The sequence below is a fragment of the Apium graveolens genome, chromosome 10, assembly GCF_009905375.1.
Source record: "Apium graveolens cultivar Ventura chromosome 10, ASM990537v1, whole genome shotgun sequence".
Lineage (NCBI taxonomy): Eukaryota > Viridiplantae > Streptophyta > Magnoliopsida > Apiales > Apiaceae > Apium > Apium graveolens.
The window spans coordinates 194,544,270-194,616,358 of record NC_133656.1 but is presented as its reverse complement, the minus strand read 5'-3'; the positions used below and the strand labels follow the sequence as shown (position 1 = coordinate 194,616,358).

Here is a 72,089-nt window from a genome sequence, read left to right as displayed (position 1 = left end):
ATACGACGACGCTTCGAACCAGACGGACCAGGGGTCGGGGTTTGGTTAGCGGTGGATCTTGAACGGCGAGCCATGGAAGAAAAAAGATTTTAGGGTTAAGAGAGAAAAGATAGAATTTTGAGAGAATGAGAGAGTAGAGTGAGAAAAGAAAATGAAAAGATTAAGAAAGAGAGTTTAAAAAGAAGTAGAAACTGAAGAGTTAGAGATGGAAGAGGAGATGAAGAGGTGCAAAAACAGAAGTGGTGTAATGAATGAATGATACATGCACGAGTTTCAAGGAAATGAAAAGTCTAATCAAAAGATTTACAAAATCTAATGCTATATACACGCATAAACACACGGACAAATAAAATAAAAACCACAAATTTATAAACAGGAACCTAATAACTCAAATAATAAATACACAACATATATTTAAGTATTATGACATAATTCATATTTAAACACATAAATTACATAAAATCACGTAATAAATTACAGAGAACACATACCTAATTCTCGACGCATTTTACAAAATCTATCTTCAGCTAAAGGCTTAGTGAAGATATCTGCACGCTGTTTCTCAGTAGAAATATAAATAAGCTCAATATTACCTTTAGAAACATTATCTCGTAGAAAATGGTGACGAACATCAATATGCTTAGTACGAGAATGCATAACAGGATTTTTAGAGATATTAATTGCAGAAGTATTATCACAATAAATAGGAATATTTGAGTAAGAAATACCAAAATCCTGCAATGTTTGTTGCATCCACAAAATTTGAGCACAGCAACTTCCAGCTGCAATGTACTCTCCTTCAGCTGTAGAGAGAGCTACTGAAGTTTGCTTTTTACTATGCCATGCAACTAAACAATCTCCTAAAAATTCACAAGCACCACTTGTGCTTTTTCTATCAACCTGTGACCCTGCATAGTCAGCATCTGAAAAACCGATTAAGTCAAAGGAAGAAGAGCTTGGATAAAATAATCCCAAGTCACTCGTACCTTTCAAATATTTAAAAATACGTTTAACGGCATTCAAATGAGATTCTTTAGGTTGAGATTGAAAACGAGCACACAAGCATACACTATACATAATGTCAGGTCGTGAGGCAGTTAAATATAACAATGAACCAATCATACCTCGAAATTTAGTGACATCTACAGGTGTACCTTGTTCATCCTTAGTAAGCTTAACTGAAGTACTCATCAGAGTTGATTTAGGTGTGACATGATCAAGTGCAAATCTTTTGAGTAGATCCTTTATGTACTTGCCTTGGTGAATAAATATTCCTGCATTAGACTGATTAATTTGCAAACCTAGAAAGTACTGCAATTCACCCATCAAACTCATATCGAATTCCTTATGCATGCAATCAGAAAACCATTTACACAAAGATTCGTTAGAAGATCCAAATACTATATCATCAACATAAACTTGTACTAAAAGAAAGTTATCACGTTTATGAAAAATAAAGAGAGTTGGATCGAGTGTACCACGAATGAAACCATTGTTCACAAGAAATTGACTGAGACGCTCGTACCAACAACGAGGGGACTGTCTCAATCCATAGACAGATTTCTTGAGCTTGTAAACATAGTTAGGGTACTTCTCGTGAATGAAACCTGGAGGCTGCTTCACGTAGACTTCTTCCTTGAGATAGCCATTTAGAAATGCGCTTTTGACGTCCATCTGATAGAGCTTGAACTTCTTGTGAGCTGCAAAGGCCATTAAGATTCGAATAGCTTCTAAACGAGCTACTGGAGCATATGTCTCGTCGTAATCGATTCCTTCCTGCTGGTTGTATCCCTGAGCAACCAACCGAGCTTTATTTCGAATGATATTTCCATCTTCATCTTTCTTATTCTTGAAAACCCAACGAGTACCAATGATCTTGGCATCCTGAGGAGGTGGGACGAGTTCCCAAACATCACAACGCTCGAACTGGTTCAATTCCTCCTGCATTGCAACAGACCAATGTTCGTCTGCAACTGCCTCTTGAGCATTCTTTGGTTCAAATTTAGCAACAAAAGCACAGAATGCACATAGATTATGAAGTCTGCTTCGAGTAGAAATCCCTTGATCTAAATCAGTAAGAAGATTATCTGGTGGATGATTCTTCACAGTCCTAGAAGACTTAGGAAGTTGAATATTACTCATTTCTTCCTCATTAGAATTGTCTGCCTGGAAATGAATAGGAGTTGTCTCATTCAAAAGAGACTGCCTCATTTCCGCTTGTGAAGATTTATCCAGAGGAGTAACAGAATTCAAATTTGAAACACTATCGGGAGTCTTTGGAGAGCCAGAAGATTCATCTGAAGCTTGAGTAGATCCTGCAGAATTATCAGAAGACTGAGATGGACCTGGAGAGTCTTGACTGTTTGATTTGTCAGAATGAGACTGACTCTTTTCAGAATGAGACTGTCTCATTTGGGAATGAGACGATAGATCCGCAGTGTCTTCATCAATTTGAGATATATTCCTTGAGGATTCATTGAATGTAATATTGATGGATTCTTCTACTTTGTTCTTGACAGAATTATAAACACGATAAGCTTTGCTTGTTGTAGAATATCCCAAGAAGATTCCTTCCGTAGATTTCGCATCGAACTTGCCTCGATTATTTTGAGTATCTAAAATAAAACACTTGGAACCAAATACTCGAAAATAACTAATGTTAGGAGTCCTTTTCTTAAGCAATTCATACGGAGTTTTAAGCAAAATAGGACGAATAAGTACTCTATTTAAAACATAACAGGAAGTGTGTACCGCTTCAGCCCAAAATTTTCTTGGAAGCTTACTCTCATGTAGTAGAGTTCTGGCAGTTTCCTGTAGAGTCCTGTTCTTGCGTTCTACTACTCCGTTCTGCTGAGGAGTTCGAGGAGCTGAGAATTCATGAGTGATTCCTCTTGATTTACAGAAGGTTATGAAATCCTTCTCGAATTCACCTCCATGATCACTACGAATAGTCTTGAGCTTAAATGAATACTTAGTCTCAAGGTTAGTAATAAGATCCTTAAACTCAACAAAAGCTTCATCCTTAGTTCGTAAAAATAATACCCAAGTGAAACGAGAATAATCATCAACTATAACAAAAGCATAATTCTTACCTCCTAAGCTTACATACCTTTCTGGACCAAAAAGATCTAGATGAAGGAGCTGCAAAGGAACAGAAGTTGATACTTTATTCTTGGCAGTAAAGGAAGTTTTCACCTGTTTTCCAAGTTGGCAAGCTGAACAAGGTTCTATTTTCTTGTACTTCAGCTTTGGTAGACCTCGAACCAGATCATGAGAAGATATCTTCCGAAGAAGATCCATGTGAACATGGCCAAGACGTCTATGCCACAGATCTTGTTGTTCTTGAACGGTAGCTAGACAAATTTCTTCTTGCTGTTCATCAAAATCTAATACGAAAATATTTCCTTTTCTTTTGGCAACTAAAGCAAACTCGTTAGTATGAGTACCAATATAGCATACATCTTTATCGAACTTAACCTTATGACCAGCATCAGTAAGTTGACTTACACTAATAAGATTATATTTCAAACCATCAACTAAACGAACATTAGAAATGGCAAACCTGTCATTACCAATAGTGCCTTTTCCAATAATTCTGACGGTGTTTGAATCTCCAAGAGTAACTAAGCCACCTTCCTTGGCAACTAGAGATAGAAACTTGGATTTATCACCTGTCATGTGACGTGAACAACCACTGTCGATGATCCATTTATTTCGCGGAACATGGACCTTCAAACAAACCTGCAAGAATTGATTTATCTCTTAGGTACCCACTTAACCTTGGGTCCTGGTTGGTTAGTATCACAAATCTTATATAAATGTCTATCTGATTTCTTAATCCACATCTGAACAATATTAACAGAAGTATTAGCAGATTTATATCTAGCAGACGATTTATAAGATGAGTTAGAAGAGTGGCCCTTGATACCACATAATCTAGATTCAGATGTAGGGTGGCCAGCTTTCCCACAATCTCGACATTTCTCATAAGGCATCTTATATTTCATAGGAGCTCGCTTATAACCGCCTTGAAATGCACGTTTTTTGATTGACTCACATCCTAAACCTCCTTTATCAAGAGAATATTTTTGTTCACCAAGAAGAGCATTCAAAGTTCCTTCTCCATGAAAACATTTAGCTAAATCCTTTTCAAGCTGTTCGACTTTCTGCTTTAATTCAGGAACAAGGGGATCAGGAGCACTGTCTTCTTTAACAGTTTCTGAATCAACAGATATTGACTCTTTCTTCAAGGCTTCAAGGCATACATCCTTCATCTCAATCTCATTTTTGAGATATTGATTTTCTTCAGTAAGTTTTGAAACCCTTTCAAGCAGTGATTTGTTCTCAGCAACTAGGGCTTCTTCCTTCATGGGGTCATCCATTTCACTAAGAACTTCACTTAAAGCTTGCTTTAAATAAGCATTCTTTTCTTTCAACTTCTTGACCTGGACCTGCAAATTTAAAATAGACGAAGATATATTTGAATTATACTTAATATTCTGTACCTCATCATTATCACTGGAGTCGTCCTCTAGTCCAGCAAAGCAAAGTTGAGCAACTTCATCGTCTGAATCGATCTCCACATCAGATTCATCATCACTCCAAGTAATTAATGCCTTCTTTTTGTTCTTCAGCTTGTAACAGTCCTTTTTGAAGTGCCCTTTCTTTCCACACTCAAAACAAGTATCCTTGCTTTGATTCACTTTAACCTCCTTGCTCAGATTAGATTTGAAGTCCTTCTTCAGAAACTGTGATTTCACAGGTCGTTTGGAGGCATTCCGTTTGGCAAGAAATTTATGAAACTTTTTTGTTAGAAGAGCAATATCTTCATCAGAATCGTCAGGAGACTCATCTGCATCTGCATTAAGTGCAAGAGTTTTCTTACGAGGAGCTTCATCTTCTTCATCATATCTACGAAGCTGATTTTCGAATTCTTCCAATTCACTGAACAGTGTTAGAGTATCCATAGTCGAAAGCAATGTTGAATCCTGCAGAATGGTAACCTTTGGAGCAAACTTCTTTGGCATTGCTCTGAGGATTTTCCTATTTATCTCAGATTGAGGAATGATCCTTTCCAGAAGTGAGATGGAATTCATCAATGTCAGAAACCTCCCTTGAGCATTTCGTACGCTTTCATCTCTTTTCAACCTGAAACCTTCATAGTCACTCATTAGCATACTTAATTTTACTTCACGTACCTTAGACGTGCCTTCGTGGCTGACTTTGATCGTATCCCAAATCTGCTTGGCAGTAGTACATGCTGAAACTTTTCTTAATTCTGTAGCTACCATGCCATTGAGAAGTGAGTTCATAGCTTTAGCATTGGAATTCATTGCGTTCACTTCTTCGGGAGAGAGATCCTTGAGAGATTTTGGCTTCCCTTCTTTCATAGGAATTGTGAAACCATTTTCTACAGCATCCCATTCAAATGCATCACGCTGGAGAAAGATTTTCATCCGAAACTTCCAGTCATTGTAGTTTTCAGCACCATGAAGCAGTGGTGGATAATTGTTTGAATACCTATCTGGTTGAGCCATGGATCGCTAGCAAAATAAACACTAAAAAGAGAATTAAATGCACCTGCTCTGATACCAAATGAAATTCGATGGCTCGATAGATAAAATAATATTCTAACTGACAAGGCAAATGGGACAGTCTCTTATGCAAATGAGACAGTCCCTTTACAAATGAGATAGGGTATGAGACAGTCTCAATTACACTGCAGAAAATAAATAACAGAAATAAAATGCAGAATGCTGAAAACTGAAAAGTAAAAACACCAGAAGTTTTCACTTGGTTCGGCCCCTACACCTAGTCTATGGCCTACATCCAAGTCCCCATGCCAACTAGCATAGAGAATGTATTATATCAACTTTAATAAAAGAACTTACAATCTTTTCCTTGATTACAAATATAGCACCTGAAAGAAACCCTTTCCCAAGCTACCTTGCTACCTAGCCCACTGCTATTCCTTAGCCTTCTAGCTACCTTGCTATACTTTGAAATCAAGCTTGCCACAACCCGGCACAAAGTTGATATGAATACACAAGTACAAGAATAAACAAATTGATTACAACTCAAACTAGGTTTCTTGTTTTTCTGGATATGAATATCTCGGGTATGAAATAAGAAATTGATTTCAGATGATGAAAGATTCTCGTGAAAGTGTTAGCTTCAAATCTGAAATGAAGAGTTGTATTTATAGGCAATGTTCTAACAGATTTATTTTCAAACACAAGATAAGGTTGGAAGATAAGTTTGTTTGAAAATATTTGAATGAAACTTTGAAACTAATCTGTTAGTACGTTTGAAAAAGATAAATCAAGTAAAGAGATAAGGCTTGAGAGATTTAAACTTGATTTATAAGATAAGGTGGTGGGTTTGTTTGAGATAAGTTAGAGTCCAGTCAAACAAGATATACATAAAACCCTAACCCTTATCTAAACCTGAGAAAGCTTCCTGAAAAATCTGAGCAAACTGCAATCTCTGGACTCTAAACTGCTGTTATGTTGCAATCTGAATATCATCATAAACTCGTAGATTAACATTATTTTTAAGTTTGCTTGCATTCTTGGAATTTGTTGAAGACCAGACTTGGGAAGAACATCTAACTCTCCGGTCTGAGGTGCTGGAAGCATATGAAATTATGCTGGAGAATGGGGTAGCCGACACTGTTCGAAGTCAAATGGAAGGAAAAGATCCAAAAACACAATATCAGGAGAAACGTCTAGAGCTTCTTTTAAGAGTATGTGACCATGAGATATGTCTAAAATACATATCAAGATCAAAGAAAGTGCACGTGGGAGGGGATGTGTACTGCAAACACTGTGAAATGTCGCAAACAAATGAAGATGGAAATCAACTAGGAATCGAGCACGCAAAAGAAATATCAACTTTGTTTGATGATTTGTTAGAATTGGTTGAAAATGGAGATGGGCATGGGGAAGAGAAACCTGTGCCGGTTAAGGTGCTAAAACTAATCAAAATTTTACATCACTATGGGGTGGAGACTATTCGGAATGCAGTAGAGAAAGAACTTGAAGACCTGAAACAAAAGTATGATGATACAGTGCAAGATCCGTCAATACAGTATACAAAGAAAGGTCTGGAGGTAATGCTGAGGATATGTGGCAATGAATCGTGCGAAAGAGCTATTAACGAGATAGTATGTACAGCAGAATGGGACTACAAATGGTTTGATGACAATATTGTACGTTTGGTGGAACTATGGTTTAAACAATATGCATCTACCTCGTTTCAATAATAGGTAAAAACACACAAACATCCCATACAAGTAATTTCAAGTGTAACAAACATGCCCATATGCTGACCATAATTTGAAGACAAAAAATCGTTTATTGATCTTAACAGTATCCAGTTAGGCTTCCAGGGGAAAGGGTGGAAAACAGCTTCAAAGACACTGAGAGCGGTTTTCGCCTGGCTAACAGTTACACAGAACCGTGCCTGAAATTCTAAATGCCCTGTTTAAAATCTAAAAAAGTGCTCTACTATTTTTTTTTAAAAAAATTACATGAAATAATAAAATCTGAAATTTATAAACAAAATATAATAATTAAAATATAAAAAGTAATTTTATTACATAATCAAAATTAAATAAAAAAAGTTATACATGTAAATTTTAATATGTTATACTATATTTTAGAAATTAAATATTTATTATAATAGATAAGTTATACATGTGACTTATGATATATTATTTTATAAAAAAGTAAGATATGATATTGATAAACAAAAACTATTCAAATAAAATTTAATTTATACATAAACTTATAATTTAGATCTCTTTAACCCATTATTTAATTTATTTTATATTAAAATGACTTGTTTCATAAAATATATACATTAAAATTGGATATTTTAAGATGAATAATATACCTAAAATTTGAATCATTATTTGAATGCATAATAATATATATATATATATTGTTACCGATAAAAAATAACTATATATAAATATATTAGTTAACTATAAACTTTTCATTAAAAATAGTAGTTTTCCTAGTCAAACTAGAGTATTAATGGTGATTTACAATGCAACTTTCGTTTTTAAATAATTTTTATATAAGTATTTTTAGAATTAATATGACTGATTCAACATAATAATTTAATATTATTTAAATGTATAATATTTTTTTAATTATTTTTCATTTACAAATTTTTAACATTAAAAAATTATATTTTTTTACTAAATATTCTTTTTCCTATTTTAGTAAACATATATACATATGTATATAGAAAAAAAATGGTGGCACGGCTCTGCAGTTACATCACATTTACAGCTAGTAACATTTATGTTGTGCTCCAGAGGAGAGAAGAGAAGAGATGGGAGGAGAAGAGAAGATAAAAAGTAGAAGAAAATAAATCAACCGTGTGTGATCATGACAAAAAAGATATTTTTGAGAAAAAAGTTTTGGGGGAAACTTATTGGAAATTTTCTCTCCTGATCACTTCTCTTCTCTGGCCAAAAAACTCGGAAGCATGAGGAAAATTTTAAAATTATCTTTTCTCTTCTTTTCTCTCCATTTTCAAACTCTGGAGCACAATATTACCGGCCTAAGTCCATGCTATGCACGAGATTTGCTTATTAATTTCATTAAATAAATTATCATAATCTTGAAAGTTATATTTTTAAACAAAAATAAACGAAATGCTTTTAATTTAATTCTCGTTACCACGTTTATAACAAATACCAAATAATTCTAACCATTGATTTAATTATTTTTAACGTTATCGTTAAAAATAATTGTTCACATTTTCGTTAGCCAATGTTTGGAAAAGTTATAGCTTTTGGAAAAGTTATTACCATGCATCAGAGACTATCACATTATACATAATTGTTAATAATTATGTCTCCTTATATATTTAATATTAAATTATGTCTACTTTATTTATGTCTCCATATATATTTAATATTAGATTATGCCTTCTTATGAGTTTAGTATTGGGTGTTTGTATTATAATTGAAGTGGTTTCACTATAGTTCTCGTTATAACCTTTGTAGCAAATACTAAATAATCTTGATTATTAATTTTATTTTTAGTTTAACAGTCCACATATTTTATGGGATGGTATGGCTAACCAAATATTACCACCAACCAAAAATCCTCCTCCTTATACTAATTATACTAGCCTATAAATGATTAATCATATTATTTGGTTTTTAGTATTTAATTATAAGTTTTAAGTTTATTTAATTATATTACATAGCTTTTAGAAATCGAAACTGAAATTATGATGAAATTAAATAAGTGAAATTAAATAAATAAAATTTCTATAATTCTGTAGTTAGGGTGAATCAAACCAGAGTTTAATGTGAAATTAATTATTAGATTATATATAGCAATAACAAAAATTTGATATTTTAATACTATTTTATCGTTATCTAATTATTATGTTGCTATGGGGTATTAAACCTAAAATTACTGTGGAAATAAATAAATCTTGTATAACTATGTGGTTACGCTAAATTGAACTTAAGTTTGAATTGAAATTAATTAATTAGATTATGTAATGATAACTATTATCCGGCATTATGGTACTTTAGTAATATTGTTATATAAAAATAGTATTTCTTTATTAAAAAAGATTTATTACCGACTTTTAGTTAATACAAATTTATTATTGACTTTTAGTTAATAGACTCCTATTATATAAAATATACTAATTTAGTAATATTGTATTCCATCGAAATAGTATTTCCTTTGTTAATAAAAAATATAAATTCTCATATATTAGACTCCAAATACATAACTTCTACCGCTATTATTACTGTATCAATTGAATTACTAAATTAACTTGAAATTTTTGTACAATACTGTTATACTCCCGACTTTCATTCTCAAAAATTAATAAACTACTAATAGTTTTTTTCATTATTATCATATATAATTAAAAAATTTATGTGATATATTATTAACATACCTCGATACACATGATAATAAATGAGGTTTTGTATAAATTATATTATTATTATTATTATTATTATTGCTATTAATTTAATATTTTACTAACATATCGCCGTATACATGACATCCCAGTAAGAAGAGGTTTTTGCTTTTAATAAATAGAATAGATGTTATTAATAAAGAGTATAAATTCTATAAGTTAATAGACTCCTAGTAAATAACTTTTATTATTATTATTATTATTATTATTATTATTATTATTATTATATTAATTAAACTAATAAATTAATATGAAATTTTTATGGATAATGTTATATTCTCGACTTTTATCCTCACAAATAATAAACTTCCAATAGATTATTTCATTATTATCATATATTGACTAAAAAATTTATGTGATATATTATTAACATAACTCGATATGGATGATAACAAAAGGGATTTATATAATTTAATATTATTAATTTAATATTTTAGTAACATATTGCGGTATACTTGTCTTACAATATCATTAAGAAGAGTCTTTTTAATAAAGAGTAAAAATTCACATATTACCTTATCCATGTATACAATATCATTAAAAAAAATTTGTTAATAAATAGTATAAATTTACATATTACCCTATCGACCAACCAAAAAAAGTCCCAAGCTATTATCAATCAAGTTTTTCAATGTTGGGATTTTAAAAAACGGTGGAAATAAATAAACTAAATCGAACTTAAGTTTGAATTGAAATTAATTAATTAGATTATGTAATGATAACTATTATCCGACATTTTGGTACTTTAGTAATATTGTTATATAAAAATAGTATTTCTTTATTAAAAAAGATTTATTACCGACTTTTAGTTAATAAAAATTTATTATTGACTTTTAGTTAATAGACTCCTATTATATAAAATATACTACTTTAGTAACATTGTATTCCATCGAAATAGTATTTGTTTTATTAATAAAAAATATATATTCTTATATATTTTTCTCTATCCTTTAGTAAATAGACTCCAAGTACATAACTTTTACCGCTATTATTACTGTATTAATTGAATTACTAAATTAACTTGAAATTTTTGTATAATATTATTATACTCCCGACTTTCATTCTCAAAAATTAATAAACTGCTAATAGATTATTTCATTATTATCATATATAATTAAAAAAATTATGTGATATATTATTAACATACCTCGATACGCATGATAATAAATTAGGTTTTGTATAAATTATATTATTATTATTATTGCTATTAATTTAATATTTTACTAACATATGGCCGTATATATGACATCACATACCACTAAGAATGGGTTTTTGCTTTTAATAAATAGAATAAACCTTATTAATAAAGAGTATAAACTCTCATATATTTTTTTCTCGTAGGTAAGTTAATAGACTCCTAGTAAATAACTTATATCACTATTATTATTATTATTATTATTATTATTATTATTATTATTATTATTATTATTATTATTATATTAATTAAACTAATAAATTAATATGAAATTTTTATAGATAATGTTATATTCTCTTCTTTCATCCTCATTAATAATAAACTCTCAATAGATTATTTAATTATTATCATATATTAACTAAAAAAATTTTGTGATATATTATTAACATAACTCGATATGCATGATAACAAAAGGGATTTTATATAATTTAATATTATTAATTTAATATTTTAGTGACATATATAATATCATTAAGAAGAGTCTTTTTAATAAAGAGTATAAATTCACATATTACCTTATCGATGTATACAATATCATTAACAAAAGTTTTTTAATAAAGGGTATAAATTTACATATTACCCTATCGACCAACCAAAAAAAGTCCCAAGCTATTACTAATCAAATTTTTTAATCTTGGGATTTTAAAAAATAATAACAATATATTTTTATGTTTTGGTAGATCAAACCGTGACGTCACATAAGTAATGGAGTGTATTGTATTTTCTTTAGAACTTGTATGCACGTGAAATACTAATAGTTAGGAGTTATCTTTTATTAGATATATACTTGGTTATTTTTGGAAGGAGCTAATTATTTTTTTAGAAGGTGTTAACTAACGAAACAAACCGTTTATAATAGTATAATATAGATATAGGATATAATTTCACAATACAAAAATCAGTTATAATTCTTGACAGGACACAAATTTGGGAAATTTAATTACATCTCATTATCTCCTCCTCTCCTTCCCTGATTATAGTGTGAAGCTTGAACAGAGACATTAAAGTGCTGGATATTAAAAGAAATAAGACCATTATACAATGCACTTATTATACACTGCACAAGACACGGATTTTACAACTATAAATGGAGACACACGGTTAAGTAAAAGAAATCGGTACTAGGAAAAATCTCGGAAGCGTCGTCATGGTTACTCCCCTGCAATACAGAAATGGAGCACCATATTAAAGAACTAAAGATAATAGTTTTTAATGCTACAAGATCATATTGGAAAAGTGTGTACAAATTTCATTGCCCTCTTGGTCCTGGTATGTCGATATCTCCTTCACTTCTCTTGTGAGATTCTAGGGTTCAGACAATTAATGTATGTACAATCTGTGAATAAAATGTTGCAAAAGGCTCTAGCATCAACACTTAAAAGTTCCTATTACAGAGCATAACCAGAACTGTATATTAGCATCAGGGACATCCAAAGCCACAGCCCACATACACCTTGTTCTGCTTTCAGCATCAAACTATGGCTATTATAACCAATTTGCTGCTGAAAAGGAAGTCGAAATAGATCAATCAAGTCCTAGTACAAACCTCAAATCGCTTTTCTAAAGGGGCTCATCTTGGCTACTATACACAATCCACTGGACTAACTTAATATACACAATCCATCACCCTCCTTATGAATGTGTTGTCTTGTATTTATATAAGATTAGCACCACAATTCTTAGCACCACTAGGAACAAGATTGAGACATTTGGATCCTATCGCAACTACTTAGTAAAATGAAGAAGATAAATATTACTGTAGATAAATTTTGAGCATACACTATAAATAGCATATTTATAAATTATTATTCAATTATAAACCAAATTTGAGCATACACTATAAGGAGGATGAGACACCCTGAAAACTTACTTATAAATTTATTTATACATCAGTTACAAATTACATACTTCATAAGGTAAGCCAAACCAGCCTATACATAGTCCATACTCCAAACCCCCTCGGTAATACAGATCATAGTGCATCATGTATTATCAGCTCAAATGGGATTACAAAGTCACACCTAAAGGACTGGCAACAATCATGTATCTACATCATCTATATTAATACGTATATACATTGATATTACAAAGTCAATGAATTATCATATATTATCTTTAATTCTTTACACAGGGTAAGTCAATGACCTATTTTTTGTATGATTAAAATTGGTGTTTTAATATATAAAAGATATGCTTTCCTAGAGATCACTTCACATATGAAGAGCTCAACGACTCAATAAACCATCAGTTCCTTTATAAATTTACTTAAAAATCTGCACCAGAGAAAACACAACTTTCATAAAACTAAGCACTTCAAGAATTCTACTTTTTGCTCTTCCTTTTTCCTCCATATCCATTTTCTCTTTGTCCAAACAGAACAAAGGGACGATATCTAGCACGAATTAAAATGGATTCGCAAACTACTGCTAAAACAAATGCTACACAGGGATGGTCACAACTATTGTACTGAACTATATCAGATAATCCTCCTCCTAAAATGACAAGAGCATATTACTACGCACGTCCACTTCATATTCGAATTATACAGGAGCAACTAAAGCGCTTTGAAATAAGAAGATACAATCTAGGGGCTGCAAACGTGCAACCCCGTTATATGCTACCGGTACTGGGAAACAGATATCACCAAGGGATCAGGCATACTAAAGATCGTTTAGAACTTGCGAAGTACTCTGGAAAGCTGCGAGAAAAATAAAGATAAATATCATCAATGGACTGAACACATTAGCTATTATAATTTGAGCATTTTCGAAAATACAATTTTTAAAAAATTTTGACAAAATTACGCATTAAAGTAAACTGTGAACTTGAAGAAGTTTGAAAAGATACATCAAAAGTGCTGGAAACTGAAAGAAGTAGACCAATTAACTGTTAATGGAGAAACACAAACAAGTTAAAAATCTAAATCAAGTAAACTGTGAACTTACTATAAGCAAAATAATGATCCTAGCTGCCTACTCTACAAAACTATTAGTCCTAATCTTCTTACAAAACTGCATTTTGAGTTTGCCTGATATAAGCAAAATAAATGCTCCTAGCTTCCTACTCTACTGGGATGAGATGTACAATACAAAAGGTAACGGAGACAGTTTAATTTGTTAACTCGATGATTTACTAGAGGATAATAAAATTCCTTGCTCTTAAGCTACACTAAAATGTCAAGGGAAATTGCAGCAAAGATAATTCAGGAAAAGTTTTGAAAATAATGGAGAAATTGTATTAGATACTTGAGGTTCTATGACTTGGTAAAATAAAACAGAACTATATTACTATTAGAACAGCATGTTCAAAAAATTCAGATTCTGGCATTTCGCTTGAAAGTTGTGATAGACCTCAAGAATCTAGGCCTACTGTCATCATCACTAGTTATATTACTTGTAGTATCAAAAATATAGACGAGTATAATATGATTATCAATTTAACTTTCTAACTACATATTGGTCGGTACCAAGTAAGAAAATTTCATACCACCAAGTCATCTTGATAGACTGACCAGCAAGATCAATACTGCTTTCTTTGCTTTATGATCCATTCTCTTTATCTAGCTGCTATTTCATAATTAAACCCCCAACAAATATTGTGATTTACATATTTTATCTTGTGAATGCTCAATTTAATATATACGCAAAGTACTCTGTATGTTTCAATATTGTAGACCATTCTAAAGCCAACATATGTAGATTTGGACATGCATAAAATTGACAAAGCAATATAATTTGACATCCCATTGTGAATCACACTCCTCTACAATCACATGTCTTCCGCACTTCGACTATTAGCCCTAATAATGATTGTTTTAAGGTATAGTAACTACAACCAGTAGATGGTTCTACAACTTGTGTGGCTACAACCAGTGTGTCATCATCACTGTAATGGTTATCACATTCTGACGGACCACCACCATCTCCTCCTATCGGAAAGTAAGTATCTCACTAACTGGGGGCAGTAATACGGGGGTTGAAACTATGGTTTAAACAATATTCCTCCACCTAGTTTCATAGGTAAAAACACAAAAACATTCCTTACAAGTCATTTCAAGTGTAACAAAAATGCCCCAATGCTTCTGCGGGGGAGGATGGAAAACTGTTTCTGCCCTGCCTCCTTGGCAGTTGCTAGTACTAGTTAAATTTGAAAGAAACTTCTCTTACTACCAAGAAAGGAGGGGTTTCAGCTAGGCTAAGCCTCACGGATATTAACATATATTTCATGACACAAAATTAGTTATAATTCTTTACTCAACACAGATTTAGCAAATTCTTTTAACATTTTATTATCTCCTCTCCTTCCCCTGAAGATATTTTTTGATTATAATGATGCTTATACTATGAATCTTGAACAAATACGTTAAAGTGCTGGGTATTGAAAGAAATAAGACCATTATACAATTCACAAGACACGGATTTTGCAAGTATACATGAAGAAACACAGACAAGTAAATATTTATACTTTCCCGAAAAAATTGTGTGTACCAGGAAAAATCTTGGAAGCTTCGTCATGGTTATTTCCCTGCAGTACAGAAAATGTAGCAAGATTACAGAACTGAAGAAAGTAGATTTAATGCAACAAGACCATATTGGAAAAATGTACATACAGTATCATTGGCCTCTTGATCTTGATAGTCAGTATCTCCCTCGCTTCTCACATGAGAAGTCTAGGATTCGGACAATGTTTCTAGAATCTGTGAATAAAATGTCTCAAAAGGCTCTAGCATCAACACTTGAAAGTTCCTATTTCAGAGCATAACCAGAACTGTATATTAGCACCAGGAACATTCAAAGCCAAAGCCCACTACACCTTGTTCTAATTTCAGCATCAAACTATGGCTGTTATAAACAATCTTCCGCTAAAAAGAAAGTCAAAATAGATCAACCAATTCCTAGTACAAACCTCAAACCACTTTCCTGCAGGGACTGAGCTTGGTTGGACTGTACAGTCCATCCCCCTCCCTTTGAATGTGTATTGTATTTACATCCATATGTACGGGTCCCTAAAAGCAATATGATTGTATGTGTAGTAACAGATACAATCATATTGCTTTTAGGGACGGTAATTCGAGCCGAGTTCGAGATTTTTACGTTCGAGTTCGAGCTTTTTTTTATCGAGTCGAGTCGAGTGTGAAAATAATTGAGTCTGAATTGTGTGTTCGAGCTCGGCTCAGATAATACACGAGCCGAGTTCGAGCAGTTCGCGAGTTTTCGAACTTAACGAGTTTTTTAACGAGTTTTCGAGTTTAACGAGTTTTTAACGAGTTTTCGAGTTTATCAAGTTTTTTCACATATTTTCGAGTTATCGAGTCCTTATTGAGTTTATCGAGCCTACGAGTTTATCGAGTTTTTAACATGTTTTCGAGTTATCGGATTCTTATTGATTTATTCGAGTTTTATTTTTACCTTCGTAAAAATATTTCTTTTTTGATATTTAGACTTATAATTTAAAAACATTAGTTTCACTATTAATAAAAATAAATAAATGTTCAAAATAACATACATGTGTTCTGAGGTAAATCTAACAACATATTCAAATACATGTATAAACTATAAAACAAATAACAACACTTTGTTATTATAATTTTTCAAATCATCTATTTTATTAATTTTGTTTAACTCTATCTTCATATTTCTTAAAAATGTACTTATTTTTCTATATTGTATATTGTATATCTTATATATATGATAAATGAAGTAAAATAATAATTTTATTATTGTCGGGACTCGGGGGAGAAAAGTAATTTTTATCTTTTTTAAAACAAAAGTACGCAATAGACATTAAATCATTAATAAATAACAATTATAAAAATAATAATTTTAATTAATAGCAATACATCATAATAAAACTTTTTTTGGTGTAATTTATATCATAGTTGTATAATATACCTATTAACATATCACTAAATTGTAAATTTAGATTTAATTAGTTGACATCTCAATTAAAATTTAGACAACTATTAAAAGTATGAATCGAATTTATAATAAAATATCAATATAGTAGTAATAAATTATTACTATAAAGGACCGTTAGATTTTGAAATAAATGATAAATTTTGAATCTAAAATAAAGGAATATTCTATAGATTAATGATTTAAACAAAAAAATAGAAACCCTATGTTGAATAGATTATTTGATGTAAAATTCGTAACTGTCCTTTTTATTTTAAAATAAAATCAAAGGAAACTCGATAACAATTTTACTTGCTTGAACTCCAACTTGATTCTTTTTTGTTTTACTCTTTCAAATTAATAAATTCTTATTTTTCTATAAAATATTAATAATTGATACAATACAAATCTAATTCAGTTCAAAACAAAATTAGTATGGAAGGGTCCCCTCAAATATACAGAAAGTGACAAAGGACTACCAAAATCAAAATATATATACATATCTAGAAAAAATTATCAATCATGTAAATAACAAATATAGAAAGACATAAGTCATATTAATAATATAAGTAAAATAAAATATCATTAATCATGTAAATAACAAATAAAAATAGCATCAAGTTATATTAATGTAAAAAAATAAAAATATAGAAAAACATAAGTAATATTAATAACATATATAAAAAATAAAAATATTAATAAAATATAAAAAATTAACCGAGTTCGAGTTGGAGTTCGAGTTTATCAAGTCGAGTTCAAAAAAACTCGGTTCGGCTCGAGCTTTTAATCGAGCCTAAAATCTAATTCGAGCTCGAGCTCGATAACGAGTTCGAGTCAAACCGAGTTAATTGAGTCAAGATAAAAAAACTCGGCTCGAATTACAGCCAATTGTTATAACAACGCTTACAATGTAACACATAAGAACAATTCTTACAATGTAACACATATAGAACACACCATTCGGTATTGACACCTTTTCGAATTTCAATTACTTACTCCCAAACAAGAGACGCGGCTAATCGAAATAACAAATAATAAACTAAGCAAAGATAGATGAAGACAAGATTTAAAAATATAAACCAAAATAAAATTGCATTCTGCAACAAACCAAAATGAAACACTTTCAAGTCTCAAAAAGTCTCAAACAGACTAATACAACTCTTAGCACCACTAAGAAGAAAATTCAGACATTAGGCATCCTATTGCAACTACTTAGTAAAGATCGCCTTCCTTGTGGGTGTGAATGACACAATCAGCCTTCGGGTAGGAGACACAGGTTAGCAAGTAACCCTCTCCCATTTGGTTATCATCTAGGAACGATCCATCAGCCTGGTCAACTGAGCCTTCAACGATCTTCCCAGCACAGGTAGAGCATGCACCTGCCCTGCAAGAATATGGTAGCTCCACTCCCGCCTCCTCTGCAGCATCTAGGATGTAACAATCATCAGCAGCCTCAAATTCATGCTCCACGCCTTCTGGGGTAACCAGCTTGATCTTGTACGCCGATGCCTTGAAACCATTATTCGCTTTCAAACCAAAGGATTTTGAAATGTTCTTCACATATCCTATGGATGAAGGACTCTTAACAAAGGCACTAGAACTCTTGCACCGAGGAGCACTTTTGAACATGCATTGGGTGGGAAGCGTCACCGTCGACATTTTAACCTGTTATTATGGAAACACTGCACAGTTAGGTATCATTTACTTACAAAAAAGAACCCCTAATAGACAATACAAAGCCAACAACAATAGTACTTAAACAAGTAGGGAAATTTTAGCAAGTACAGAAATTAGGATTACAGACTACACTAAACCTTTTCATTGCTGTCCAATGCTTGTTCATTTTGGACCTTTACTCAACTATACAATCATACCATACAGGTTGTGCAGTGTAAACAAGCATGATATCAACATAATACAACAGAAGTTGGCACCAAATTTGTAAAATCATTTTTTCACAAATAATACAATAGAAAATGGTACCAAATTTGTAATTTGTGAATATCATCCAATACAAGAATTTAACGACACAAATCGAGTGAGTCAACAAGATCAAGCCTTAACAACTAGACAGAAACACAAGGTCCGGAATAACAAAGTTAATCAGAAAGCATACAGATTGTTCCACAAATTAAACATCTACTTCACATAAATATTTACAACCATGTTACATCTTTGTAAACACATGTGAAACAACCCATGAATATATACAATAACAAAACTCAAAAACATCTTCAGCTACCCTTATAAACAACAAATTCACATTTCAATACCATCTTTTTTACATCAAAAAAAAAAAAAAAAACCTTTTTACACTTAATTTGCTAAACAAAATCTGACCCAATTACTCATTAATCCTCAAGACAATTCTAAGCTACACAAAATAAAACCCACACGAAACCAAAGCATAAAAAAACAACCTTGAAATCAATTATCAACCCACAATTTCTCTCTAAAAACTCAATCAAATCACACATACACACACATAAACCACTAAAGAAACATAATAAACACAAGGGCTATTCACAAACAATCGAATCAGAAACAAACAAGAAAAATCAAAATAAAAAACCAAGAAAATTTAATTAAAAAAAAGGACTTACAGAGGATCTGAGAAGTGATCAACGGAGATTCCTAGGAGAAAGAAAGGGTGTGTGCTGAGTGGGTGTAAATATATGATTGTATTTATAGATGAAATGAAGTTTCTAGAGAATATGCGGCTTTTGAAATGTGTAGAAAGGCGACGAAAATAGACGAACAATACATACAACAAATTACAAATGACTGCCGCCTGCTTTACACTAAGCGCCGCTCTGTTTTATTTTCTGTTTCGGTGTGCGGGTGGACTATAATTTTTCTCGATTTATAATAAGAATTAAAAAAAATTAAAATTTGTTTAGTACAAATACATGTATTTTAATTTATTTTACGTTTTCTAGGAATCCAGATCAAATTTGGAACAAAAATCGGTTATTTTCTCAAACAATTTTTTATTTTACTCGTGAACGGTTACAACTATAACAACAGGAAAATGAATCTTGTTCATTTAAAGGAACTAACTTTCTTTTAAGCGGCTACATTCTGTATTTACTGGTCACACACGTATATGTAATTGTTCATCATTGACCAAGTAACAAATAACAAATAATTAGGTAAGTTTTATGTGAATAATACCATGAATTAAGGTTTGTTTCGACTCTTTTCCGTTTAAGTGATCAAATTTTTTGTTTGTTTAAAGTATTGATTCTTGTGTAAATTTTATATTGTTCTTTTTACTTTTTACGTATTTTGATACGCAAGCCACGGTCTTTCGGGAAACAGCATGAAGGGAAGGTTGCGTATATTTTACCCTTCGAGATCATGCGTTAAGCGAGATATACTGGATATGTTTTGTGGCGCCCTCCAAACCCGGGTCGGAAGTTTGGGGTCCACAACACATACATAATATATAAACCTGTATATGAGATACTATTTGCAATGACCCTGCTTTACACAACCACGGATCGCAACAGGTTAAAGTATGAAAACAAGCCACAACCTTAACTTTTATTACATCGTACCAAATCCCAACTAATTTAACTTACAAGTGATAATAAAATTGTTAGGAATATGTGTATTAGTTTGATGATAAGTTAAACAAAACACTTAAGTAGAAATCTGGTGTTTGTAGTCTCAACGGATAAGACCATTCTGGCAATCCGTTGATGGAGTAGCTTTACTTAGAAATAAGTTTAGTATTGTAGCACATTTCAGTTTCTGTATTCAAGTTATAATTCTTAGATGTTGGGGGAAATTATAAGTCATGTTGACTACTAGTGGATATACAAATAGGAGGGCTAACTGTAAATATTTCATGTCTTGTAATTTTGTATAAGTGAAGTAGTATCAACTGATAAGTTAAAGGTCCTCAACGAATAAGAAACAAAGCTTCAACGGATGTCTCTAAAACTTCAACGGATAACATCCATCAACGGATGAGTGCATCAACGGATAAAGCTTCAACTGCTAATGCATCAACGGATAAAACCTTCAACGGATGAAAGCTTCAACGGATGCTAAGTTCAATAGCAGTTGACAGTGACAATTTATAAGCTGACAGAGGCACATTGGTTGACAGAGATAATTGGAATGTGGCAGCCTCTTGGAGAAATCAAGAAAATGCAGCATTTCCATTCTGGTGCAAACAAGGAAGTATTCAAAGATTCACAGATTATCCTAGATTGCATTGGATAGAGAAATGAAGAAGAAACATGTGAAGAATCTTTTCAATTGTATTTTATATTTTTTGTCTTCACTTGTAAACTTGGTGATATATAAATCAAGTTGCAGCTAGTAACTAGAGTGTGAATTTTCCAGAGCTGTTTAGAAAAACATTGAGAGAAAATCATCTAGTTTGTACTAGAAAGCAGTTGTGATCAATTTCTTGAATCACAGATTTTCTGAAATAACACATCTCTGGTGGAACAACAAATCCACCAGAAAAGTTTTTAAGTCTTTTGTGTTCTTTACATTTGTGTTTGAATAATATATGTCTGCATTAGCTCAAAGCAATTCACACACACTTGTTCATCAAAACACACAGCCTTTGAAACTGCTCAAAACTTGAAAAAGTTTTGAGATTTACATTCAACCCCCTTCTGTAAATCTCATTGTTAGTTCCTTTGGAATAACAATTGGTATCAGAGCAAGCTCTTAACTTACAAAGAGTTTAAAGATCTATTCTACTAACATCATGAGTAAGAAGGATATTGGTGTAAAGATTCCAATCCTGGAAAGAGATAATTATCATCACTGGAAAGTGAAGATGCATCTACATCTTCTCTCTCAAGATGAAAGCTACATCAACTGCATTGAAAATGGTCCTCACATCCCTCACAAGGTGGCCACAGCTGCAACTTCCACAGTTGCTATTGGACAGTCTATTCCCAAGCCAAAAGCAGAATGGACTGATGAAGATATTGAAGAGGTTCACAAGGACAAGAAAGCCATGAACATTTTGTTCAATGGTTTAGATCAAGATATATTTGATAATGTCATTAACAGCCAAACTGCTAAGGAAATTTGGGATACTGTGCAACTTATCTGTGAAGGTACTGAACAAGTTAGAGAAAACAAAATGCAGCTTCTCATTCAACAGTATGAATACTTTCACTTTGAAGAAGGAGAATCACTGAATGATACCTTCAATAGATTTCAGAAACTGTTGAATAGATTGAAGCTGTATGACAGAGTGTGCCAAGTCAAGGACTCCAACTTAAAATTTTTGAGGTCTCTACCAAAGGAATGGAAGCCTATGACTGTTTCACTAAGGAATTCTCAAGATTATAAGGACTTCACACTTGAAAGATTATATGAAATTTTGAAGACCTATGAACTTGATATGGAGCAAGATGAGCTGTTGGAAAAGGAAAAGAGAAAAGGTGGATCAGTTGTACTTGTAGCTGACAATGAGAAGACTGAAGCCAGGAATGAAGAAAAGACAATGCCAAGTCTCAAAATTGGCACAAGCAAATCAGAATCAAGTAAGGGAAAGGAGCAAGTAGCTGAGGTTGAAGATAATTCCAGTCAAGATGACTCTGATGATGTTGATGAACATCTGGCCTTTCTGTCCAGGAGGTTTGCAAAGATGAAATTCAGGAAAAATGCTAAATTCACTAAGTCAAACAAGAACATGGTGGACAAATCTAAGTTCAAATGTTATAACTGTGGCATAAGAGGACACTTTGCAAATGAGTGCAGAAAGACAACCTCTGATAAGAAGAAATTTGAGCAAGTTGATTACAAAAGGAAATATTTCGATTTGCTCAAACAAAAGGAAAGAGCTTTTCTGACTCAAGATGACTGGGCAGCAGATGAAGCCAATGAAGATGATGATATGGAATGTCAACCTAGCCCTGATGGCTAATTATGATGAAAATGAAACTAGTTCATCAAGCAACCAGGTAATTACTACTGACCTCTCTCAGCTTTCTAAGATTGAATACAATGAAGCCATAAATGATATGTCCAATGAATTATATCATTTGCGTGTTTCCCTTAAATTACTAGCTAAAGAAAACACAAGAATCAAAGAGAATAATTTGTTTTTAAGTGATAGGAATGTTGTGTTAGAGGGTAAGGTAATTGAGCTTGAAAATATTAAAATCAAATGCTTAACTGTTGAAAGTGAACTAGAAGAATCTGTTAAGAAAGTAGAAATTCTTTCTAGACAACTAAAACGTGAGCAAGAGGTAATCAAGGCTTGGAAACATCTAGGGATGTTAGTGCTCAGATTGTCCAGGTTCAGGAATTGAATCACTCTGTGAGAATGCCTGGAAGAAAAACAAAAAGGAAGTAGAATTAATTGATAGATTATCAATGGATGTGGAATCAACGGATGATAAAAGTTATCCGTTGAAGGAAGAAAATGAGCATCCGTTGAAGGCACATCAATTAAAACAGGCAAGTGATTCTAAAAAGAATAATTTGAAAAATCTCAATAAAAAATTTGGTTCAACTTCCAAGAACTTTGTCAAAGAAGAAGCTAGCACATCCAAAGATGCCAGTAAGGTGAATATAGGACACATGACTTTAGATCAGTTGAAAAATAGGCTTAAGATGGTTGAGGATAAAAAGGAAACTAAAAGAAAATCAAATAGAAATGGGAAGGTAGGGATTAACAAACACAACAATTACACACCTGATAAATATGCTCCTAGAAAAAGTTGTGTGCATTGTAAAAGTGTTAATCATCTATCTGCCAACTGCAAGTCAGTTAAGAATGCTCCCATGCCTTTAACTCCTTCCATGCCTAACATGTCTATGTCACCTCTGCATGCTACGCCTGTTATGTCTCAACGGAATCCTCATGCACATTTTACAAACATGTCATATGTTAATAATCCTTATTTTGCTACATTCAGTATGCCTCAAATGCCATACAAAATGCCTATGTGGAATAATGTGTTTGCACAATCTATGCCTTATCAAATTCAACCAAATATGCTAAATAATTCTGTGACTAACCCTGCACTTCAACCAACTACATCTGAGACTAAGGTTGATCCAAAGTTACCTAAGTCAAAAGATGCTGGAGGTATGAAGTCTAGGAAAAAGACTAACAAGGCTGGACCCAAGGAAACTTGGGTACCAAAATCAACTTGATTGATTTTGTTGTGTGCAGGGAAAAAGAAGGAATCTATGGTACTTGGACAGTGGTTGTTCAAGGCACATGACAGGAGATTTCACCCTGCTCACAGAGTTCAAGGAGAGAGCTGGCCCTAGCATAACCTTTGGAGATAACAACAAAGGGTTCACTATGGGATATGGCTTGATTTCAAAAGAAAATGTCATCATTGATGAAGTTGCATTAGTTGATGGTCTCAAACACAATCTATTGAGTATCAGTCAACTGTGTGACAGAGGGAATACTGTTTCCTTCAATTCTGAAGCCTGTGTTGTTACAAGTAAGAAGGACAACAAAGTGGTTCTAACTGGAGTTAGAAAAGGGAATGTGTACTTGGATGACTTCAACTCTACAGATGCAGAATCAATTACTTGTCTTCTCAGCAAAGCAAGTCCAGATGAAAGTTGGCTATGGCACAAGAAGCTGTCTCATTTGAATTTCAAGACAATGAATGATCTAGTCAAAAAGGACTTAGTTAGAAAGTGCCTCTAGTGGAATTCTCAAGGGATGGACTGTATGATGCTTGTCAGAAAGGAAAGCAAAAGAGAGCATCATTCAGTAAGAAGCTTGAATCAGCAATTGACGAACCATTATAACTGCTACATATGGATCTTTTTGGACCAGTCAATGTATTGTCAATTTCAAGGAAAATATATTGCCTAGTGATTGTAGATGATTTCTCAAAGTTTTCATGGACCTACTTTCTTGGATCAAAGGATGAAGCTAGTGAAATCATCATCAATCATATCAAGCAAGTCAACAATCATCCAGATTTCAAAGTAAGGAATATCAGAAGTGACAATGGAACTGAGTTCAGGAATTCTACCATGAGGTTGTTCTGTGAAGAAAATGGGATCATGCATGAGTTCTCAGCTCCAAGGACTCCACAACAGAATGGTGTGGTGGAAAGAAAGAACAGATCACTAATTGAAGCTGCAAGAACAATGCTTGAAGAGTCAAAACTCCCAACATACTTTTGGGCTGAGGCTGTTAACTGTGCATGTTACACTCAGAATATTTCTCTAATCAATCAGGCAAAAGGCATGACTCCCTATCAATTGTTCAAGAGAAGAAAACCAACTTTAAACTTTCTTCATGTCTTTGGTTGTAAATGCTACATTCTAAGGAATCAACCTGATCACAAAGGGAAGTTTGATGCAAAGGCTGATGAAGGAATATTTGTTGGTTATTCTGCTGGAAAATCATATAGGGTCTACAATCTAAGAACCAACATTGTCATGGAATCTGTGCATGTTGTGTTTGATGATAAAAAGATTGATGGACTAACAGATGAGGGACATTATGAAGGACTCAAATTTGATAACATTGAGATATATTGTGATTATAGTGAAGATGAGAATGATGGAGAAGGTACCTCGAAAAGAATTCAAAATCTGCCTTTGGATAATGCACAAAGTGCTGCATCAGTTTAAAGTCACAATTCAGCATCCGTTGAAAGACAAATTGCATCATCCACTGAAGTACATAATGAAGTATCCATTGATCATAGTCTGTCAACGGATAATCAATTCACTTCATCAGTTGATAGAACTCCCAGTTCCTTTCAAAGGATCAATAACTCAGGGGGGTTTTAGCCAATCAACACTCTATCTCACATCATGACAATACTGAGGCAACCTCATCTAGAGCTAATCTACCACCTCAAAGGAAATGGACCAAGAATCACCCTTTTGAAATGATCATTGGTGATGTAACATCTAAAGTGCAAACTAGAAGGGCTACTCAAGATGAATGTCTATATAGTAGTTTTCTATCACAGGAGGAACCTAAGAGAGTGGAAGAAGCTCTATTGGATCCAGATTGGATTTTAGCAATGCAAGAGGAGCTAAACCAATTTGAGAGGAACAAGGTATGGAAGCTGGTACCCAAGCCAAAGAACAAGAGCTCTATTGATACAAAATGGGTATTCAGAAACAAGATGGATGAAAATGGCATTGTCATAGGGAATAAAGCCAGATTGGTTGCCAAGGGCTATTCTTAACAAGAGGGAATAGATTTTGATGAGACATTTGCTCCAGTTGCAAGACTTGAAGCCATCAGAATCTTTCTAGCCTATGCAGCCCATGCCAATTTCAAAGTCTATCAAATGGATGTCAAGAGTGCATTTCTGAATGGAGAATTGGAGGAAGAAGTTTATGTAAGCCAACCTCCAGGATTTGAAGATCCAAATTTTCCAGACTATGTGTATTATCTATTGAAAGCACTCTATGGACTAAAGGAAGCACCTAGAGCCTGGTATGAGACTTTGTCAAAATTTCTTCTAGATAATCACTTCACAAGAGGTACTGTTGACAAAACTCTTTTCTTTAGAAATGTTAATGTCTATACAATACTTGTTCAAATCTATGTAGATGATATTATATTTGGCTCTACAGATGATAAACTTTGTAAAAAGTTTGCTAAGTTAATGCAAAGTAAATATAAAATGAGCATGTTGAGAGAGCTAACTTATTTTCTTGGGTTACAAGTTAAACAAGTTAGTGGTGGAATTTTCATTAGTCAAACTAAATATATTTATGATCTTTTAAAGAAGTTTGACTTAATGGATTGTTCATCTGCAAAAACTCCCATGGCCACTGCCACCAAGCTTGAATTAAACAAGGCTGAAAAGTCCGTGGATATTACAAGCTATAGAGGCATGGTTGGATCACTTCTATATTTAACTGCTAGTAGACCTGATATAATGTTTTCTACATGTCTCTGTGCTAGATTTCAAGCTGACCCTAAAGAATCTCACTTAGTGGCTATTAAATTTTTTTCAGATATCTCAAAGGGACTCCAAATCTAGGAATTTGGTATCCTAGAGAGTCTGGTTTTGATTTAATTGGCTACTCAGATGCAGATTATGCAGGTTGCAAAATAGACAGGAAAAGTACAACTGACACCTGTCAATTTCTAGGGAATAAGCTTGTGTCATGGTTCAGCAAGAAGCAAAATTATGTTTCTACATCAATAGCTGAAGCAGAGTACATTGCTGCTGGTAGTTGCTGTGCACATACACTTTGGATGAGGAATCAACTATTTGACTATGGGATAACTGTTGACAAAATTCCAATATTCTGTGACAACACAAGTGTCATTGCCATTACTGAAAATCCAGTACAACACTCAAGAACCAAGCACATTGACATCAAGTACCACTACATAAGGGAACATGTGATGAATGGTACATTGGAACTTTATTTTGTTCCAAGTGAAAAGCAGATAGCAGACATATTTACCAAGCCACTTGATGAATCAACATTCACAAGATTAGTAAGTGAGCTAGGTATACTTAATTATTCATAAATTCATGTCCTTATTATAATCTGCTTTGAAGCCTGAAATGAATTTGCTACAAGAACAAAGTTGGCTTTAAGTAAAGATTATTCTATCAATGGATATTCCCTATCCGTTGAAAGCCAAAATTGTTCTATCGACGGATGTCCATTATCCATTGAAAGATAAATACATTTCTGGTAATTTTATCCTTCAACGGATAAATCTGTGTTAATCTTCAATGGATAACTATTTACCTCATCCGTTGAAGTGTCACATCAGTTGTTTAAGTAAGTCACAACCGTTGATTCTTTTACTTAACCGTTGATACATATATACATATATACACAGTTGTATGTATTTGTATTAAAGGCAGTTTTTAGAATACATACAGTTTTCTTTATTCTCAAACGGCTGTAATTTACTTAAAAGAATTATTTAATCATTCTCCTTACGTTTTAATTCGAGAAAGTATAAAAGCCTTTTGAATTCTAATTTTCACTTTACGCTTTCTTACAATCTTTCAAAAGCTTTTACTCTCTTTCTCTCCCAAAACTCTCAACTTTTCTCTGCAACCTCTACTCACTACAATGGCACCAGTAGTAAAGATAATGTCCCAGTCTGGATTTGTCTATGAGAAGAACAATTTCGTAGCTTTGGTGGAAAAGAATGAAGCCCACTCAGATTATCACAAGATGATGGATTTCATCAAAAATTGTAAACTAAGCTATGCAATGCTGGAAGCCCCAACCATTTACTGTGAGGTAATTGAGGAGATTTGGACAACTGCAGAGTCCAATCCCATAGATATGACCATCACTTTCTCTCTCAAAGGTAAGGATTACTGTATTAACTGTGATGATATACAGTCTTATTTCAAACTACCTGAGAACAATGCCATGACACCACACATTGATAATGATGTATCTAGCATGTTAGATTCCATGGGCTATTCTTTTGATTCTGCTAGTTTAGGGAGTATTAGAAGAAAAGGCCTTAGGAAAGAATGGAGTTTTCTTAGTGATGCCTTTATCAAGGTTTTCTCTGGGAAAATTAGTAATTTTGATGCTATAACTTCATCTCTTGTTAATATGCTCTATATGCTAGTTTCTGATAGGTACTTTAATTTTTGCAACTATGTCATGCTAGAATTAGGTTCCAGGTTAGGTAACAAAGCTAATAGACCTCATAACATCTACTATGCTAGATTCTTTATGTTATTGGCTAACCATGTTGCTGAAGGGTTGGTCATAAACAATGAGAGTAATAAACTCAAGTGCTGGGCATAAGAGAAAAGGGTCCTTGCAGACCTTTTGAGAATTAACCTCAACAGTCAGGTGCCATTGGTATATTTGCCAATAATGAATGCACCTCAGGTAAGTGAGGTAAATACTTCTTCAACTCCTACTACTTCCAACCCCATTATTTCTTTGCCTTCAAGTGTGGCCATGGAATCTGTGTCTTTGTCCCAACATATTCCTACCAAAGCCACCAAACCTAAAGTTTCAAGAAAAAAGTCAAAGAAAGCCACCTCTGTTGTTTCTCAAAAGACAACAGTTGTAAAAACTACCATCAACACTGAGGGGAGTGAACAGGGTGTGAGTGGTGAAAAGAGGGGTGAACATCAAGAAACCCCCCAGGATAAGGTAGGAGAGGTGAGTGGTACCCCAGCTAGCCAGGCCACAGTTTCTCAAAAGACTGTGGTGGTTGAAAATGATTCAAACTCATCCCTAGTTGCATCCTCTCAAAAGGGTGCAGCTATTGAAAATAGTCCCCAACCAGGGACACAGAACAAAAGAAGGAGGGACACTGAAGCCACACACTCACCTGTCAAAGCCTTTACAAGAGGAAAGAAGGTTAAAACCTTAATTTTCACACAGGGTGCACACACTGCACAGATACACCTACCTGTATCTATGCCTTCTCAAATTCAGCTTGATGTGTATCCAACAAATGTGGAGTCACAGCCCCATTCTCTCAAAATTGACACACATCAATCACCAAATTCTCCATCACCATCTCTGAATGTGGACATGATATTCACATCAATTCCTGATTCTCCCTCTTTACAACTCAGGGAGGAGCCCCACTCAAATACTGGTGATCATCATCTTTTAGATGATTTGTTGGATCATCAGCCAATTCTTTCAGACTTGGTTGAAGAATCTGTGTCTCCTAAATTAAAATCAATCCACACAGATTCAACAATCATGTCACTTTCAATTTCTACTTCTTTTCCTTCTTCAACGGATATTTCTCATACGTTGACAAGTGGCTGTTCTTCGACGGATAAGCTTAACAGCAGTTATCCGTTGATACCATCAGTTCCTACTTCAACGGATACTTCCTATCCGTTGATAGCCTCTACACAAATAACTGAATCAATTCCAAGTGTAGAAGACATGGTTACTGTACAATCACTTCTAGGATTGAGGGAAGGGAGTGAAAGTTTGAGTGAGAGGCTGGGATGCTCCCAGGAAAAAGGAGAGCTTGAGAGTCTAAATATGCATGCTATTTCTTCCAGCATGGCAAAAGAAAGTGAGAAGAGTGCCACCTTAGTAGGTGAGGGTGATGGTGTGAGGTGTGTGAGCCAGGAGGAGTCCCTGATGCAAGAATATAGAGAAATTGAGAGAAAAGCAGGTACAGAAGGAATAAGGGTGGATCCAGCCATTGCTAGTGAGTCAATGATTGTGGATGATGCTGAAAAGGAAAGACAATTTCAGCAACATTACAAAGCTGTAATTGATAACATTTCCTTGGATGCTGACACTTTTACTCATCATGTGTCAACCTATCAACTGTTGGCTGTTCAGGGCAATATGGAGGCAGAATAGACTTTGAACCTAGTACATACTTCAGAATCTCTACAAAGGGATAAAGCTGCTGTCAATAGGATGCCTTCTCAAGCTGGTGAGCCATCTGAAGAATTTGGAGTAAATTCTAATGATGATGACTCTGTCTCATTTGATGGAAGCATGAACTTAGGGGGAGATGCAGGCCCTAGTTCAGTTCCAAATCTACCTAACTAGGCCTTGACTAAGGAATCTACACCAGGACAGTTCAGTGTCTCCTTGGTCAAACAAGTTATGGCTATTCAAAAGGCCCTTCAAAAAACTTCAGATGCTGGTACCAAGGCTATTCTTCAAGCCCACCTAGATTCTCTACATCTCATGAAGCTACAATAACTAAGACAGAATCTGAGTGTGGATGAACTCAAGAAGGATATAGCTGACTTGAAGTCCTACAATTCTGAGAAGCTAGATTCAGTCATGCCCTATGGTACCATGCAGGACTTGTTACTAAGATTGAGAAGAGAATCAGATGCTGAAAAGAGGCTGGCCAAGTTGGAAGACAGAGTTCAAGTCATTGAAAACTCTGTGGTGACCATTCTTCAGAATCAACAGTCTCAAACAAGTCTACTCATGCAGCTGGAAAAAGCACAAGGCTTGACCCCTCTCCTTGATGATAACAAAAAGGGGGAGAATAAAAGGGAAGGGGAAGGAGAGCCATCTACAAACATCCAAATATCTAAAGTGCTAGTTCTTGCCATCACTACTTCTCCAACACTTCAAATCAAAGGAAAGCTTGATGGAATTGATCTAATCCAGCTAGCAGCAGCTGAGATGAAGGTGAAGGAGCAGAGGAGAAAAATTGATGAAAGGATGCAATAGGTGTTTGGCTCTACAACTTCAAAATCATTATCTGTGAAACACAACACAAAGGTTGAGCCAATCATTATGGAGCACAAGCCAGTAAGGAGGAATAAAGTTGGAGAGACTTCCTTAAGGAATTTGAAACCCATGGTACTCAATCCATCCACTAAACTCAACAGGGACTCTACAAAGAACCCTCTAAACTTTAGTCAGTCAAAAGAAGTAGATTTTCCTCTTCCAAAACCTGATGAAGACAAAGTTTTGGGTGGCAGCATCATAAAGCACAAAGAGACCAATGATGTAGTGGAAAGAATGAATATGGCTATCATTTATAGAGAGGAAAAGAGTATCTGTGTGATGCAAGGACATCCCAAATTCTCTAAAGCCAAGAGGGAAGAAATCATGAGGTTAAAGGAAGAAGCTAAAAAGCTGAAGGCTGACAAAAGAGCACAAGCAAAGCTTGAAAAACAGCTAGAGTCAAGACAGACTGAAGAAAGGGAGAAGATTGAAGACAAGAGTGAAGAAAACAAAAATGTGGATATTGGGAATGTGGTAGGTGAGAGTGTAGAGGAAAGAAAGGAATGACAGAAAGGGAACAGAAAGAAGGCCAATGCAAAAAGGAAGAGTGGAGATGACACTGAAGAAACCCAATCTAAATCCAAACCACTACCTTCTATTCCTGAACCCATTGTGCCTAATCCCTATTTAAATATCCATGGTGAAACAATCATTCCTAAGGAGGAACCCATTGATTGGGACACCATCAAATTTCCTACCTTCTTAAATACTTCTCCACAACCAAAGAAACAGAAAAGAAAAACCAAATCAACACCTCCCCTAACCTCAAGAAAATTCACTCGGAAACCCAAGCCTAAGCCACAGGCCTCAAAGGATGATTATGTTCACATTTGTGACATAAAGGAACAGACAGACATTGAATTCTACCTGGATGAGCTGGAGGAAGTAAGGGGAATAGATGCCTACAGACAGCTACCAGAAAGATTAGTGTTCAAGTACAAAGGAAATGGGGAAAGGACTTGGCCCCTTTATAGAATTCTGGATGAAGGCTATTCTACCTTGGTTAGAGTCTACTCAGCTATCAAAAGGGATTCTGGCTTTACCAGGATTGCCAAAACTGAGATTCTCAACAAGATTAACAGCATAAGGAAAACTTGGTGGGAGCCCAATTCCTTGCCTAGAACATTACTCATCCCTGAGCGTGGAATTATAATTCACAAATCACCTCATTGGCTGATGGAGTTCAGAGACAATAAAGAAGTCAGAAGATTCTTCAAATTTGAAGATCAACTTAAAATTGCCAGTAATAAAACTCTCAAGGACATGCAATCTAAGTTGGACATCAGTGAAGAAGATGAAGCTGAATTCTACAGACAACTCCAACTTCAAGTCGAGGAAAATGACAGGAGACTAGGGAAGAAAACAAGGGATCAAAGGAAAAGAAAATAAGCTGCTCAGTCTAAAGGAGCATCCTTGGAAACAACGTAATCCTTCAATTCTATCTCAGTACATACACTTTTGAAGCACTTTTGAATTTCTACTTGATTTCAATTCATATATTTATTAATTGTTTTGTTATCATCAAGTTAAACCCAAATTTATGCCTACAGTTCTAGTAGACATAAATAGGGGGAGATTGTTAGGAATATGTGTATTAGTTTGATGATAAGTTAAACAAAACACTTAAGTAGAAATCTGGTGTTTGTAGCCTCAACGGATAAGACCATTCTGGCTATCCGTTAATGGAGTAGCTTTACTTAGAAATAAGTTTAGTATTGTAGCACATTTCAGTTTCTGTATTCAAGTTATAATTCTTAGATGTTGGGGGAAATTATAAGTCATGTTGACTACTAGTGGATATGCAAATAGGAGGGCTAACTGTAAATATTTCATGTCTTGTAATTTTGTATAAGTGAAGTAGTATCAACTGACAAGTTAAAGGTCTTCAACGGATAAGAAACAAAGCTTCAACGGATGTCTCTAAAGCTTCAACGGATAACATCCATCAACGGATGAGTGCATCAACGGATAAAGCTTCAACTGCTAATGCATCAACGGATAAAGCCTTCAACGGATGAAAGCTTCAACGGATGCTAAGTTCAATAGCAGTTGACAGTGACAATTCATAAGCTGACAGAGGCACATGGGTTGACAGAGACAATTGGAATGTGGCAGCCTCTTAGAGGAATCAAGAAAATGCAGCATTTCCATTCTGGTGCAAACAAGGAAGTATTCAAAGATTCACAGATTATCCTAGATTGCATTGGATAGAGAAATGAAGAAGAAATATGTGAAGAATCTTTTCAATTATATTTTATATTTTTTGTCTTCACTTGTAAACTTGGTGATATATAAACCAAGTTGCAGCTAGTAACTAGAGTGTGAATTTTCCAGAGCTGTTTAGAAAAACATTGAGAGAAAATCATCTAGTTTGTACTAGGAAGCAGCTGTGATCAATTTCTTGAATCACAGATTTTCTGAAATAACACATCTCCGGTGGAACAACAAATCCACCAGAAAAGTTTTTAAGTCTTTTGTGTTCTTTACATTTGTGTTTGAATAATATCTTTCTGCATTAGCTCAAAGCAATTCACACACACACTTGTTCATCAAAACACACAGCCTTTGAAACTGCTCAAAACTTGAAAAAGTTTTGAGATTTACATTCAACCCCCCTTCTGTAAATCTCATTATTAGTTCCTTGGGAATAACAAAAATTATTCTTACAATCTTACTATCTCACTACCGCAATAAGCTCCTGCTAGCTCGATCCAACTCAATCTGGAATCCTAGCTCGTACATTGAACTGAGAAACCTCGCTATCAACTGTATCCTTCTTAACTGTAGAATACATAAAAAGATTCGCAAGAGTGAGCTAACTAGCTCAGCAAGTCACAATGACAATAATTGAGGTTAATCAATGATCAAACGAAATGATTCAGAGGAATCAAGTTTATTGCTAAATAATCATTAGAATTGGATATTCATTTTAAGTTTTTAAAACCAAGTTTAGGCTGCTGATCAGTCACGCACTAACCCCGAGCAAAGCACACAACACTGCTCTAACTACTGGATCCAAGGCACACATTGGCCTAACTTGACCATTGATATGGTCTGACCACGAATCTGGTCCATACATAAAAAAACTATCCAATTCTAAAGCAGTTCAATATGATAAACAATATAATTCGATACAATAAGATCATAATCAATGATGATTAAACACTTGAATAAAAATGTAAGAAAACTCATGGATATCACAAGGGTATATCAGGGTATGTATAAGAAACGGTTTTCAATCCGTAAATGATCAGGTATTAGAGAAATAATGATTTTTCAAGGTATAGTTCTTTGATGTTATAAAAAATGGTTGTAGTATAAAAGTTTCTGTGTTTTCAAACAATTTTGTTCCAGTGTTTGGTGTTTGGTAGTTATACATTTGGGGAGTAGTATCATATTTGTGTGGTTTGGTGTCTGAGGATCAACAAAGGATGGTTTACAAAGAATAAGACTTACGGCTCAAGATCAAGAAAAATCAGGGTTCGAGGGTAAATAGTTTAAAGCACTTGCAATATAAAACATGAGTTATTTTGAATAATAGCGACATGTTATGAAATAGTTCGAAAATATTTGTAATATATCTTGAAGAAAAGTTCGGAAGTACTTGCCTTACAGGGCTTTATAACTATTACTGATCAATTCTGAGCCGACTCTGTCGCTCAGGCTTTAACGTCCAACCACTAGATCCCATTGGATTCGACTTCGACACTCAGGTTTTTCTGTTGAAACTCTACTGAGCTCGTCGACTGATCATTAGGTTATCCTTAGTCCATTGTCTACTTTCGGTTTTCCGACTAGAACCTACAGGGTCGAAATACTCTATTTTAGATACCCAGTTATGCTTGACATATCATCGCTATAACCTACCCATACGATAGCATATTCCGACTCGTAATAATTCTTATTGTAATATCACAGACAACAATTAGGGTTCACGTTCTCGAAATCGGTTCAGTGTTCGTTTTCAGAAAATACGTATACTCGTCTTTTTACGAAATTAGGGTCATTGAATTTTGGACAGAACGTTTACCACAACATACAATCAAGTTCGTATAAAGTATAAGTATATATATTCACTCGACGTCCCGATAATTATCGGATACGTTCCCGTATTTACGTAGTTCAATTTCCCAAAAATTGGGCAGCGTCTCCTTCGTTTATCGGACTACCCGTCGAATACAATCGACGTCAAACCAACAACAATCAAATTCATAACAGCCACAATCCAAAAATCCAACCACCAGTTCAACCCAACAATCAATCCAATCACAATTCATTCACTAAATTACGTACTGGACTTTAATATAAAATCAAATTCTCGTTTTAAAAATAATTTTACGAATTAATTTATTTATTTTAAAATATTAGGACTCAGAATAAACATCACAGTCCACCGTCCACTCGTAAATAGTCATCGCAGACGGCGGCAAAATTGGTGGATACCCTATTAATTCGGGTTTCCAACGCTGAATTCTACCGATTAGATAATTTTTTTTTGCTCGCAAATATTTGATATCACGTAATCTACTCAATTAATTTCCTGCAGAATTAAATAAATGAATTATTAAATAATAGGAAAATGCTAATCGGGACAGAACCAAGTAACCGCACCAGCACCACACGCACACACGCGCGGGTGTGGCCGGAAAATGAAACCAACGAACAGCAACAGGGATACAACTGAACCAACAACGATTTACCCACTGATATACACACATATATACATACATGTATATATAATCAAGTAAAAGTAAAACGAAATCAACCGAGACCACCAAGACTCGCCGGAAGTAAACAGCGGCTCACCGGAAATGGAAATCAGGAAGTAGCCGTGAAACAAAGCAGGGAAACAGAGATAAAAACGAGAGAAGCCAACAGAGGAACAGGGGAAGAGATAGAGCTCTTCGAGAGAGATAGGAAGAGAGATTGATGTGGATGTCTCCCAATAAAAGAAAAGAGAAGAAGAATTAGAATATAACAAACTGTACTGCTGCCACGTATCGAATATTGAAGGACACACAGCAAAATAAGAACCCAACACGTGTCCTGTTATTTCGATTATTTTCGAAAATTCGCGAATTATCGAACAAAGTTGCGGGTAGAATAAACCCGAAAAATTATCAAAATAGTTTTAAAATATCACAAATAATTCAAAGTTATTAAAATAAAATTTTCATAATTTTTAAAGTATTTTTGAAACGCAACTCATATCCGTATTTCACAATTAACGAACCAAGCTGCACTTAAAACAAATTCAGAAAATTACGACAATAGTTTTAAAATATTACAAATATCCCGAAGTTTTTAAACATGAATTTCGAAAATTTAAAACAATTTTTGAAACACAATTTATACCCGCTTTTAGCAATTAAACGAATCGACACGCCGGTGAAATTAATCCCAAAAATTTCTAAATAATTTTAAAATTCTCGAAATATTTCAAACTTAAATAAATATGAGTTTCATAATTTTTGAAGAATTCTGGAATTAAATACAGACTTTATAATTAAATGTAATCAGAAAATCATACAGGGTTAAATAATTGATAAAATATTGATTTTAAAATTTTAAAAAATCCCAAAAATAATTATTGAAATTATAAAATCATAAAACTAATTTTAGAGACAGTCCAAATATTTACGGATTTAAAACTGTAATAAAATCACCTTTAAAAATAAAACAGAACAATATAACTCAATCTTTAACTACACATTCCAATCCTTTACACCAATAAATTATAGACAAATAGTATATATCAACATACTGCTGCCAAAACTAAGGCACATATTTTATTTAATTAATACTTCCACAATTACATATTTAAATAATTTTTTTTAAAAAATACACGAGTCGTTATATCCTTCCGACTAACACTACTTAGACTTATTTCTATACTCATATTCTCTCTCGATACAATTTCGCCTTCTTTCTTTGCCTACTTCGAGCTGCTTCAATCAATATCACTACGCTCTTGGTGGGCCGATTTAACTTATAATTTGACAACTTTCTTTCTTCCACTTTATCTTAATAGAAATGGGGACCTACACTTGCGTTCACATGAAGCTTGGTAAAGTGACATTCTAAAGCTGACATCGATGATAAATGATCATTCCAGTGTTTCCTTAAAACTCAACCTCTCAACATATCTTACATTTCCTGAATCACTTTCGTACTTTGACCCTCCGTTTAAGGATGATAGGCGGTGCTCTTTTTCAACTTGGTTTCCAAACATTTAAACATCTCTTACTCTTTTCCATCAGTTAAGGCTGAAAAGCAATCTCATATATTCATGTATTATCACCTTTAAGTATTTGAACTTCAGATTCCACTCTTTCCAATTCGTTTATTAACTCCTCGGTGGTCTTAATTACATCCAATCCTTTCTGTCGGCATAAGGCATCTGTAACCATACGGCTTTGCTTAGGTAGTTGTTAATGGATTAATTCAGAAGCTTTTGTTAACCTTAGTCAAAATTTCATTTTTTGAAGATTCAACATACAGTTGCTTTCCTTCGGATCTTTGGAGAAAAATTCTTGGGCATTCCACACAGACTTTCTTATTCCTTGAATAGCTGAGGATGTTATCAATAAATATAATTTTCTTATCCAAGTACTCCTTATACACCATGTTCCCTAATTCCTTATAGCCACCTGATACACTTGTTATTTCACATAATATCACCAGAGCTTGCAATGCTCTTAACTCACTTTAATCGTAATCTCTGATATGTTCTCAGGTCGGATCTTAAGTTAATCCTCGAGACATAACACACTTCTTAGATTAGGTCTCATAGGTAATCAATCTTTATAGGGTCACTTATTCTTATTCGTTGTTTTATTGAACTCCCGCTAATCAGTATATAATCTCATAATTTCATTCCTTTTCTCCAACAACATCACTAATACATTTTACGATTCGCTTCTTGTAAAACCACTCCTTGGTCTGCCTTGTTCACTAGGCCTCCGATACTTCGCCTTAATTCTTTGACATGTCCAACACTTCCCAATCTATTTTGAAATTCCCTTCTTATACCTGGTTATCACTATTTTTCTTTAAATTTACATATATCTTGGCATCTTTTCAATAGATTAAATACTTTATATTGTGAATTCCCTGTGGGATCTCATTTCTTAATTCTTCTACTTGTAGCATCTAAGTGCTGGAAGAAAACCTGGGGATATCGTGATCGTTCACCTGGGCGCATAAATTTCCTCTTACTAACTGCTAACATCGTGATCCATTATCTTCTCTTGACATCTCCTAATATTTCCCTTAACAATTTCGACTGAAAGGGATTACTATCCATCCTTGCTTCTTTTGGATTATGAAATCTAACTTCCAATTCCAACTTCTAAAATTCCATAGGTAATTCTTTTCGGTGCAGTCTCTAGGTTTATTTTCTCCTTTTTGCTTATCGTTTGCCACTATATTTGCTTTTCCTTGTGAATACATACTTCAAACTCTTATGGTCCGTATAGATCTTACATCTTTCTTCATACATGTAATATTTCCCAATCTTTCAGAGCGAATATTATTATTATTATTGCTAATTCCAAATTATGAGTAGGGTACTTCTGCTCATAAGGTTTCAGTTGTCTGGATGCATATACAATAACTTTATTGTGCTACATCAACACACATCCTATTCCCTGATGAGAAGTATCACTATAACCTACAAAATCTCCTTGATACTTTCAAAGTGATAAAGCAGGTGATGTAACCATTCCTTCCTTTAACTCCGCACAACTTTCTTCACCCTTCTTCATTCCATATAAACTTCTAACTTTTCTTGGTTAGCTTCGTCAAAGGTATTGCAACTTTCGAGAAATCTTGAACAAGTTTCCGATAATAACCGATCCATAACAAAACTTCTTACTTTTGCTGGTACTTTTGGTCTTTCTGTATTTGTAGTAACTTTAATTTCTGCTGGATCCCCTTTGGTCTCCTCCTCGCTGACTATTTATGCTTCCTACCATCAAAACTTTCACCTTGCAAACTTTACATACAACTCCTTTCATCTCCGACTTCTCAATTGTCATTAAATGCTTCGCATGGTCCTCCGTTGACTTTAAGTAACACAAATACAACTCATCAAGATAGTTCTTAAAGATTCTGTCCATCAAGTTTAAATATTACTGGTATATTGGTTAACCCAAATGACATTGTTAGAATTTTATAGCAGCAGTACTTAGTTCTGAAAATTATCCTTGATATATCCATGGGTTCAATCTCTAATTGGGAACACTCAAATCTTAAATCAATTTTAGAAAATACTTTTGCTTCTTTCATATGATCAAACAAATCATTAGTTCGAGGTAATAGATACTTACTCTTGATAGTAAACTTGTTGAGCTTTTGCTAGTTGACATATAACTTCATACTTCCATCTTTCTTTTTATCAATTAATACCGGTGCACCTTAAGGGTACACTGGGTCTAATCGCTCCTTCTTCTAACATCTCTTGCATCTACTTTGCTAACTTCCTCATTTTAACTGGTGTTATTCTGTGCAGGGCTTTGGACAATGGCTTCCTTTCAGGTGCTATTTTGATTGCGAACTTCATTTCTCTATTTGGAGGAAATATTGATAACTTATCTGGAAACATATCTTGAAACTCCCTAATTGCTATGAATTCTTCAAATTTTGTTTGCTTCTGACTTTTATTTACCTCATAATCACCATAATGCTCATATCTTGATCACCGTAATCATCGTTAACAAATTCTTTACCCTCCTTCCTTTATACCCCATCATATTCCCATTTAACGTCTTCAGGACTATCTTTTCATTACGACGGTTTGTCTGGGCATCACGCCTAAATAGTTAATCCATTCCTTAGAATAACGTCAAATCCTCTTATTTCAAATGATATCAATTCTTCACAACTTATTGCCAGAAATTTCAATTCCACCATTGGTACTTACTTATTCAACAATTACACGTTCTTAACTTGCTAGTCCTTTGATCATAATCTTATCAATTCAACAGGGTAATTCATCTTATCCACAAAACCTTGACAGATAAACAATTAAGTTTCTCTCACATCTTTTAATACTTTAGCGCGTAAGGTATCCACAATAATCGTTCACTTCACTGCATCCGTATTCTAAATAACATATTTCACAGACAATTCGTAAACTCCCGCTCTTGGAGACGTATTCCATATTGAAGTAGATTCCCTTGACTCTTATTGCGTCCCCAGCTAGGGATAGTGATTTGTAATCCTCGCCATATACCCTTGTTTCCTTTTCATGCATAAAAGGTAGATGGAACTTTGTCCGCTTGGTTCATAATACATTGATTTCTGTTTGAAAAAATCTTGCAAAGAATGACAGTACAACGAAACAACTAGAAGGATTCACAATTCAACAAAAATTAGAGTTGAAAAGAAAGAAGAAGGAAGGATTTGAATATGAATGAGACAACCACATTGGTACTTAAGATGGCCAGTCTTTCGTACCATATGGCATACAACACATGATTAGGTGGCGTCCCACCCGACTCTTTATCATTCTTGACAAAGCGTCTCACCATAACACTGTTTGTCTCAATCAGAGAGCAAAACTTGAGGGGAACAATTAAATTTGAAAAGAAATGCAAGATCCTCCTTTTTCTTATCACCGAAAAGAATTTTCAAGGAAAGAAGTTCATACATATTTAGGATTCAAAAAGAGGATAAACGTTGTAATATTGAAGACAAGAATGATACCATTGGTCACCATCCATATTTCACTTGTATTCATTTTTCGAGCTTGTTCAATCATATCTCCATTGTGTCATATAATAACTTTAGAAAGTACGTTGAAATGCCTTCACAAATTAAACATTATGGTAGATTCTTACTTGTCACGTCTTGCGCCTTTAACATCGCACCTCATTACAAGAAAAATGTCAATAGACATCGCTTTTTGACTGATGTCTATGTTATTTGTCAACCGATGTCTTTGTCGGTGATGTCTATTCTAGACATCGGTTAAACGCCGATGTCTGTCAGAACTTACACATCGGTTTTAAGCTTAATTACTGATATATATAACCCTCTTAGACATCAGTTGTTTTTATTTTAGACATCAGTACTTAGCCAATAAAAGTGATGTTTGTATAGTTTTCAGACATCAGTTTTTATTTAATAAAAGTGATGCAAACTTAGTATTTATACATCAATTTTTTCTCTAAAATTATGATGAATTTAAACCCAACAAGCGCCAAACCAAAAACATAAGGAAAAAATGAACTAACAAAACACTTGTATTAACCAACATTAAATAAGTATAAATTATTCTTACATAACCAACCAAAACCAAAGTAATAACTATTGACCATCTCAAATATTAAGTACATTAGCAAACTAATAAGCTCAAAATCAAAATCAACGTTGAATTCCAGTAACCCTAAAGGTAGATATGGAACTGAAATGATTAACATAATAGAGCTCTCCTTACAAATTGTTCACCCATGTCCTAAAAATTCATTTGGTGTGAGATCCGTATTGATATTTTCAGCCTATTCATGTCATCAATGTCTCGCAGAACAATCATCAGAGCTGGGTGCCAGTGATCGCACTTGTTCTTAACATACCTGTAATTTTAAATGGCATACCAATATAGGGTTTTAGAGGCATATAAGTGTGATACGACCAATTAGGAAGACAAATATGTACCTCTTATGCTATTTTATTTCATCATTGTAATTTTTTATCGTTCCTTGAATATATTAACCTGTAGGAACACAAAGATGAAGCATTAAAATCTCATAGTCAGTCTAATTTTACAAGCTAAAAACTGTAATAATATGGATATCGGTGTACCAGGAGAACTATGGAACAAGTGAGTCAGCTTTCCTCTTCACCTTTTATTTACTCATTAGGACATTTAGTCGTGTAATAGGTACAAGTTAAGTATAGAACATGATCGTAAAAGAAGTTAATCTCAAAAATTGACTGACCTCATTATAAGTGGTTCTTCCTTTGCTTTGCACTTTCTCGCAAACTACGGACAATACAAATCAATGAATAAATTCATCAATAACAACACTGTTGGTTTAGCATCAAACATATATTAACCAGAATACATACAACAATTAAGAACGACAAAGTTTGCAAACCTTTCATGCTAAACTGGCGAAGTCCCCTGCCACTCTTATCCCCTCCAACTGCTTGTTGACCTCTTTTTTTCCTTTTTACTACTGTTTAGCAACTTGTAATCATTTCACATTTTAAATAAAAATCCATACGACTATATCTTCACAAGCTAAAATTATACATATATACCACTTGGTAAATACATTTAGCAAAATTCATTTCCAAAAGCTAGAAATATCTAAAATTATCTAAACGTAACCGGTCTCAACCAAAGTACAACCAAAACTAAACAATTTCACATACACACAATAAAAAAAGAATCTGGCATTTCTTATCTTTTTTCTCTTGCTGTTGTTGTCATTGCTAGAAAGGTTTTAGCAGTGGGCCAAGTTTCTTGATGAAAGAGATATGTTCTAAGTCCAGTCATGTATGAGGATTTACGAATAACTTTTATGTAATCTGTTTTAATTTCATTGATATTAATAAAAGACTTATTTTGATTTTATTGCGGGCTCTATCTATTTAAATGTTTAAATAAGATATACCACAGTTTAGAGTAAAGCTTTGTATGGATTGTGATGAGATCATAATAATGAGACCTAAAAGATGATAACTCTAAACTTAAATAGTTCTTGGTCGTAGGATTACTAACTGGTAATAAATAATCCGCAAAGATCGGTACATACTATGCTTGCTTCATTATGAAGGATGTCTATTCTCATAGATATTTGTGTGGTGACACTATAGCTAGTATGTAGGTGCTTATTATAGAATAAGTTCACTGTAATTGACTCACACAACTGAACAACTGATGGAGTTCACTCACGTGTCAGCAGTTGTTCACATAGTGATAGTTGTACAAGTATCCTTAGACTTGAGGTCATCATAGTCATCTTGTGTACACTGAATTATGCTTTGGTTTAGTTCTTAGTCTCAAGGGACAATTATAAGGGCTCTACTGGGTATAGGAATTTGTACACGAAGATAGTGTATGATCAATAAATGATCTACCCCTTCCAGTGAAGGAAGAGAATGTTCAATGCTGATCCACTTATGCTAGTTCAGGAATCTCTGGCCAGAGTGAATGAAATTAGAAAAGAGTTTCTAATTTACATTAAATAGAACTAAGCATTGTGAATGGGAAATCAAGTGATTAAATAAGATAGGCTTGACACAAGTTCCATGCCTTGTATTTAATCGTGACATTGCAGGGTAGAAGGAATTGATTGTACGGTAACTACTCACTGAATAGGTTCTTGGTATTCTAAGCAGTGAATTCGTATTATCCGGATAGTCGCGATATGCTGAGAAGTATCCCTCACGATGTAGAATAAATATGATTAATTATATTTAATGAATTAGAGAATTTATATAAATAATGATAAAATAGTTTTATTATTATTTATTTCTACTACCGGCTTAATATTGAACCTACAGGGTCACACCATAAAAGAGAATGATTTAATGGTGGAGGAATTAATTAATAATGGCTGATAATTATTTATTTATGAAATAAATAATTAATTGGAAAATTTAATAATTGATTAAATGAGATTTAATTGATTATAAATTAATTAAGAAAAGGTTCTTAATATTATTAATTAAGAATTTAATTTTTGGAAATTAAATCAAGTGAGAGAATTATTTCTAAAGAGTTTAGAAAAAGGATTAATAATTAAAAGGTATTTTAATTATTAGTGAGAATAATAAAGGGTTAATAATAATAATAATATTTTATGGGAAAATTTTCAGCTGAAAATTTTGCCTATAAATATACTATTATAGACCCTATTTTTGCCTCAACCAAAATGATTTACAAAACCCTAATTCTCTCCATCTCCTCCTCCTTCATTACATCGTTTTCTTGGTGGATACCGGTGGAGTGCTTCACACTTGAGGAGCAGCTGCTAAGGATCTCCGTTCATCATTTTTGGATCGCCATTAAAGACCTCCATCTTTCCATTAACGTAAAGCTTCTTAAGGTAAACATACTGAACTACGAATTAAATATTATTTTCGCATGGATCCTGCGGAGGGTTTCGGTTTTTTTAAGATTTAAATTTACGTTTTCGCTGCGTTTATGTGCTAAAAACCCTTCAATGGCATCAGAGCTACTTGAGAAAAGTTTTTAATTCGTTTATGTGTTTAACTGTTTTCGATATATGAGCATGTACGTGATTCGCCATGATTTGATGTTGATATAATATGCTTATATATGTATGGTTTTGAATATATGATATTCATGTGAGTTGTATAATCATAAGATGATTATGTAATCTGTATATATACTAATATATACATGATTTATATTTGTTCTAATTATGAGAATCATATTAGATACGGATTCTGAATTGGCTGCTGCAGATTTGCTGAAATCTGGGTCTGGTGTCCAATTTATGCAAACAAATACCCTATTCCATAGGTAAACGAGCGTCTGAACAAAACTGATAGCTAAACCTATCAACGACTCATCTGTAAGGCGTTTGACGTCGTTTACTGCCCGTAAACAGTGATTCTTGTTTTTCTGATTTGATTCTGATTTTTATGATTTTTGTCATAATTTCTTTTTATGATTAGATCATGTATAATATGATATGTTAAGATCAGATTATGTGTTTTAACATGCTTTTATGTGTTGTATGAGCATGGTGGATGGTTATGGCCTTTCGACCTTAGTGTAATGGTTTTGGTTTTGGTTTTAAATACGACTTGCATGTCGTCAATCTTTGTAATCATAAATCTCGAATGTAACTCGAGTTATTCTTGTAAGTTCATTAGATTAGTTTTACTTTCAATCATGTAATGCAATTGAAGACTCAAGAAGGCTATCCAATGGAGGTGATACAAAGAAGAAGACGAGGCATACAAGAAGTCTAAACAAAGAAGAAGACTTATGTAATAAGTAATTGTATTTATTTCCATCACCATATTAGATTGACCTTGATCTTTATCATGAGCTTGATAAAGATCACATAGGATGGGGCCATAACCAAACACATTTACTTTATTGCACTTTACATTTACTTGTTTATTTAATTTTATATATGAGATATATGGCTATGTTTACATGCGATGATAGATTTAGGTGAACTTAAATCAATATAAGGCGTGCTCTAGAAAATCTAGAATAGGAATCGTTTCTTGCCTTAACAATAAATATTATGAATACGATCATGAGATTCTTGTGTTTATGAAACACGTAATTGAATATAAATTTTTAATATTGCGAGAAAGGATGATTCTGTCAACAACAGATTTCTATCTATAAGAAAGGGTTATTAAGTGATGCCTCTTGACAATGCTCCACCCGATCTGGGAATCATCTGATTATCGATTATTGATTTGAAATCTTTAATTTAAAAGGAAGAATCTCTTTATAATATGATTATGATTGTAACGTAATATAATCCCTCTAAAATTAAATAATATCAAGTAGTAATTGGCCAATGACACAACGGGCTTGTGCCGGTCATAGCCTTCCAACAAGGTAGAAAGTGGTTCTTATTTTTAAATCATTGTCGTTTCGTGCTACAGCCGAGGGCTTTGATTTCGAAATAAGAAATACTTGTCTATTACATAGAGATGTGTACATTGAATTAGAATCTAAAGGTCGGTACGTGCTACAGCCGTGGGCCGCTGGGGACTGATTCAATTGTACGAAATGTTGGGTTAAACTTGACTTAGAATATTGAGTTTGTCGTGCCACAGCCGTGACTCAATTATTCAAGAGGCTAAACTTATATTAGGGAATAACATAAGATGTAATTGACAAGAGTTGTCTGCCTATTGAACATCACATGACGTTTCGTGCCACAGCCGAGGTTGTATGATGGAATGTAGGATCCCTATTCCCACTAGCATTATGAATGCTTAATTTTCACTTAGGGGGTTGAAAAAATTAGATAAACTAGTGGGAGACACTTATGAATAAAGACCCGATTCATATAGTGTTTTTGAAATGAAATTGAATATTTGCTAAGTGTTGTTATGTGTTTATCATTTACAGATTTACTATATTTGTCATGTCTTCTGCACTATCACTCTGGAGCATACTAGATGCTCATAAGTTGACTGGTCCTAATTTAGTTGTTTGTTTTCACTGTAACAAGTTGGGGCACTGGAAGAGGAACTGCAAGGTTTACCTTGCAGAATTGAAGAAGAAGGGTAGTGAGACTATTGCTTCTGATTCAGACATGTTCATGATCGAAGTTAATATATCACTAGGTCAAATTTCTACTTGGGTATTAGATACCGCCTGTGGTTCTCATATTTGCAATTCGTTGCAAGGACTAAAGGGTAGTAGGACTCTTGAAAAAGATGAGGTGATTCTACGTATGGGCAATGGAGCAAGGGTTGCGGCCATATCTGTAGGATCATTTAGTTTACATATGCCTACGGGCAAGACTATTATTTTGAATAATTGTTATTACGTTCCCTCTATTGTGAGGAATATTGTTTCTATTCCTATGTTGGATGTGGATGGTTTTTCATTTATTATTAAGAATAATGAATGTTCTATCCTATCCTTTGAGATAATGTTCTTTTTTGGACGTGGTATTTTAAATAATGGTCTGTATGTATGTGACGTAGAGCATGATTTACTTCAGATTGAACAAACTAATAAAAGAAAATGAGATGATGAAAATCTGACCTATTTATGGCACTGTAGGCTAGGTCATATTAGTGAAAATAGACTGCGGACATTGCATAAGGAAGGGTTACTTGACCCCTTTGATTTTGAATCATATCCTACATGCGAGTCTTGTCTATTGGGTAAAATGACCAAATCTCCATTTACTGGACATGGAGACAGGGCTGCAGATTTGCTAGGATTGGTACACACAGATGTATGTGGACCAATGTCTACGCAAGCCATGGGTGGATTTTCGTACTTCATTACTTTCATAGATGATAGATCTAGATTCGGATATGTGTATTTGATGAAACACAAGTCTGAAGCCTTTATAAAGTTCAAAGAATATAAACATGAAGTGGAGAAACAAATCAAACACAGAATTATAACTCTTCGATCAGATCGAGGTGGTGAATACTTGAATGGAGAGTTTCTAGGTTATCTCAAAGAAAATGGTATAGTCTCCCAGTGGACTCCTCCATATACTCCACAGTTAAATGGGGTATCTGAAAGGAGAAATCAAACTTTTTTAGACATGGTTCAGTCCATGATGAGCTATGCGAATCTTATATTATTCTAATGGGGTTATGTATTGGAAACCTCGACATATTTACTGAATAAGGTGCCTTCCAAATCTGTTCCTCAAACACCATATGAGATATGGAAAGAAAGGAAACCGAGTCTTAAACACGTTAAGATTTGGGGATGTCCAGCTTATGTCAAGAAAGTTGACCCAGATAAGCTGGAATCTCGATCCGTAAAATGTAATTTTGTGGGATATCCTAAAGAGACTTTAGGGTATTACTTTTACACCGATCATCGACTGTTTGTCTCCAGACATGCTACCTTCTTGGAAAAGGAGTTTATCCTTAAAGGAAACAGTGTGAGCAAAATTGAACTTGATAAAGTTCAAGAAGCACAAACTACTACGAATCAAGTGGAAACACCTGTTCAGACTGAACAACCTTCTGTGGAACAGCCCATTCGTAGGACAGGGAGAGTGTCTCGCCAACCTGAGAGGTATTATGGCCTTGTCATTGAGAATGACAATGAGTTGTCAATCATTGATGATGACGACCCTGTGACCTATAATGAGGCTATGAGTAGTGTTGACTCAGAGAAATGGCATAGTGCCATGAAATCCGAAATGGAATCTATGTATACCAACCAAGTATGGACTCTGGTTGAGGTGCCTGAAGGTGTTAAGCCTATTGGGTGCAAGTGGGTATACAAAAGAAAGATTGGAGCAGATGGCCAGGTGGAGACCTATAAGGCCAAGCTCGTGGCAAAAGGATTCAAACAAAGGCAAGGGATTGACTTTGATAAAACTTTTTCGCCTATAGCCCTGTTAAAATCAATTCGGATTTTGCTTGCGATTGCTGCTTACTACGACTATGAGATCCGGAAAATGGACGTGAAAACGACCTTCCTCAATGGGGGACTTGAGGAGGAAGTGTATATGACACAGCCAGAGGGTTTTCTTTCCAAGAGAAATGAACACCTAGTGTGTAAGCTGCTGCGAACCATATATGGTTTAAGGCAAGCTTCTCGTAGATGGAACATCCGTTTTGATGAGACAATCAAAGAGTTTGGTTTTATCAAAAACATAGATGAACTATGTGTCTACAAGAAGGTTAGTGGGAGTGCGGTAACATTTCTTGTATTGTATGTGGATGACATACTTCTTATAGGAAATGGTATACCGATGCTACAATCAGTCAAAGTATGGCTATCAAAGAACTTCACCATGAAGGACTTGGGAGAAGCATCCTACATTCTCGGTATGAAGATCTATAGAGATAGATCTAGAAGAATGATAGGTCTTACCCAGGGTACATACATCCAGAAAGTGCTTAAAAGGTTTAGCATGGAAAACTCCAAAAGAGGTCTCATACCGATGAGCCATGAAGTGTCCCTTTCCGAAAAAATGTCTCCTAAGACATCTGAGGAAAGAGAGTGTATGAGTAAGATTCCTTATGCTTCAGCAATAGGATCTATCATGTACACGATATTGTGTACAAGGCCTGATGTTGCTTATTCAATTAGTGTGAAGAGCAGATATCAGTCCAATCCAGGTGAAGACCACTGGAAAGCAGTGAAAAACATCCTTAAGTACTTGCGAAGGACTCAGGACATTTTTCTTGTTTTTGGTGGTGAATCTGAGTTGAAAATAGAGGGTTATACTGACTCTAGTTTTCAATCAGAAAGTGATAGAAAATCCATGTCAGGGTACGTGTTTACTCTGAATGGTGGTGCGATTAGTTGGAAGAGTTCCAAATAGTCTACAACGACTGACTCCACAGCGGAAGCAGAATATATAGCTGCAAATGAGGCTGCAAAAGAAGCCGTTTGAATGAGGAAATTTGTTTCTGAGTTGGGAGTTGTTCCTAGCATTGAAGAGCCTATTGTGTTGTATTGTGATAACAACACAGCAATAGCACAAGCCAAGGAACCTAGGTCTCATAGAAATTCCAAACATGTCCTGCGGCGCTTTCATCTGATTAGGGAGATTATTGAAAGAGGAGATGTCAACGTCGAGAGAGTTGACACACATAACAACGTAGCAGACCCACTCACAAAGCCACTTTCTCAGAGTCACTTTGATCATCATGAAGACAAGATGGGTATTAGATACCAGAGTGATTGGCTTTAGTACAAGTGGGAGATTTAAAGAGATATGTCCTAAGTCCAATCATGTATGAGGATTTAGGAATAACTTTTATGTAATCTGTTTTGATTTCATTGATATTAATAAAAGACTTGTTTTGTTTTTATTGCGGGCTCTATCTATTTAAATGTTTAAATTAGATATACCACAGTTTAGAGTAAAGCTTTTTATGGATTGTGATAAGATCATAATAATGAGACCTAAAAGATGATAACTCTAAACTTAAATAGTTCCTGGTCGTAGGATTACTAACTGGTAATTAATAATCCGCAAAGATCGGTACATACTATGCTTGCTTCATTATGAAGGATGTCTGTTCTCATAGACATTTGTGTGGTGACAGTATAGCTAGTATTTAGGTGCTTATTATAGAATAAGTTCACTAAACATGACTCACACAGCTGAACAACTGATGGAGTTCACTCACGTGTCAGCAGTTGTTCACATAGTGATAGTTGTACAAGTATCCTTAGACTTGAGGTCATCATAGTCATCTTGTGTACACTGAACTATGCTTTGGTTTAGTTCTTAGTCTCAAGGGACAATTATAAGGGCTCTACTGGGTATAGGAATTTGTACACGAAGATAGTGTATGATCAATAAATGATCTACCCCTTCCAGTGAAGGAAGAGAATGTTCAATGCTGATCCACTTATGCTAGTTCAGGAATCTCTGGCCAGAGTGAATGAAATTAGAAAGGAGTTTCTAATTTACATTAAATAGAACTAAGCATAGTGAATGGGAAAGCAAGTGATTAAATAAGATAGGCTTGACACAAGTTCCATGCCTTATATTTAATCGTGACATTGCAGGGTAGAAGGAATTGATTGTACGGTAACTACTCACTGAATAGGTTCTTGGTATTCTAAGCAGTGAATTCGTATTATCCGGATAGTCGCGATATGCCAAGAAGTATCCCTCACGATGTAAAATAAATATGATTAATTATATTTAATGAATTAGAGAATTTATATAAATAATGATAAAATAGTTTTATTATTATTTATTTCTACTACCGGCTTAATATTGAACCTACAGGGTCACACCATAAAAGAGAATGATTTAATGGTGGAGGAATTAATTAATAATGGCTGATAATTATTTATTTATGAAATAAATAATTAATTGGAAAATTTAATAATTGATTAAATGAGATTTAATTGATTATAAATTAATTAAGAAAAGGTTCTTAATATTATTAATTAAGAATTTAATTTTTGGAAATTAAATCAAGTGAGAGAATTATTTCTAAAGAGTTTAGAAAAAGGATTAATAATTAAAAGGTATTTTAATTATTAGTGAGAATAATAAAGGTTTAATAATAATAATAATATTTTATGGGAAAATTTTCAGCTGAAATTTTTTCCTATAAATATACTATTATAGATCCTATTTTTGCCTCAACCAAAGAGATTTACAAAACCCTAATTCTCTCCATCTCCTCCTCCTTCATTACATCGTTTTCTTGGTGGATACCGGTGGAGTGCTTCACACTTGAGGAGCAGCTGCTAAGGATCTCCGTTCATCATTTTTGGATCGCCATTAAAGACCTCCATCTTTCCATTAACGTAAAGCTTCTTAAGGTAAACATACTGAACTACGAATTAAATATTATTTTTCGCATGGATCCTGCGGAGGGTTTCGTTTTTTTTTAAGATTTAAATTTACATTTTTGCTGCGTTTATGTGCTAAAAATCCTTCACTTGAGAGCTGGCACTCTCAGCAGGGGAGTCACAAATATGATTCAAATTTGATCTGCGATCCCGACTATCAAGTGATGGTTGTTCTACTTATTATTATCGTAAAATACAAATCTACAAACCTGCAAATTTCATTACAATATAAAAATTGTAATATAGTCCAAACCTAAAACTAAAGTTCATCACACTTTAAAATATTATCATAAGAACAATTATAATAACAACAAATATGAATAAACTCTAGTATAAGAACAAAGTGCTCTTCTAACAACAAACAATTTGAAAATAAACCTCAATCTGAGAGAAATCTTACTTGTCAGTTCCATGATTCCGGATTTACTCCGGTAACATATCTTCTTTCTAAGAAACAAACATCATACACAAATCAAAATCAAGTCCAAGTGACAAAGATCCAGTAAAATAAATTTAAAACAATTAGGGTATAACAAGTAAATGAAATCCCCAAATTAAGAAATTAGGGTTTTGATTTTAAAACCCCCAATTTAAGTAATTAGGACTTTAATTTAAAAAAAAAACTACCAATTAAAAGCAAGAGCACACAGATTGTGAGTAAAGAAGACCCTATTAGTGCAAAGCAAGAACACATCGATGGTGAGGAGAACACAGCAGCGCAATGGTGATGGTGATAGTGAGTAGCAGCAAAGTAGGAAGAGCACGAGTAAAAGAGAAGCAAAGGTGAGTCGAGTATCGATGGTGGTGGTGGAGGGGATGGTGGAGAGAGAGTTTGGTGATGGTGGAGAGAGAGTTTGGTGAGACCGGAGAGAGAGAGATGTGCGAGAGAGGGTTACAGTGAGAGCTAATGTTTTAGCTTTTTTTTGTTTTATTATTTTTTGTCTGACGAGGGAGAAAAGAATAGGTATAAAGGGGGAGGAAATTTTGAGAATATTTCATTAGGGGGGAAATAAAAGGAACGAAAGCGCGCTGAATTTTTTTAGGGAACTTTAGACATCAGTTGTTAAATAATTGATGTCTTCAAATAACAAAGACATCAGAAAAGCACGGGATGATGTTATTACATGTTTTAACATCAGCGGCATCAACAACCGATGTCTAATGTGTGATGTCTATTTGACTTTTTCTTGTAGTGCCTATACGTATAATTCTTTAACAATTCAATCATAATGGCGTCCCCAGCAGATAACCTCGAGTTGCCACTTTTCAATTTAGAATAACCCCGAATCATTCAACATAGCGATCCTTTTGTTAATAATATTCTTCTTTTAGAAAAATCTGGAAATCTTCTCAATCTCCTTCAGTCATACTCAGGCTTCTGTTAGATCAATGAATTCTTTGAACTTATATAGTCCCAGTAATTGGATGAGTAATTGCTCCGTACGCTGATTCTGTTGTTAATCTTATCAAACAATATTTGTACCTTTCTGTTAGGAATAATCAACTTCCTCATAATCGTAGGTTACTTCGTTCTCTGAATTAGCAATACTAAGTCTAAAACAGCATCCTTCCAGGTAATCCGGGTCTTCTAACAAACAAGAACTCAAGTATTAACTTGACAACGAATGTTTAAAAATCATTTTATTCAAAAAGGCTTTTAGAAATTTTGTAAGGGAAAAATCTTTTTCGAAAACTTGTTAAAAATTTTGAAAATCACAAATCTGGTTGTCCTTACTATATGAGTTGGTTGTTGTCCTTTCGACCTATAACAAGGTACCAAATTAAAGAAACGATCACATAAAGGTCCATTCACTTCAATCTACCTTCTCTCCTTTATTGGGTCCATTTTTCTTCCTTAATCAATGATCACTTCAATTGTCGTTGCATGTTATCGTATTAGTAGCTTCACATCAAAACTTCCATACTGGTAATGCTCCCGTCATCAACTTTGCAGTCGTTTAGTAGAACAGGTTATCCAATAGTCAACAAGTCTATTTCATAGAACAAAATTTGCTCATATCACATCACATCACTACTTTACATATCGCATTTATCGTAGCACCATCATCTAATTCTACAAAAATCCCAGATTTATACTTTTCTCTCTAACTCCTTCAAAATTCCTCTAGTCCATCCCACAAGTTAATCAAGGATGGTCTATTCACTAGTGGCTCCATTTAATCTGGTAATAGTTATCCTCCGAAACATGTGAATCTTCTTTTTAAACTCCTTCGCACCTTTATTAATATCTCATGTACTTCCCATTTACTGTAGTTATCGCATCTCTTCTCGTAATTACTGTTGTTTCATAAGACAGGTTTTTAAACTGAGGGTGTAGAATATGGTGTAGAGTAAATTGAAAAGATACATTCATAGTTAAATGTGCAGAAGAACAAGAATAAGCAAATGGAGGTTCTTGAATAGGTAGTCTCGCATCAAGAGGTGATAGAATAGCGTAGAATAACTTAGAGAAGCGCAACCGTCATAACATAATGTAATACCATCAATACTGATGAAAGAACAAGATGAAATTCAAATCTGAAAAAAAATGACGATCCTCAAAAGGAAGGCTCCGAATGATCAGATGATACCGGGAAAACAAGATCTGCCATTGTCGTTGTCTAGAAATCACGTCGCAAGCTAAGAATCCCGAATCACAACATGAACCGTGCCGGAGACTTACTATATAATCGCACTCATCCTCACGACGTCTTATCTTTCTATTTCCTATTCCTAATCCTAACCCTCTACCCAATCCCAACAATCTAGGCTTGTTTCAGTGACTTATAACCTGTAGCTCTGATACCAACCTGTGGAGCCCTCCAAACCCAGGTCAGAAGTTTGGGGTCCACAACACATACATAAAATATAAACCTGTATATGAGATACTATTTGCAATGACCCTACTTTACACAATTACGGATCGCAACAGGTTAAAGTATGAAAACAAGCCACAACCTTAACTTTTATTACATCGTACCAAATCCCAACTAATTTAACTTACAACTGATAATAAAATTATTCTTACAATCTTACTATCTCACTACCACAATAAGCTCATGCTAGCTCGATCCAACTCAATTTGGAATCCTAGCTCGTACATTGAACTGGGAAACCTCGCTATCAACCGTATCCTTCTTAACTGTAGAATACATAAAAAGATTCGTAAGAGTGAGCTAACTAGCTCAGCAAGTCACAATGACAATAATTGAGGTTAATCAATGATCAAACAAAATGATTCAGAGGAATCAAGTTTATTGCTAAATAATCATTAGAATTAGATATTCATTTTAAGTTATTAAAACTAAGGTTAGGCTGCTGATCAGTCACGCACTAACCCCGAGCAAAGCACACAACACTACTCTAACTACTGGATCCAAGGCATACATTGGCCTAACTTGTCCATTGATATGGTCTGACCATGAATCTGGTCCATACATAAAAAAACTATCCAATTCTAAAGCAGTTCAATATGATAAACAATATAATTCGATACAACAAGATCATAATCAATGATGATTAAACACTTGAATAAAAACTTAAAAAAACTCATGGATATCACAAGGGTATATCAGGGTATGTATAAGAAACGGTTTTCAGTCCGTGAAGGATCCGGTATTAGACAAATAATGATTTTTCAAGGTATAGTTCTCTGATGTTATAAAGAATGGTTGGAGTATAAAAGTTTCTGTGTTTTCAAACAATTTTGTTCCAGTGTTTGGTGTTTGGTAGTTATACATTTGGGGAGTAGTATCATATTTGTGTGGTTTGGTGTCTGAGGATCAACAAAGGATGGTTTACAAAGAATAAGGCTTACGGCTCAAGATCAAGAAAAATCAGGGTTCGAGGGTAAATAGTTTAAAGCACTTGCAATATAAAACATGAGTTATTTTGAATTATAGCGACATGTTATGAAACAGTTCGAAAATATTTATAATATATCTTGAAGAAAAGTTCGGAAGTACTTGCCTTACAGGGCTTTATAACTAATACTGATCAATTCTGAGTCGACTCTGTCGCTCAGGCTTTAACATCCAACCACTAGATACCATTGGATTTGACTTCAACACTCAGGTTTTTCTGTTGAAACTCTACTGAGCTCATCGACTGATCATTAGGTTATCCTTAGTCCATTGTCCATTTTCGGTTTTCCGACTAGAACCTACAGGGTCGAAATACTCTATGTTAGATACCCAGTTATGCTTGACATATCCTCGCTATAACCTACCCATACGATAGCATATTCCGACTCGTAATTATTCATATTATAATATCACAGACAACAAATAGGGTTTACGTTCTCGAAATCGGTTCAGTGTTCGTTTTCAGAAATATGTATACTCGTCATTTTACGAAATAGGGTTATTGAGTTTTGGACAGAACGTTCACCACAACATATAATCAAGTTCGTATAAAGTATAAGTATATATATTCACTCGACGTCCCGATAATTATCGGATACGTTCCCGTATTTACGTAGTTCAATTTCCCGAAAATCGGGCAGCGTCACCTTCTTTTATCGGACTACCCGTCGAATACAATCGACGTCAAACCAACAACAATCAAGTTCACAACAACCACAATCCAAAAATCCAACCACGAATCCCAACCACCAGTTCAACCCAACAATCAATCCAATCACAATTCATTCACTAAATTACGTACTCGACTTTAATATAAAATTAAATTCTCTTTTCAAAAATAATTTTACGAATTAATTTATTTATTTTAAAATATTAGGACTCAGAATAAACATCACAGTCCACCGTCCACTCGTAAATAGTCATCGCAGACGGCGGAAAAATTCGCGGGTACCCTATTAATTCGGGTTTTCAACGCTGAATTCTACCGATTAGATTTTTTTTTTGCTCGCAAATATTATATATCACGTAATCTACTCAATTAATTTCCTGCAGAATTAAATAAATGAATTATTAAATAATAGGAAAATGCTAATCGGGGAAAGAACCAAGTAACCGCACCAGCACCACACGCACACACGTGCAGGTGTGGCCGGAAAATGAAACCAACGAACAGCAACAGGGACACAACTGAACCAACAACGATTTACCCACTGATATACACACATATATACATACATGTATATATATTCAAGTAAAAGTAAAACGAAATCAATCGAGACCACCAAGACTCGCCGAAAGTAAATAGCGGCTCACCGGAAATGGAAATCAGGAAGTAGCCGTGAAATAAAGCAGGGAAACAGAGATGAAATCGAGAGAAGCCAACAGAGGAACAGGGGAAGAGATAGAGCTCTTCGAGAGAGATGGGAAGAGAGATTGATGTGGATGTCTCCCAATAAAAGAAAAGAGAAGCAGAATTAGAATATAACAAACTGTACTGCTGCCACGTATCGAATATTGAAGGACACACAGCAAAATAAGAACCCAACACGTGTCCTGCTATTTCGATTATTTTCGAAAATTCGCGAATTATCGAACCAAGTTGCGGGTAAAATAAACCCGAAAAATTATCAAAATAGTTTTAAAATATCACAAATAATTCAAAATTCTTAAAATAAAATTTTCATAATTTTTAAAGTATTTTTGAAACGCAACTCATATCCGCATTTCATAATTAACGAACCGAGCTGCACTTAGAACAAATTCAGAAAATTACGACAATAGTTTTAAAATATTACAAATATCCCGAAGTTTATAAAAACATGAATTTCGAAAATTTAAAATAATTTTTGAAACACAATTTATACCCGCTTTTAGCAATTAAACGAATCGACACGCCGGTGAAATTAATCCCGAAAATTTCTAAAATAATTTTAAAATTCTCGAAATATTCCAAACTTAAATAAATATGAGTTTCATAATTTTTGAAGAATTCTGAAATTAAATACAGACATTATAATTAAATGTAATCAAAAAATCATACAGGGTTAAATAATTAATAAAATATTGATTTTTAAATTTTGTAAAATCCCAAAAATACTTATTGAAATTATAAAATCATAAAACTAATTTTAGAGACAGTCCAAATATTTACGGATTTAAAGCTGTAATAAAATCACCTTTAAAAATAAAACAGAACAATATAACTCAATTTTTAACTACACATTCCAATCCTTTACACCAATAAATCACAGACAAATAGTATATATCAACATACTGCTGCCAAAATGAAGACACATATTTTATTTAATTAATACTTTCACAATTACATATTTAAATAATTTTTTTTAAAAAAATACATGAGTCGTTATATGTTAGGTTTAGTTTGGTTTATATGTATTTTATTTTATCTTATCTATCTATATTATTTTATTACAATGAAACTAAAGATAATTTATTGATTTAAAATTTAATGGGTCTACGTATAGTATTTTATTATACCCCTATCAAACATAATAATTCATTTCACATAATATGTTGATCGGTAAATTGTTAAAATAAATTATAGTATAATGAGCCTAACTAAAATGGGTTAAAAAAATTATAACTGAACTGTATAATGAATATAAGCGGGTTAAAACAAATTATAAACGGTTAATATGTTGAATCTAAGCATCATAAAATCTCTTCTATATATAATAAGAGAACATGGCGATAATATTCATGAGATTAAAAAGTCTCATTGAAATGACTAATTTACCCATGTACTTTAAATTTATATAAAATAGGTTTTTGGGGGAAATTGAACCCGAGTCTTTATATTAACAACCACATTACCTTACCAATACACAACATTGTTAGTTAAGTTTTTTATCATACATATATCGTAAATAGCGACAATTTATTTAATATTAGACATGATTACTAAAATATCTGTAGAGTTAGTTTTGAACAATTGAATTTGAGATATAAAGTTAATTATAGTACATAAACGGATCATTCCTTTATTTATTAAATAATTTTTAATTTGAAAAGTATGTCTAATATATTTTTAATATATATTTTTTAATAAAAAATAAATTGTACATATAATTAATTTTTTTATATGTTGAAAAGATATACACTTGTATAAATAATATATGTGTACTACATATATAGATAAGTTATAATTAGCGTATTTCGATTTATTTAGAATTCAAAATTAGAACTTGACCCATTTTTCAAAAAATACTCGAAATTTGACTAAATGACATGCCCGTAAATACCACGTCACTACCTAGGTTAATTTAAATTACAAGTTCGACTAGAAAATCTTACCAACAAAGAAAAATTTTGTGATATCTTATGTTGGTAAAAATTAATATCTTTGAGTTCTTTATAAAATCAAATCAATTGATAATATGTATCAAAATTACTAGCTTCAAAATCAGAATTTTACCCATTTTAAAAAAATGCTCGAAATTTGACTACATAACCTAGCCGAAAATACATCATCACTATCCAGGTTTAATAAATTTAAATTACGAGCTCAGCGAGAATATATTACCAATATGGATAAATTTTATAATATCTTATATTAATAAAAATTAATATTTTGAGGTTTTTCATACGATCAAGTCAATTGATATTATGTATCAAAATTACTAACTGACTAGTTTTATATTATTACATCTGGAACTTAACCCAATATTTTAATATATTCAAAATTTGACATGAGATGTCAAAACATCCGTTAAAACTACGAAGATATACTAAATTAATTTATTTATTAATGTTTCATTTTAAAAAATTAGGTTTAAAATATTATTCAATGATGGTGAATTTATAAAGAGGTGCTCCTAAAGTCCTATTTTTCATTATCTTTAGAAAAAATTAAACTACAACTATAAAGTAAAATTAATAATTTTCATTAACATGTTATTTGAAAATGGTAAGACATTTGATGTTTCTTCATAAAAAATAGTTTATTTATTGTATTATTTAATTAAAGGTATATTTATATTCAAATATTTGTGAGACAAATCCTAAATTTTATAATATTCAATTTAATATGGTTATTATAAGTAATCATATACATAAAGTCCCTATTTTTGTGGAGTTGAGAAAAAATACGTCGTTACTAACATCCAACTTATCAGCTTATAAGTTGTAAATTCAACTTATAAGTTGAGTCGCCAAACAGTCCGAGATAAGTACTTACGGGCTTATAAGCTATAAATAACTTATAAGCCCGTAGACAAACAGGCCCTATATTACAATCCAATCTAATGGTTCGGATTTTATGTTTCTAATAATTTAAAAACTAAAATAATTAACTACATGATATTAACGTGTGTTATGGTGTTATATCATTAATGTTCAGCAAGATGAATATTTACGTGTTATATAACGTGAATATGTATGTTCTTCAAACTGATCATGTTCTATAAAATTATATGTTCTGCAATGTTCAACTTGTCAAATGTATGAGATTTGCAAGATATTTATTAAAATAATGATATTTGTAGAACATGATTCACATTACATATATAGTAGCTTAAAACCTGTGTGATGCACGGACTACACAGATTTTTTTTATATCGTAGGTAACCCGCAGCCGCTACCCTTCGGGTGCGCACTGGATAAACCCTACGGGGTCACGCAATAGCCTTCAAACCACGTGAACCAAGGTAAACCGCATTCAAGCGACATGCTCTGACTCGAGAGGCATAATCATAAATTCTCCTCCCGTGGTATTCAAACCTGTGACCAAGAGGATACTTATCATCTCTTTAACCAACTGAGCCAACCCTTGCGGGCTGCACAGATTTTTTTTATATTACATATTTTAAAAAAATACTTGAATTCAATTCTTACTTTTGTTCATTTAAAACTTTAAATGATATGATTTCATGATAATTATATAAGTAAACATATATTTTCATAACTTTTTAGAACATTTAAACTTATTTACAGTGATAACATTGGTAAGGGGAAATATTATTATAATAAAATTATTATTTTATTGAGGGCAAAAATATAATGTCTCCATTATGTTGGTACCTTAAAAAACTAGCTGATTATTTAATCGATTAACTATAACTCTATAAAAGATATTTGAAAAAAGACAATATTACTGACGGAACGATATAGTTTTATTGATAATTCTAAGTGTATTTAAAAAAATTATGTTTTAAATAAAATTTGATTTTTTTTATTTCACATGAATAGGATACAAATTATACTTAGTCAAATATTAATTTGATTTATCTCGGATCAGTGATTTACATAAGCTTGATGCCCAATACACCGACCAAATCAAACTAATTATTTTTAGTTTAATTTTAATTTTTTTTTAATTTTGGATCAATAAGATAATTTTGTTTTAGACTGAATAATTATTATATATATATTATTTTGGTCGAATTGTATTTTTATTTTAGTTTTGTGTTAGTCTGAATCAATTGTATAATGTATTTTTTTATCTTGGATAAATAAAAAATATTATTTTATTTATCCAAGTTCATTGATATAATTTTTTTAAGAGGATTGATTGTATTATCATTTTATCTTAACCCGAATTACATTCTATATCAACCAAATCTTAAGAATTATATTTAGTTTGTTTAAATTTAATTTAACCCGAAGTAACAAATTAGAATGATATAGAACTCAATATGAACTAAAATTTAAATTGGTAGAAGAAGTTGAATTTAATATAAATTATAGTGATATAGAGTCTGAATTTGAATTGGTAAAGTAATAGAGGAAGTTGACTTCAATATCAATTAGAATTAGAACTGATCGACCCAATAATTAGAATTAGAACAATTGAGTAAGGGCAATTAAGTAATTTCAGCAAGTACCGACCGACCAACTACCAAATTTTAATGTTTCGTCTATTATAATATAGTATATATATATATAAGAAACTTGAAAAATTATAGAATTCAATATTTTTAAAAAAAATAGCAATAATAAATTTTAAAAAAAATATTTAGTGTTGGAAAATATTGTACAACTATTTTTTCGTAGGCTCTGACTCAAGAGATATAATCATAAATTCTCCTCCCGTGAGATTCGAACCTGTGAATAAGAGGATAGTTATCATCTTTTTAACCAATTGAGCCAACCTTTGCGGGCATGTACAACTATTATGAATTATTTGAAAAAAAGTTAAAACTATAATTAATTGTACTATCTAATTTAATCCATGTTATGCTTTATAAATAAAAAAATTAATAATAGTCGATATTTTGAAAGGATTAACAAGTTCAACTAATATTTAAAAAAATTCATCAAATTGAAAATATTTAATTTTAGAAAAATAATATACAATGTTATCAAGTTACTATAAAAAGAAATATTAGAATTATAAATGAAAGTAACTTCAAAATGATTTGAATGATGATATTAGTACAAATTTATCTTCAGATTCTTGAAAAAAAAACTTATGAATATCAGTAGTTAGTCTTTACGATATATGAATTATTTTTATGTCACATCCATGACTAATGCTTTGTTGAGTAAAAATAGATATTGTTTGATTGTCAGTGCTACTACGACTACGATATATAAATAATTGTAATTTATTTATTAGATAATTATAATTTTGAATAATCATAAATACATGTTATTTGAGTAATTTACTGAATAACAATTAGATATATACATGACCAAGATATCTAGCATATAAATAAACTAGACCAACATAATTTACTCAAAAATATAATAAATAATAATTTACATAGACGCACACATGTGACTTTATCTTCACCAATATTAAAAGATTTAATTTTAATGGTGTATTTCAGAGTTATTGATATATACATATACTAGAAGAAAATAACAAAATTCTTTTATGTTCTGAAAATAAGAATGATAAATTAAATTTAAGTTTATTTTCAATGTGTTAAAAACTAAATAGATTATGTCAATTTTAATTTATGAATTGACAATTATCTGACATTTTATAAAATTAACTTTGTATAATAAAGAGGATTAAAAGCTAAGTACACGGTCGATATCAATTTTAGTTAATGAATTAAGACATTATCAATGATATTAAATCAACATAAACGTTGAATTAAAAAAATAACATTTTTCTTAAAAATAAACTTATATTAATTGTAGTGTAAATTCTACTTTGTTGAATATTACGATTGCAGTTCTTGACCATTTTAATTATGCATTACTAATCCTTTTAAATTAAGCAAGATAATTGTAAATTAGTAATGACGTTAGTAATAAAATATCTCATTACTCCGAGTTTATTTGACCAAAACTCAAAAAAATTACTCGACTCTGCATTATACATATATGTTAATTTTTAGTTTCTTTTTATAAACATATTGACAATATTTGATGGATTAACTTCAATATTTTCCTTTTACACATACACTGACTACCCTGCTTGTATTCATTTAGTAAATACAAATTACACGACACAAACAAAAAAATTATGTATTATGATTAATGAGATATATTAAAAACGTTATGAACGTTATTAATATTTTACATGAAATTCATACACATTGATAGATACTCAACTTATATTTGATATGTTTTGGACGTTATACAATATTTATCAATAAAAAAACGATCAAGGATTTTACTAATAAAATTGTATGGTGTATAAAAAAAACTAGAAAATGACATGTGCCTCACACGGGTTATTATGCTATTTAATTATAATAGATCAAAGCAGGTTAAAACAAATATACAATATTTATTATATGAGAACATAACTTTCACAATAAGCAAATTAATTTCTTATGAAATGGTATCACCGTCCTATTGCTCAACCACCCATCTAGCACCCCACCCATCTAGCACCGCAATTACTTTCCAAAACTTTAACCAGCATTGATGCCTCATCAGCTCCCTTTCTTGCAAGTCATTCCATTTGTGGTTGTTATCTAAATTCAACTTGATTTTTTAACTACATATACTCTTATCGAATTTTTATGCCTCTCGTGCTTTTCCTTTCTTCCGTGTCCTACTGTTTATGGAGCTAATAAATTACTCTCTCCGTCCCGGCCAATTCTTTATTTTTGATTTGGGCACGGAGGTTAAGAAATATGTATAAAATAGTGAAAAAGAGAAAGAAATGTGAGTGAAGTAGTGGTACCCATTGATTTTTAATGTATAAAAGGGAGATAGTGGAGTAAAAATAGTGTGAAATGGAGGGAAAATAAGAAAGTGGTGGGACCCATTAATTATTTTTGATAAGTTTTGAAATATAAAGAATTGATTGAGACATCCCAAAAAGAAAATTGTAAAAAAATGGTTAGGACAGAGGGAGTAATTGATTGAAATTTGTTTGATGCAGTGTCGTCATTAGGTCCATTTCACAAAGTCACTCATGAGTCAGTTTTGTATTTCTCTTATTGTTGATCATCTCTGGATTTATGAATGTCTCATTACTACACCATTATCAGTGTTTGCATAGGTGGAGAAACCTCCAAAAACATAGTTTATCAGTGGCGGAGTCAGCAGTTAAAGTCGAATTCAGCACTTAGTTGGGAAGAAGCCAAATTTATTCTACAAAAAAGTTATACAATTTCAAACGTTAAAAAAAACTAGCTCTATAATGCACGGGCATACTCTAGAGTGTGTTAATTGAAACTTTTTTTGCTGTAATTGTTGATGATATATTTATATTATTACTTAATGGATTAATTATTTATTTGTTTATTGTTAGGGCGAAAATACGCGCTAAAATTACACGCAAGTATACGCGTTCGCAAGTAATATATAATACTTTCTAGTTCGTTCCTACATAGACTCTTTTTGGTTAATTTAAGATTATGCACCTATGCAACAATGGCATGGCTATCGCTCAGTGCCAAGACAATAATAAGTTGAGATGTTTATAACTAAGATTAAAATAACATGCAATTAACTAAGAATAAAATTGATTGAATTAACTATATGAGACAGACATGGGATTCTAACTTAATTAAATACTTCATTCAAAGTCATTGTTCTTAACCTTAGCATGTAATGGTGATGACAACTAATTAGATAACACGAAACTAGTAAACGCCAACTTTCGTTGTACGAATACCCTACTACCAGACATCCATAAAAGAGATAGAAGCTGAATATACACCAATTATGTTGAGACCCTATATGTCTATAGAATTTGACAACATAAAGGTTTAATGAACAAGTTATCTATCGTGATTACATAGGGCAAGTAAGATGGTTAAATTTACCTACGAATCATGCATAACAATTATACATGAACCTATGCTAGCATGACAAGTTCTAAATCTCTATATTCACTGTCGCTTCAATGGAGATTAACACGCTATCTTATATGTTCGCGATGCACATAAGACGAATAAGCACAACCAATACTAGGATATCATACAATCACCACACACTTAGGTATCAAAACAATTAGCTATAGAAATCCATAAGTAAATCCGTTAGAACCCCACGATAACGATTAGTTCATAACCGAACTCATCGTCACCATGGGTTCCAATGAAAGCATGGTAAATAACTAAGATAAACTAGGTCTGAAATAACTACTTAAATATCACAAAGTACGTTAACAAGAGTATTAGGTTCAAACAACAAAGAAAACAAGCATCCAAGATTACAACTTAAGCAAAGAATCAAAAGTAAAAACTGAATCTTCTTCTTCATTGTATTGTGCTATTAGGTCTTCTTCCTGCTCTATCATTGCTCTTCTATATGGAAAATATCTTTTAAGAGTCTTTTTATACCAGCCCAACAGGTCAGGATTCTAGCAAATCAGTCTTCTATTGGAATCAAGAGTCTGAAAAATCGACCTAGTGTGGCCGCCCTGAGATCCCGCGCGGCCGTCCTGGCCTTCTGGAAAAACTTGATTTTCTTATTTTCTTGGCTTCAATTGCTGGTTTCTTTCGTGTATTCGACTGAGGCTCCATCCTAACACTATTCTAAGCATAAATCATGCACTATCCAATCCTTCTTTTGATTATGCCCTGAAATGCAAAACACTACGAAAAATACATCAAAAATACAAATAACTTGAGTACAAAATACCAATTCGAGCCTTTATGAAGCGTTCCAAGTGGATATAAATGCCACTTATCACACCCCCAAACTTGAATTGATGCATGTCCTCAAGCATAACAAAATCAAAAACAAAAAATAAAAATGCATGAATGCAACTTACATGAATGCAAGGATCCCCTTAGAATAACTAGACCAATCAATAAGCAACATCTTAATGAATGCAACTATTCACACAAAGTTCAATCAAATCCCATAAATCAACTCACAAGCCAAAAATGTGCGTGTGTGCAATTGCTTAACATATATACTCTCGAAACTAGATCAATAATCATAACTCACCACTCGTCAAGACAATCACAAGGTTATAAACAGAATAAATGATAAACTCAAAATGACTGACAACACTTCAATTTTATCAGAGTTATACAAGGATTCATGCTTTTATTGATAACACATAAAAACATAAACATGTTTATTTGATCGTGCAATGAGCGAGGTCCACAAAAGACTAATACAATAATACCCATGTAGCGAGCGTTAGGTTAGCGGATCCCAAACTATAAAAGCCTTAGGTCACTAGGCACAAAGTCCTCTAGAACTTAATAACTCAAGTATTAAAGAGCCCACTCGTGATCAATTATGCATACACATACTTTTTTTTCTTTTTCTTTTCTTTTTTTCTCTTTTTTTAAGAATTTCTGAACGAGTGTGTTTCGCTCCATCTCGCTCAACCCTCGACTACTCATATAAATATGAGCCGGCTACTAGCCATTTGACGCCTAACCACAACTAGAATTGATATCCAATGTTTTTCTCCAATTTTAAAAATCAATGTTATTTCGTCACTAAGAGAATAACATACATTCTAGACATAAACAAGTGATTACACCTCGACAAAGAAACATACCATGATCATGATCTAGCACTCAAGCAACCTATAAGACTTAGTGAAAATTTTCTTGTTTCTAGCATGCAAATCAAATTGTTAGGACTTAACATTCCTCTATACGACATCATTACACTCGAATAAACATCACTAATCAATCGGAAAAGCAACCTAAGGGATTATGATATATGTCAATGTAACTATATGCAACATACTAACATGATAACAAATACGCAAAACAAAAACAAAAACAACTAACTACATGACAAATATGCAAACTATATGAACTAAACTATCATGAATATGCAATATGCATCTATATGGACTCACACGTAAATATTCCTTAACTATCACCCCCAAACTTAAAAATTTCACTGTCCTCAGTGAAGGTAATAGCAAGGAATCAAGGCATACCTACTCAAAATCAAAATGATCATCACCCTCCGTGGGTGGAGTGTTAGGAGGCGGGTACATAGAATCCTCTCCAAAAACTGGCCACTGAATGTCAACCCCCGTGGCTCGAAAAGCTGTACCCAATGCCTGAGTAAGATCATGCGCAAACCTGCTCTGTATCTCATACATCGCATCTATCCTCCTCGTCATACGCCTATACTGCGCCAAGCCTAAACCAGCATTGTCCTCTGCCTCCTGCTATGCTACGAAGAACTAGCCTCACCCTTCTGATGTATCCACGCTGCTCTGTGTGCCTGAGTCGAACCACCAGCATACGTCTGATCGGCTGGCTAGCTGGCCACCCTGCAAATGATCAAAGGTGTACCCAAGTCCTTTATCGTCATCCTTCCTACCATACCACTCCTGCATGTTCAAGATCATAGAACTATCGATGGGAACGCTCGATAACGGAAGTTACTCGTGTGCGGGGTAATGAACACCCACTGCAACACAAATCTTGGTCACAATCGAGGCATAAGGGATAGACCCCGTAGTGCTTCCACACAAGAACCGCAAAATACCCTGGTGAATAATAGAACTGAGATCCACGTAATATCCCTGCAAAATCCCCCACAATAACTTCGCACGATCCACGGTCACATCATGCACATGAGAAGAAGGCATGATATTCGCACAAATAAAAGCATTCCAAGCACGAGCAAACCTGTTCATGCATGAAGCAGGGAAATTGAGATACTCATTTGATCCCCTCTTAAACTTCCAGTGCATATTCAGGATAAACAGCGTAGCCACAATCAAATCCAAATCAAAGTCCTCCCCCGTCTTATTAACCCACTCCTCCCGAGTAGGTTGTCTCTCAGGTTGGTTGATAACCCTGCGAATAGCTTCCGGGCTGTAATCTACTGTCAACCCATGCACCACCGAATACCCATTTTTATCTACTTTTGCATTCGCATAAAACTCGCGAACGATACTCATAGACACAGCCGCAGGTGCCTCACAAAACAAAACCCATTCCATCTTCAAGATCATCTCGAAAAGCTTACCATCCTTACCCGAAGGTAGAAAACCCCATCTTTCGCTATCTGCTTAGTCAACAACCTTGTGTACTTCGCTTCAGCCTCCAGAGTAACAAACTGTGGGCTCGTGCCCCCAACACTTGAAGAATCGGTAGTGGTTGGGTTAGTGCTGCTGCTAAATTGAGTGCGAGCTCTTTATGGTGCTATTGGAATTGATAAAGTGAGATAAGAGAGGTGTGTAGAGAGATTTAGGGTTTGAAAGAATAAGAGTAAGGTGGAGAGGGGTATATGTAGGTGTATGTATATATAGAGAGTTAGAAATAGGGTTATAATAGAAGTGGGGTATGATTTTGGGTTTAGTGGGGATAATGGGTTGTTTTGAGGGCTAAAAATCGGGTAGAAGTAGATTGTATAACTGTTGTGTATATCCCCTTTCTTTTTTTTATTTTCTGTTTTCTATTTTTTTTCTTGTCTGGGCACCAGCGCGGCCGCCCCGCCTGGGAGCACGGGCACACTCTGTTCCTGTTGTTCCAGTGCGGCCGCCTCGCTTCCCAGCGCAGGCGCGCGCACCTCCTGTTGTTTCAGCGTGGCCGCCCCCCTTCTCAGCTCGAGCGCGCCGTGCTCCTGGAAAAGATGCCCTGTTTTCTGAATTTTTTTGTATTTTTTTCTGGTTTTTCTTCCTTCTATCTTCTTTTCTACCTACTAATATACAACAAGCTTGGGTTGCCTCCCAAGAAGCGCTTGGTTTACGTCGCTAGCTTGAAATAGAATTCCGAGATCAAGTGGACAATAAAACGGCACTAACCACATCACGGTGTGCCGTATCTTCATAGTAATGCTTCAAATGTTGTCCATTCACCTTGAATGCTTGGCCTGGATCATTCTCAAAAATCTCCACCGCCCCATGTGGAAATATAGTTTTGACAACAAATGACCCTGACCATCTCGACTTCAATTTTCAAGGAAAAAGACGGAGACGAGAGTTGAACAAAAGAACTTGTTGCCCCGGCATAATTGATTTGAGCACTAGACCCCTATCGTGTCATCTCTTGACTTTCTCCTTATACATTTTGTTGTTCTCATATGCTTGAAGTCAGAACTCTTCGAGTTCATTCAATTGAAGCATCATTTTCTTACCAGCTGCATCCATATCAAGGTTCAATTTCTTCAAAGCCCAATATGCCTTGTGCTCTAGCTCCATAGGCAAATGACATCATTTACCATAAACCAATTGAAACAGTGACATGCCTAGCGGAATCTAGAATATTGTTTGATATGCCCAAACAGCTTCATCCAGCTTTAAAGACCAATCCTTTCTTGATGAACATACAACTTTCTCCAGAATTCGCTTGATCTCTCTGTTAGACATCTCAGCTTGACCATTAGTCTGAGGATGGTATATAACACCCTCCAAATCCGGGGTATAGATTTGGGGCATTATTAACAACAATTACCAACTATACCTGCACAAGCGGAATATTAATATAATAATTACCCCGAACTATCACTACTCAGGATCTTTTAAGGGTTGAGTTTGGAAACAAGAATCATGCACTACACTTTATTACAAACCCAACTAAATAAAACTTGTCTCAAGAACTCTCTTTATTACAAAACTTTATTCTATCTACAGTTTCACTACGCAATCTTTTATTCAAACTACACAAAACTTTTATTCAACCCAACATTACTACTTATCCTGCTACACCTGATCTGGCAATTCAAAGCTCTCTTCGGGAATAGGAAGGAACACTCTTGGTATAAGAGGGTCCCGCTGCTTGACTCGCTTCTTGACTATGCGGGTCCTGATGGGTTTCATTCTCTACCTTAACTGTAAAATAATAGGAGTGACAATAAAAGAAATGAGCCAAAATTGCTCAACAAACCTGCAACAATATATATATATTATAAAGAGAGAGAAATAAATGAACCAATAAGCTGCTGGTTTGAACAACCATCTGTATCTGTATATGATAATAATTTGCCAATGATGGCGAGTGCCAAATGAACAAGACTGGAAACAAGAACCAACATATGCACTATAATCTGCTGATCAGTCAGAATATAGTGCGGATCTATACCCAACTGCATAGACCCAACCAACATAAGGAGTACTCAGGCAACTATGGCCTATTAATTAATGGTCTGGGCAAAACCCAGCCTTTATAGTAACCATCCAGTCCAAGGCTGAGCATCCGGAACAATCGGTATGCTATTGATATATCCCAACACCAGGATATACCAGAATATATGTAGGGTAAAAGAATTGAAATATGAACAGGGAATTCAATAGATTGGGTAAATCAAGAATTGAAATGAAACTGGAACAAGTAATAATAAATGGACAACAGTGCATATGAACAATGATTATCAAAGAGAATTGATATGATAGAAAAGAAATATAATTCACTATTCTGAATTTAGAATAGGGGAAAAACTTGCCTTGTGCGTACTCAACCTGGTTTAATTCACTGCCTTCTGACCCTAGCTTGCTCTGCCTTGTTAACACTGAACAAATCATGGAAATATAGGTGTTTAGATAACTTACTATATACGTGTATCTTGAATTGATATCACGCAACCTTATCAGTCTACCCATGCGTTTCTATCTGACTCGCATATATATACATATATTTACACAACACATTTATGCACATAATCACATATAACACGTAACACGTAAAGCACATAATTAATTTCTAGATTTATAATTATTTTTAGAATCAATTCTAGGCTTATACCTGCATTACTAGTCTTATCTGATTTTATTATAATTTTTCGGGATTTATTCGGCTCAATTATATCCCTACTAGGACCTACGAACTATCAGTTATCACCAAACCACTCTGGTTCAGAATAAATTATAACTTACAACTATTTTTATTGGATTCGTCTCATTTTTCTGAGTCTAGGGGTCTTCGTTTCACTTAAATCGGACTAACGGTTGAATTGTTATGAATTAAACACTGATAATTCAATTTATTATTCAATATAGATAATTATTACAACCTTTTAAATCCTAAAATAATTTTTAAATAATTATTTAATAAAAATCAAAGTCAAAAATAATTTTTTTATAATTTTTGGAGTTAAAACGAAGAAGTTACGATTTATTGAAAATTATGTGATTAATTATTGAAATAATTAATCACTTAATAAATAAATAACTAATAAATAATTAATAGATAATTATTTACTAATTTAAAATAATTAATCCCTAATTATTAGGATTAATCACAATTTATTACAAATATTTACAACTCATCGTTATTTATTTGATTAGATCGATTATTTACAAATAATCAATCAACTTAATTAACCGATGCGCTATTTATCGAATAACTACGAATTACTCAAATTATAAACCAACTCAACGATTAATCACTCGTATAAATACGAGCTACACACTATTCTCGAATATTACCGAACTAATATATTATTATTGGAATTTAAACGATTCGTTAATCAATTAATTATCAGTATTTAATTATATGATACGAACAATTACTGTAATATTATTCGATAACTAACGCTCGAATAATAATTCTCATTATCGAATCACTACTCGTAATATTAACTAATTATCAAATTATTAATCAGTTTAATCCTTATTTATTAATTAATTACCTAATTATTAATTAATTACCTAATTATTAATTAATTAGATAACTAATAAATAATTAGATAAATAATTAAATAATTAAATAATTAAATTAGAATTTATAAATTAATAAAATAATTTAGAAATTAATAATACAATTTTTCAGAATTTAAAACTAATTTTTATTTACTTTTTAGAATTACTAAAAACTGATTTTAATATACTAAAATATAAATAATTAATTAATTAACTAAAAATACAAAAACATCAACAGGGTTTGGGTTATTAGGATTAAACCCGGGTCGAAACCGGGTTAGAAACCGGGTCGTCCCCAACCCAATCGGGTCGGGAAGAACAGCCGGCCGTTGCCCAGATTCCGGCCCGGCGGAAACTTCCGACGAAGCAAAAACGACAATCAATCGGCCTCGTTTCTTCTGCTGCTTCGTTCCCTTTCGTTCCCAGGCCTCCCCTGTCGTGTTCCTCCTTCGTTTTATCCGTCCCCGCCGCCTAAACCATCGATAACAGCGGCGGCGGCGCCGCTTTTCCGGCGAGACAAAACCCGAAGCCAAACTCAACAAAACCGGTGTCAATCGACTCCAAAATCAACGATCTAAACATCTATACTAACATAATCATCAAACAATTACCAGAACTTCAAACCCGAATTCGAGAAATTAATCCGAAATTACGAAACACAAATTAATACCTCGGTTGATGATTTTGACGTGATAATCTGATAGAACAGACTTTGGGCTTCAAATCGGTTACTCACACTTCAATTTCTGTCACCGGAATCACCTTCAAAAGTCCGATTGATTCTGCTGCTGTTCTTCACAAAACCCTAACCCTAATCCCCTTTCTTTTTCTTTTTATTTTTTTTTCTTCTGATTTTTAATTATAATTAACTGATTTAATTAATAGTAATTCAGGTATTTATATTTATGAAAATAATACCCCTAAGTAAAATTAAGGGGCTAATTATACTCCTAATAAAAATATTTGGCCCCAATTTTTATAATTTTTGGGTATTAATAATGAATTTTTAAATATCCAATAGATACAAAATAAATACTAAAAATTCCCAAAATTTGTG

The 72,089-nt window shown here is 33.4% G+C and overlaps 1 protein-coding gene and 1 long non-coding RNA gene across 2 annotated transcripts; both read right to left on the bottom strand.

The window, feature by feature from the left end:
- Positions 1 to 13,394: 13,394 nt before the first annotated feature.
- LOC141689187 (uncharacterized) lies at positions 13,395 to 16,173 on the bottom strand. Its single transcript, XR_012562285.1, has 4 exons — positions 16,067 to 16,173; positions 15,771 to 15,906; positions 15,649 to 15,685; positions 13,395 to 13,859 (listed from the first exon to the last, which is right to left on the bottom strand). It is a non-coding gene; the product is annotated as an uncharacterized LOC141689187 (long non-coding RNA).
- Positions 16,174 to 18,130: 1,957 nt separating this feature from the next.
- LOC141692792 (ferredoxin, root R-B2-like) lies at positions 18,131 to 19,796 on the bottom strand. Its single transcript, XM_074497731.1, has 2 exons — positions 19,659 to 19,796; positions 18,131 to 18,720 (listed from the first exon to the last, which is right to left on the bottom strand). Exon 2 carries the CDS (start codon positions 18,712 to 18,714, stop codon positions 18,268 to 18,270), a length of 447 nt encoding a protein of 148 aa, XP_074353832.1. The 5' UTR covers positions 18,715 to 18,720; positions 19,659 to 19,796; the 3' UTR covers positions 18,131 to 18,267.
- Between the last annotated feature and the right edge of the window lie 52,293 nt (positions 19,797 to 72,089).

What these genes read in the sequence shown, in the direction of transcription:
- LOC141692792 (XM_074497731.1), bottom strand. Translation starts at nt 18,714, where the DNA reads ATGTCGACGGTGACGCTTCCCACCCAATGCATGTTCAAAAGTGCTCCT.